We start from the raw sequence: 72089 nt of genomic DNA, 5'->3' as shown, positions 1-72089 counted from the left end.
AATAAATAAATCTAACAGCTGATCAGCTACTGTGCCCTATCAACAAGCTTTTTGCGTTTATGGATTGACTTATAATATGTTATAAGCACTACTATTTAATATTGGCCAATGATTACACCACAAAATAAGCCTTGGACAAATTTTATTACTAACTAAACTTTTACTTACTCTTTGCATTGCTTGGACGATGAGGAGAAATTGGAGAGAAAAGAGAATGAGAATATGGACTCTTGCTTCATTCATCAGCGATGTCAAGAGAAAACATATAGGGACGAAGATTGATAGTGTATTATTAGGCAATGCAATTAGTTGATAGTTGTAACCAATTAATTGGTGAGCTGGGGCTTTGTATATTCGATTAAACATTTTACTTTTCATAAGTAATTTATCAAAATTAGTTTTTTAAAAAAATTTAAAAAATTATAACATCTATATTTAGTAAATTAAATTAAGTACGGATTTAATAAATACAAATAATAATAATTATATTTAATAAAATAATTTTTAAATTTTGAAATGACTATAATAAACATGAATATATAGAGAAAGAATTTTGATCATAAATGAAATTTGACATAAATAATTTAATTAAAGATAAATATAAATATAAATATTTATTAATATATAAAATTATATTAGATATTTTAATTTAAATAAGTGAACTTAATTTTTAAAAAAATATCTCTTTATGTGATTTTTTAAAAATATTTCTAAAAAATAAAAATACAAACATATGTTATTTTTTATTTATCAAACACAAAATAAAATACAAATATTTCTCGAAAATATTTTAAACAAATTGTATTATTAACTTTTTATTTCCTTTCATGAGCATCCTATATAACTGCTATAGCCATATATGTAGCTTCATATCAATTTAGTCTTTATTTTCAAATTTATCTTCTTTCTTTCTTTTTGATAAGCTTTAGTGTTATGATTATCTATTGTTATAAATATGCTACATGTGCATTAAAAAATAGTTACTAAATTAGTTATTGATATAAGATATATATTAGAATATAAAATACACATTAAAAATTTATAAAGCAAGACATGTATACACTACAACAAAAAAATATTTTAGCGACGTTTTTTTTAATACTTAGAAATAGTTTTAACTGTCACTAAATATTTTTACAATGGTTAAAAAGAGCGTTGTGGATTTGAGCATCGCCAGCTGATATAGTGACAGTTTTAGACCGAGTGTCACTAAACTATTTGTGATGGTTTTTGAAGTATAATACCGTCACTAATTTGTAACACTTATCAAGGTGTTTTTTATGTTGTATTTCGCGACGTTTTAAAACTATCGTAAAATTACTAAATCCTGTGATAATTTTTTCTTATATTTTGTGATTTTTTTAAACCGTCACAATATTTAGCGATGATTTGAAATCATCACTAAGTTACTAGTTCTTATGACAGTTTTTAGATATATTTAGTGACTATTTATGTAGCATCCTACCACACAAGACCTTACACTATAGTCGTAAATCAGAGGTGGTGAGGCATTACGACACCTAAAAGCAAAAATACATACATAGTATTCGAAAGATAATAATGTAACTAGGAGCCTGCGAAGAAAGGATAAACAAAACGATGACCGTTATCACACACAATGCGTCAAAGATAGAAAACATCGTATACAGAAACAAAAGATATATATATATATATATATATATTTAAAAGATCCATAAAGATACATAATAAGAACTAGTCTTGACCTGCGAAGACAAGGTCAACTAGAATATTACAAAATTAAAAGTGTACAAAATACATCCTGTTTCTCCAAAATAAAAACCTCTAAGAGAAATATACAATACAGTATTCAAAAGCGGAGAAAAGTACTACATAAAACAAAATAAACTCCAATTGTAAAGTCTTTTTCCCTTTGCCAAAAGGAATCCTACACACTTAGCGAGATGTATCACGCTTTGTATCTGAAAAACAGAAACAACGGGTGAGAACCCAAAGGTTCCCAGTTAGGTAATAGTTCTAAACAGAGACTATGTAAAGATACATGAACCCACTAGGCAATCCTAGTCTCCAAACTCACAAAATTCGAGCCTAGGGTTCTTTCTAATCCAAACAGGGTCAATATACTAAATCTCAGCTATTTTCAACACCTCTCAGCATCTTTAATTCCTAATATCACAGTTGATCAGTATTCATTATCCAATTGAGTAGTAACAAACACAATTAATAATCAATGCAAATCAAACATAATTAGAAAGCAAGTATAACAAGTAATACAATTAGCAATTAACAAGATATTCAGATAGGCAAACCAGATACAATATGCACACTCAAACAATAGCAAATAGATGCACATGATGCATGCTTATCCTATTGGCCATGAGCTCACGTGTTGGTTATATTGTTAAATCCGACATAAAATCCAGCTGGCATCACCTGGATCGGTCTCTCAGTGCGCAATCCCAAGAGGAATTAAACAAGTTATGGTACTATTATCTCAATGGAGAGTGTCGTCGCACCTTCTCCTAGAGATACAAATCGTGCCAAGACAATGGAAAATGCCGTCTCATTTCAATGGACGGTGTCGTCTCACCTTGCAACTGAGAGAAGACGGAGTGTGGGCGGAATCAAACCACCATTCCCACATTACACCTAAACCATCGACCTTGCCCATAACCACGAACAAGCGGGATAAAAACCACCGACCTTGCTCGGAACAAACATCAAATTAATACGCAAGCGGAATGGCACTACCGTCCTTGCTAATTCAATCATTCAGACCACAATCAGTCATAATCATTGACTTAAATCAGTTTAATAAGTTATTATGTTCTTTAACCCTAATTCTTTATCAAATTATCAATTTCAACATTTTGTGAGCGGGATAATACCACTGTCGCCTCACTGTGGACAGGATAAATCTTCGTCCCCACAACATTTCCTCCGGTTAACCAAGGGCTTATCTGGGAATTAATCACTTTAGTTCATTAGATTTATTCACACTCTTTTCAGAGCTTAAAAATTAGTTATCGAACATCATATGGGATTTACAAGCTTGCCACGAAAGCTAAACAATCAAAAACAGAGTGAAAGAGTATTTTCGTCGGTTAGGAATTTTCACAAAATAGTTCCGTTGCTAGTATAATTCTCAACCAACAAACAATACTCAATCAAAGTTTTAATATGGTTTTGTCACAAATAAAAACCCCAATAAAAATAAACCAAAATATTTAAACCTCGGGTCGTCTCACAAGGAATTGCAATGAAGTGCTCAATTATTGGCTATGAAGGAGCAAAGGGAGTTTGATTTGGTATTTGACAAGAAAAGTAAATAACAAGAAAGTAAATGACAATTAACTAATAAAGGAAGGAAAATAACTCTTGGTTAAGGCTTGGAAATTGAGATCAACATCCTTGTCTACAAACCATATATTGACAATTATGAGGGACCAACCCATCAAGTCTACTTCTATGCTTGAAGTACGTCAAAAGTTTACTTCTGTGCTTGAAGTACATCAAATAGGCTTGATCAACATCAACCCATAAGTCCTAACCTAGCTACTAATTGACTTAGTAGTAGGCTAGCATTAATGGGTATCAAATCGACCACTAAGGGTTCTCAAATCACCAATTCAATGAGACCCAATGACTCAAGGTCACTGGTGCGCGGCAGAAGTTAGGCCAATTAAGAGATTGTAATATAAGAACAGCGTTGTGAGTATAGCTCTTAACCAGCTAAAATCCGCCTCACCAATTTAGAAAGGTGTCACAAAGTTTAGAATAAAAATACTGGGAGTATGAGTCTCAAGTCGCCTCCCAACGAGTTGCGAGAAAGGGTACTAATTTATTAATCAGTAGTTTTCCAAGAATTTTGAGAGTTGAATAACAGAAATTAAACAATTGTAATTTAATGCAATAAAAATTAAAAGGAATTTATATTATTCAGAATAAAAAGCCTTGATTGGGGGAATGATTAATTGGAAGTTCTATCCTTGTTGGGATCTCTTAAGTGTAGTATCAAAAAGGTTGTTGTTTTCACTTAGTTAACCCTTACTAAATAAAGGAAAGTCAAGTGATTAAGCTAACTCTTATTCACAAATCCTAGTCCTCTCCCTTGGGAAGGTCTAGCGTTAGTAAATACAGAACTAGCCAACAACTTCCAATTTAACCATCACTTAAGCCTTCCAACTCAAGTGTCTCCTTTTAATCAACCCTCATGTCAAGTAGGAAATCTACTCCATTGACATGAATATAACGCTTAGAAAAATATAAGAAGAAGACATGATAATTTAAATAAAATATAGATTCAAAATTAATTAAAAATAAAAGTAATCATTTGCATTAACAATCCAAGAAAATAATCCAATTACCACTCTAAACAAGAATTAAGAATATGGAATAAATAAAAGAGTAAGCAAGGAAACAAACTAGAGTAGTATCTTCAACGGAAGTGATGACTCTTCAATATCCAAAAGCAAAAGCAATAAACTAGGAATGTAAAGAGAACCTAGAGGAAGAGTAATTTCTCTCTAAATTTAGATCTAAAAACCTAAAAACTATCCTAATGAGAATATGTGAATGTGTCTCTGTGTGTGTCGAGTCTCTGCTTGTTCCCTGGTTTTATTCTGTGTTTTTGGGCCGAAAACTGGGTAAAAACGTGGCCCGAAATCGCCCCAGCATTTTCTGTTAATTTTGCAGATCGCGCAGGTCACGCGTACGCGTCAGTCATGCGTGCGTGTCATTTGGCGTTTTTCCTTGTCACGCGTACGCGTCGTCCATGCGTGCGTGTCTTTATGCAGACTCCAATCCACGAACGTGTCAGGCACGCGCACGTGTCGCTGCAATTTTCTCCATTCTGCGCACTCGCGTGAGCCATGCGTGCGCGTCGGTGCTCGCTGGTCATCTCCTTAGTTTCTTGTGTTCCTTCCATTCTTGCAAGCTTCCTCTCCATTTTCTAAGCTATTCCTGCCCTATAAAGCCTGAAACACTTAACACATGGATCACAGCATCGAATGGTATAAAGGAGAATTAAAATATACTAATTAAAGATCTATAGGAAGCAAGTTTTTAATCATAAAACAATACTAGGAAGGGGTTATAAAATCATGCAAATCATATGAATAAGTGGGTGAAGACTTGATAAAAACCACTCAATTAAACACAAGATAAACCATAAAATAGTGGTTTATCAACCTCCCCACACTTAAATATTAGCATGTCCTCATGCTTAACTTAAGGAGATAAACGAAATGAGTAGGGAAAAGTAAGACTCATGCAATGCAATGCAACCTATGTTTATGAATGCAACTATATGCTAAAATGATTTTGCCTACTTGGTAAAAAAAACAAATAAGTTCTTCAAGACAAACATAAATCAAATATCACTAATTAAAATCATATAGTAAAAACAAGTAAACTTGTAAGAAGACAGCTCATGAAAGCAGGGAGCATAGAATTAAGCATTGAACCCTTACTGATGATGTATATGCACTCTAGTCACTCTAGTGTATAGGGTAATCACTCTGCTCTTCTCTAATCATGCTTTCTAAACCTTGTTCTTCACCTAACCAATCAACAAGTATTTAATGTACCAATGCAAACATCATGAGGTCTTTTCAAGATTGTAATGCGGCTAAGGTAAAGGTGAGGGTATATATATGGCTAAGTGAGCTATAAATTGAATCCTCGATTAACCTAAGCTCTTACATATACATACACTTTATACTCTTAAATTCATGCCTAGCTACCCAAAATTTTCCCACTTTTGTATTTCATACTCATGCATCAATTTTTCTCTTAACTTGTATCACACATGCATTGATTTTTCATTAAACTTAACATTGGGGTAATTTTGTCCCCTTATTCATTTATTTAATTACTTAATTACTTGAATATTTTTGGATTTCTCTTTTTTTTTTTGAAGCATAAAAACAAACATAACATTGTTAATGCACATGGATTTTTAATTTTTCTAGTTTCACATGAGTAGGTACGTGGTGCACGAATTTGTATATGTCAATGTCAATATTACTATTTCTTACAAATTCGCACAGCTAACCAGCAAGTGTACTGAGTCGTCCAAGTAATACCTTACGTGAGTAAGGGTCGAATCCCACGAAGATTGTTGGCTTGAAGCAAGCTATGGTTATCTTGTAACTCTTAGTCAGGATATAATATCAATAATAATTTTTAGTTTTAATTGTAAAAAGTCAAAGGGCATAAAATAAATACTTGTTATGCAATAATGGAGAATATGTTGGAGTTTTGGAGATGCTTTGTCATCTGAATTTCAGCTTTTCTCTTGTACTCCTCTTCACGCACGCAAGGTTCCTCCTATGGCAAGCTGTATGTTGGTGGATCACCGTTGTCAATGGCTACCATCCGTCCTCTCAGTGAAAATAGTCCAGGTGCGCTGTCACCGCACGGCTAATCATCTGTTGGTTCTCACTCATGATAATCCAAAATAAAATATAGATTCAAAATTAATTAAAAATAAAAGTAATCCTTTGCATTAACAATCCATGAAAATAATCCAATTACCACTCTGAACAAGAATTAAGAATATGGAATAAATAAAAGAGTAAGTAAGGAAACAAACTAGAATAGTATCTTCAACGGAGGTGATGACTCTTCAATATCCAAAAGCAAAAGCAATAAACTAGGAATGTAAAGAGAACCTAGAGGAAGAGTAATTTCTCTTTAGATTCAGATCTAAAAACCTAAAAACTATCCTAATGAGAATATGTGAATGTGTCTCTGTGTGTGTCGAGTCTCTGCTTGTTCCCTAGCTTTATTCTGTGTTTCTGGGCCGAAAACAAGGTCAAAAGGCGGCCCAAAATCGCCCCCAGCGTTTTATGTTAATTTTGCAGATCGCGCAGGTCACGCGTACGCGTCAGTCACGCGTGTGCGTCATTTGGCATTTTTCCTTGTCACGCATACGCGTCGTCCACGCGTGCGAGTCTTTTGTGTAGACTCCAATCCATGCGTACGCGTCGCTGCAATTTTCTCCATTCCGCGTGCTCGCGTGAGCCATGCGTGCGCGTCGGTGCTCACTGGTCATCTCCTTAGTTTCTTGTGTTCTTTCCATTCTTGCAGGCTTCCTTTCCATTTTCTAAGTCATTCCTGCCTTATAAAGCCTAAAACACTTAACACACGGATCACGGCATCGAATGGTATAAAGGAGAATTAAAATATACTAATTGAAGATCTATAGGAAGCAAGTTTTCAATCATAAAACAATACTAGGAAGGGGTTATAAAATCATGCAAATCATATGAATAAGTGGGTGGAGACTTGATAAAAACCACTCAATTAAACACAAGATAAACCATAAAATAGTGGTTTATCAACCTCCCCACACTTAAATATTAGCATGTCCTCATGCTTAACTTAAGGAGATAAACGAAACCAAAACATAAAGCACTAAATCAACAATATTTCATCAAAACCGAAACATAAAGCACTAAATCAACAATATTTCATCAAAAATTCAAACATAAAATCATTAAATTTCAAGCCACAAATATCCAATCAACAATCACATATCAAGAATATATTTAATTATTACAAAATTACCAAACCCTACATCCGTACAGCAATCACAACAATTGAAGCTCCAGAAAAGGTTTTTGTCCGAACAATTAAAGAAGAAAACGTTGAAAATCGGCTACTCTACCTTCTCCTCACTTTGGATGAACCATGCAAGCTTGGAAGGAAACTCCACCATCAATTTTTCCCAAATAAAAATGACGTCAACGTGAAGAGGAGGAAGATATGAGCACCTTAATTGGATTAGATTTTTTATCAGAGTTACAAAGCTCAAGAAATCAAACTCAGAAGTTCTTAGAGGTTCACAGTTTCTCTCTTCTCTCGCTTGGCTCTATCTCTCTTTTTCTCACCCAAAAATGAAGCATGCATAGTTGATTAGGTGTTAATGATGATGATTTAGGGGTTAAATGACACATTGGGGGTTATGTGTCATAGTTTGGGCTGTTCAAGTTATAAATATCTTAAACGGATAATTATAAAAGTAAATGTATTAAAACACAAGTAATAATACATATAGAGATAAATATATCGAGTTACTAATATAAATGATATTAGTAACATAATGATTATAAGAAAAAAAATATATGATGAAGCATTAACAAAGTTAAATTCATCAAAAAGTTCGATATTTACTCATACCGATAGATTTTGAACTCGATAATAATATTATTAAACAAATCCTTATTTTAATTAAAGCATGTAAAAATAAAATATTAATATAATAATAATAGTAATAATAATAATTTTATCTTCTTTTCAAAAGCTCTCATTATAATAGAGAAGACTAGACGAAGCTAAAGGACTTTGGGATGACAAACTCAGTTCTGTACTCTGGTCGTACGGAACATCACCCCAGAGCTTGACTGGAGAAACCCCATTCAGGATAACATATGGCCTAGAAGCCATTATTCCCATTGAGATCAGGAAACCCATCCCTCGGAGGATCGTTAGAGGACATGACAAAGCATCAGAACGGGACCTCGTCGATGATGTTAAGACCATAGCCCACCTGTGAGAACTCGCCCTGAAACAAAGGGTAAACCTGAAGTACAACTGAGACGTTATGAAACAAGAATTCAAGCAAGGAGATCTCGTCTTACAATGCAACGATATCGGCCCTTCCACACCCGGGGAAAGGAAACTGACTCGCAACTGGGAAGGAAGTCTGCAATCGGGAAAAGAGCCTACAAACTGGAGCGACTCAATGGCACCAAGGTACCAAGGTCATGAAACGCCGCGAACATTCAGTGCTACTACTCATATACAAAACCTACCGAGTTGACAACTTAGCAATTTTAAAGTTTTCTTTTTGAAAGTTTCAATTTTTCTTTCTTTTCTTTTTGTTACGTTCACATTTAGTTGTTCCTTTTTGGGTACTCTTTTCTACCCAAAAACAACGGGAGGTTTTAACGTGGCCTAATCTTTTAATACAAAGTTCATTCAAAAAACTCTCTTTAAAGTTTAATGTTTTTACCAGAACAAAATGGTACGAACAAAACGGCCATCCCAGGGTCCCGATCATCCCGGGGTCAACAATACGAATATCCAAACAAACAAAATAAGCATGCAATTTGGCCCACCGAGTGGCACACAAATAGTTCATAACAAAATGGCCCAGGAAAGGCCAACAAAGCAGTGTAAAGCTACCGAATAGATGGCTTACAAACTTAAGAAATTGTTTCGCTCAAAAAAGTAATGTATATATGTTGAAAAAATGGCTTACAAACTTAAAGAAATTGTTTCACAAAAACAATAAAATAAAAGCTACTCTAAATCAACAATCTCCTCGTCATGCACAGTCTGAAAGGCCCCCAACACTGAAACATCAACCTCGGGAGCCAACACCAGGACCTGGCTTTCAAAGGCTCCTCAGTTACTGAAGTCGCATCTTTAGCATCGGCAAGCAAACCTTCCTTATCATTCTTCAATTGAGCGACCTCGGTCCTCAAAAATTCTACCTCGACAAGGGTACATGCAGCCCCCGACATTGCCTTAACAGACTGCTTCCGCTCTTGAGTCAGCTGAGAAAGAAGCGAGGTCTCCTACTCGGAGAGATGAAGGATCTCCAAACCAGCATCCTCAGCATATTTCACAGCCTTCAGTTGGGTAGTCTTAGCATCCTCCAGCTGCTCCCTCAGCTTACCAAGCTCCGCCTGAGACTGGCGAAACTTGCCATCTAAAAGAAGCACTTGGGACAGCATCGACTTTGCTTTTCGAACAATGGTATGTGCAAAGGAGAGCGATATGTAATTCCCTACCACACTTAATCTTATGCTTAAGTCATAAGATTGAGGTGGTAAGGTATTACGACCTATAAAAGTGAATATATATATATATATATATATATATATATATATATATATATTGAAAAAGATATTTGCTAGGAGTCTTAAAAAAATGGTAAAACAAAATTGCGAAATAAAAACGCAACGCTCAGGATACGAGATATTAGACTTTTCTCTCCTCTCTGGAGTCAAAATCTTTGCAAAATTATCAAAAAAGAAATTTTATATATATATAACATTATTTATTTATTTCAACAGTAATTAATAAATATAAAGTTTTTTATTGTCTTTCAACTTTTTTTTATCATATACATACAGCTGTATAAAACTTGTGTTAATTTTTATTAACAAAATTTAATATCTAATTTTCTTTCAACTAGTTGATGTGAAGGGGCTAAGCATGCTAACTAGCATAACCATTCATATATTATTACATCAACTTACCTTATAAATAGGGCAAAAGAACATGCCCTAACGACAAAAAACTCAATACAAAATAGAACACTATAATTAGGGTACTCTTGGATTTTTGTCATTGGAATTTTGAAAAGTGTATAAAGGAAACAGCTTCTATTTTCATAGGTTCAGCAAATTCCCATACCCTTGTGTCCTTAGAAATTTTAATTTATTTCTTATATATTTGCCAAGCATTATCATTTTCTAGTAAATGTCATGTCTATCATGAAGCAACCAACTTGTCCACAAATATATATCTCATGCCTCCAAAACAAAATAATTAATCACGATCATAATCTCTTTGGTAGCATTAACATTATTCTTCAAGTACAATCATAATGCACCCCAATAAATTAAAGTCCTTTCAAGAGGCTATTATGTGGGCAATGCCAAATTTATTTATTTTCCACTCTAATTTTGCGTGAATTTAATTTAATTTAATTTAATTTTTTATGTATTATTATATTAATAAAAATATTTCAATAAATGATTTATTATATATCATAAGAGTTATTGTATGGTAATTAATTAAATATAAACATGTAATCAAGCAGTGAGAAACTGACAATATATATAAAACTCATTATTCTTTATTTTATCATCATTGCATCAAACTCATTCAATTAATTCATGTTTGACTGCTAATGAAGCACGCGTTAGTTAATTTGAGATTAAGGGACAAACAAATAAGGTAAGAATGAAAGAGGTGAATATCTAAAAGAAGCATATTGACAAGTTCGTGGGGAACACATTGGCCACCACAAATCTTAGTAGCAATAAGGGTATTATGGTCCATATGGTAGTAAGCACAGCCAGCTCCCATGCCTTACCCATTGGGTCTACATGTCACATATACTCCCACTCAATTATTATTCACTAATTTCTTTCTTTCGATCTCTCTTGTTTAATCATTTTAAAGGTTAATTTTATGTTTTTTATATAATTATCCAAGGTTAATTGATATATATACATTATTATATAACAGGGCGGAGTTAGATGAAATATTAGAGGGGTGTCAAAAATATTTACACAATAAAATAAGATTAAAATAAAATTTAAAGAGAGGGCTAAACTGAAATTTACATATAATTTACATATAAAAAATTAAAATTAGGGGGCTATAATTTCTTTGTATCAAAGATAGTATTTATTTTGAGGAAAAATGAGTACATTTGTCAAAAATATAGTACAGTTCTTAGACATAAGAATAAGAAACTGGAAAAACCAAAAGATAAAGAGAAGTTCTACGGTATAGACAAAGAAAAATATCCATATGTATTGATCTTATGTATCTAGCTTGACTAAGCCACACACAACCCCTGTTTTATCTAAATTTTACAGTTGAAACAGTAGCAACTGGTGATAGCAACTGTAAGTGGAAGATTTTGTCTTTTTTATTGATAATTAATTGCTGTAATTTTTTTTTTTGGTAAAATTAATTGCTGTAATTTAATGTTAATTAGTTGACTTTTTTTTTTGTTGAACTTATTATTTTGTTGGGCTATAAAAACATATAAGCTTTGATGGGTTGGTTTTGTCTTTTGTGGACTCTTGAAGATATATTGGTCTCACCCTTCTCTTGTGGTTCTAACATTGCAGGCCTCAATAATGTAAGGAAGGGAGAGGGTGGTTTTATTAGGAACAATCCAAACCTAACTGTTTTCATGAGTTTCATGTTAATTAGGGTTTGAAATTTATACTTGCAATTTGGGTCCAAACACCTATTTTCTCTACCTCCTGTCAACTGAATTATTTCTACCATTTAGTAATTAAAATTATTTTTCTCATTTTTTTAAATTAGAATAATACTACATTATCAATAATATTTATTATTTTTTATAAGTATTTAGCTAATTCTAAATATTAAAAACTAAATTCTAAAAATTAAATTTTAAATCCTAAATCTTAATAGTATAAAAAAATATTGACTAATATTAAATATAAAATATACATTTAAAATATATATATATATATATATGAAATAATATATACATATATTAATCTATAATTACTAATTTTTATATGCAAATATTATTCTTAGTGATAAATCTAATTTTTAGTATAATGACAAATGTAAATATAAGTATCTAATCACATTTTAGTATTTTTTTTTTCTTAAATGCACACTTCATCTGTTAAAGTCTACGATTTATTAACTCAAAATATGTATAAAAATGATTTATTTTGATCTGTAACAAATACTTTTTACAGAATATTAAACAATACTCAATGTACTAATAAATTTTTCGCTGAAGAATAATAAAGATACTCTAGTAGTCGCACATTGAATGTTATTGTTTATAAATAAATATAAGAATTTAAAATCATCAAATTATTCACCTTATTAACATTATGATAAACCCATATTTCATGAGTTCTTTTGTGCTTAATTTGACTGATTTATACAATCCTTCACCTACTTATTCACATTAATTGCACGGTTTTACTTTCCCTTCCTTATTACGTGATGTATGTGAACAACATGTTTCCTAAGCTTTAAAATTAATTATTTTAATTACCTTTATTTCCATTCGATGTCGTGATTAGTGTGTTGAGTAGTTTCAGATTTTCTAAGGCAGAATGACTTAAAGGATGGAAAAGGAAACATACAAAATAGGAAGGAGAAGGCAAAACGGAGCTTTAAAGAAACTGGTATCCACGCGGCCGCATGGACGAAGCGATCGCATGCCAAGCACGAATCAGCAGCGACGCGGCCGCATGACTGACGCGGTCGCATGACTGACGCGACCGCGTGGCAAGGAAAAGTTCCGAATGACGCGACCGCGTGACCCACGCGGATGCGTGACAGAGGCCACGTATCAGAATTTGCAGAAAACGCTCATAGCGATTTCTGAAGCCCTTTTTGGCCCAGATCCAAGTACAGACAGCATAGACCAGAGGTTATAAAGTGTGGGAATGCATCCATTCAAAGAGAGCTCGCATATTTTATTTTTTAATGATTTAGATTTAGTTGAGAGGGAGATCTTCTCCCCTCTCTCTCTTAGGATTTAGGATTTCTTCTTGTTTTAAGAGTGACTCTCAATCCAGGTTTTATGTTTCTTTATTTTAGCTTTCTTTTACTTTTATTTATTCCAGCACTTGAATTAATCATTGAATCTATAAATTCTTCCATGTTGCAGACTGTTATTTGAATTAATGATAATTGAGGTATTTTCAGTTTATGATTGTTCTCTTTGATTTAAGTTACCATTGCTTTCCATCTAAGGACATTTTTATTATTCCATCAATTTTACTTTTTCCCTTTTTGGTCCTGGTTAAGAATTCAGTAACTTAATAGTTATTAAACTCAACATAATTGATAATCGTTATCTTGCTAATTGAGTTGAACTTAAGTAATCCCAACCTTTTCTTAGGAAATAAATAGGATTCAAAGGTCAATTTAATTAGTCCCTTGACTTTCCTTTGCCCTAGTAAAGGTTGACCAAGTGGAGTTTAGATTCAACTTTCATTATAGTTGAGAGAGATAACTACGTTGGACCTCCAACTTCTCTTACCTCGCCAAAAGTCTGCTTTACATTATTTATTTATTTTAATTGCCATTTATTTTACTTGTCATTTAAATTACTTGCTTCTCATCTTCTAAACCCCGATTACAACCTTTATAGCCAATAATAAGAACATACTTCCTCGCAGTTCCTTGAGAAGACGACCCGAGGTTTGAATACTCGGTTAACAATTTTAATAAGGGGTTTGTTACTTGTGACACCCAAAACGTTTGTATGAAAGGACTTTTGTTGGTTTAGAAGCTATACTTGCAACGAGGATTTATCCGCAAATTTCTAGACCACGCAAAAGTTCTCTCGTCAAAATGGCGCCGTTGCCAGGGAATTGCTAACGTGTGCCTTATTATTGGTTATTGTAAATATTTTTCTTTTGCTTGTTTATTTATTTTTGTTTTTCCTTTTTATCTTTATTTGCTACTATGAACTCTCACCCCTCTCGCTTTGAGTTTGGTTCTAATATTGTTAAAGGAAATAGAAGTTACAGCAGGAATGTGCATCAAGGTCAGACCAATCAAGGATGGATGAAACCAAGAGGATCTAATCAACCCTTTTGGCAGCAATACCCTCCGAGATATCCTGGACAAAGACCGTTCTACAGTGCATACCCAGCTGAAAGACATGGTGGACAACCTTGTAACTACCAACAGGCCCCACTCCGTGCATATAAACCATCCTTTCAACATAACCTCGAACCACCACACTCACAAGCTTCTCTTCACCATTCGCCACCATATGATCTTTCCTTACCCCAATACCAATCCAATCACTCCCAATCACCACCACTTTCCTTTGTATCATGTCCAAGTCCAGCAACCCGAGAAGCAGAGGATCGCCTAAAGAAAACAGTACATAAATTTTAAACAACCATTCAACAACTGGAGCAAGCAATAATTCAATGGGTTTCTAGGCGCTCAACCACACAAGGATCATCCACAATCCCATGTGGACAGTCTAATGAAGAGCAGAGCATGAAGATATTGCCAGAAACTCCAGTGGACAAGACAGAGCATGAATTTGTACTAGAACAATTAGAAGAAGTTGTCTTTGTTCAAGAAGAAGAGTTGGTTGAAGACCTAGGAGATGCTGAACTTCTATGGGAATCCAGAATTGAGGAAAACTCCGTCCAGGATGCTACAGTTGATGCTAAGGAGGATACTGTACAATCTCCAAGGCAAGTCGTTTATGAGGAATCAGACGGAATAATCCAAGAAGCAAATTCCCTTGATGATGATAGTCACAAGTCTAGCTCTCTTAGTGATGAACTTGCATCCGCAAGTGAATTCTCTGAGATCGAAGAATCTTCCCCAAGTGAATATGAAGATGATGCGGAGGTAGATTTCTCTCAACCTCCAATCTATGACTCAAGTGATGAGGAAGACATAGAAGACTTTGACCAGGACGCAGATACAATTGAAGATCTTTGCAAAGAAGTGGAGGAATTCACAGAAGAGCACAAGGAAATGGAACTAGCAAAACCACCAAAAACACCTATCCCAAGGCCATTACCACCTAATACAAGCTTCAAGTGGGTACAATCCTTAACTTATAACTTTACTTATTCACTTGAATATGGTTTGCTTGAAACAGATGGCCAGCTTAGAGCTCTCTGTAGCTTTAAGAGTAAGAGGGAAATGGCTCGTACTCAGAGCTGGTGCACAAGGTTCAATAAGGTTCCACGCTTCACCTCGAAATACACGGATTGGTATCAGGCTTAATTACATGGATCACGGAAAACGTTTGGTCACCACGGTGAGATTCTACTTTTTAAACCGCCCGGATGGAGACATGTAGATCAAGACGGAGGCGGATTTAAAAGCAAGGCTTGGAATCCTAGACTCTATCCTGACATTCGTAGTCCCGGGAGCCTGAAAATCTGTTTGGAGCTGCTCAGAAGCTTTGCATGCTTAGTTTGGGACCCCGGAGGCTATTGGCATTCCAAACACTGGTGGAGATTTTCAGACGAATTTAAACATAAGCCGCCATAACAGGATACTCCTCTAATGTCCAACTTAAGGACTTTAACTAAAAGTACTAGGTGGGAGACAACCCACCATGGTATGGTCGCTTCTTTTTCAATTTATTTCTTGTTAATTGCTTTCATTTTTCCTTTTTCAATTTCAATTTATTAAACCTGGAATCATGCATCGCATTCATGTTAATCGTTGCATTCTGCATTTTTCATACATATAAAAAAAGGGGTGCACGACGCGACCGCATGACCCATGCGATCGCGTCATATTGCGAAAAACACCACCCACGCGACCGCGTGACCCACGCGGCTGCGTGATATATATATCGGCATAAGGATCCAACGAACAGAAAGTTAGGCTGGAATTGTGCGGCCCTTGTGCGTTTCGCACAAATTGGCCCACGCGATCGCATGCCCCATGCGATCGCGTCACTTGCACAATACCAATCCCACGCGACCGCGTGAGCGACGCGATCGCGTCGCATGGATTGCACATCACCCCAAAAGGAGACAAAGAGTTGCGCTAAAACGGTGCTGGAGTCGTGCGTTTAGCACGAATTCCAGCGACGCGATCGCGTCACCCTTCTTTCCCCCCTCATGCGATCGCGCGCCCCACGCGATCGCGTCACTCCCATTTTCACCCCAACCCCGCGACCGCGTGCCCCACACGGCCGCGTGGATTCGAAAGTATAACCCCCCCAGCCACGCGAACCGTATCAGTCGCGCAGCCCCCCACCCCCAACCCTCTTCTCCCTCTCTGCTTCTTCTTCCTCCAACCACCACCCAGCACCACCCAACCGCCACCGCGCCACCACCCAGACGCCGCCGCCGTCCAGACACCGCTGCCGCAAACCACCCTCAGCCCACCACCACTGAGACGCCAGCTACCATCCCTTCCAGTGATGACACTCCTTCACACCCGGCTTGATTGAGCATCGGGGACGATGCTTCCTTTTAAGTGTGGGGAGGTCGCCATCTCTGGCGTTTATTTTGGTGAACCACTACATCTTTTTTCTTTTATTTTGGATACTTTTCTGTATTTTTTCTTTTTACTGTTATTTTCTGAGTACTTATACATTGCTTTTATGTATTTTTACTCTATTTTTTGTATTTTGCATTCTTAGTTCATATTTTAGCCATTTTGTTTATTCTACTTATTTAGTTTAGTTTGCAATTCTGATTTATTAGTGGATTAATTAGTATAGTTTACCCTTTTTAGCATAAGATAGTATAGTTTAAAATTGAAAAATATAAAAAGGAAGTAAGCTAGGAAATTGAACATATCAGACTTAAATCCATAAACCTTGTATATAGCATTACATGATGTAGTTAAGCTGACAACATTTCATCAAGGAGGAACATTAAAACTTTAAAAGCTACCCTAAATAATTTTTTTATGAGAATAATGGAAATTTTTAACTAAACCTGCATACAATATATAAATGATATATGATGCTTGAGTTAGAGAACACACAGCCTGTGAGTCTTGAGCTTAATTGTATGGTTGCATTCAAACCATAATTTCATTTCTGTGTGTTTCATTTCTTTTTATTCTGATGTTCTTTCCTTTGTTTTAATCTATATGTCCAATTATAGAATATAGAATAGATACATACCCAGAGAATGATTGAGGCCATCATTTGATTTTAGCTCACTTACCCCAAATTAGTCTACCTTTTACATCACCTTTGTTAGCCCCCTTGAGCCTTTTAAAACCCCTTTATTCTATTTAGCCAAATTACTAGCCTTAAGCAGAAAAACAAAAAAAAATCCCAAGTGAATCCTTGGTTAGCTTAAGATAGAAAATCATGAATAGAGTTAAATGTGGGAAACCTTTTGGGAACATGGATGATAGAAACAAAAAGTAGAGAAGTTAAAAGAAATAAAATAAATTTGGGAAGCATGCTCATGAGAAAATCAAAGTGATATAATTGCCATGTGCCTTGAAAAAAAAATTATTTTTCAGCATTTAATAAAAGGGGATACAAAAGAAATTCCCCAATGCAAAATAAAAGCAATGCACATGGAATAAAAAAAATAAAAAGTGAAACATGAGCATGTAACAATAAGTGGGATAATATGGGAAAATAGGTAAAGAGATTTTTGTTTTACTAAATATGTATGTTAGGTGAGATCTTAGTCTAATTAAGGATTCACTTATTAGCTCACTTGACCCTATACATAAATCCTTACCTTTACCTTGGCCCCATTACAACCTCAATTAAAGACCTCATGACTTTTTGGTATGACTATATTCTATAATTGTTGATTGGTTAGATGAAGAACAAAGCTATAGAAAGTAAGAATAAAAAGAAAAATAGAGTGAATAAACCCAATAAACACTGAGTGACTAGAGAGTAAACACAAAATCCAGTGAGGGTTCAGTAACTCATCAACATATATCTGTGCTTAAATTTACTAATTGTTTTGCAAGTTTGTACAATGTTTTCTTTCCCATCTCATTTGCTAAAATGCTTTATTATTTAAGGGTTGGCTATATATATACATGACTCCTTGAGAATGTGAATTAACTTGGCTACATGTAAGCTTTATATATGAGTGAATAAATTAGAGTTGCATGATGCATCATTCATTTAGGTAGTTGCATTTAAATTAGGTTGCATTGCATGATATTCCATCACTTTAACCTTAATTATTTACCTTGGATTTAGCATGAGGACATGCTAGTGTTTAAGTGTGGGGAGGTTGATAAACCCATATTTCATGAGTTCTTTTGTGCATAATTTGAGTGATTTATACAATCTTTCACATACTTATTCACATTAATTGCATGGTTTTACTTTCCCTTCCTTATTACGTGATGTATGTGAACAACATGTTTTCTAAGCTTTAAAATTAATTATTTTAATTACCTTTATTTCCATTCGATGTCGTGATTAGTGTGTTGAGTAGTTTCAGATTTTCTAAGGCAGAATGACTTAAAGGATGGAAAAGGAAACATACAAAATAGGAAGGAGAAGGCAAAACGGAGCTTTAAAGAAACTGGTATCCACGCGGCCGCATGGACGAAGCGATCGCGTGCCAAGCACGAATCAGCAGCGACGCGGCCGCATGACTGACGCGACCGCGCACCTTAAGCAGAACGCACATGACGCGGTCGCATGACTGACGCGACCGCATGGCAAGGAAAAGCTCCGAATGACGCGACCGCGTGACCCACGCGGATGCGTGACAGAGGCCACGTATCAGAATTTGCAGAAAACGCTCATAACGATTTCTGAAGCCCTTTTTGGCCCAGATCCAAGTACAGACAGCATAGACCAGAGGTTATAAAGTGTGGGAATGCATCCATTCAAAGAGAGCTCGCATATTTTATTTTTTAATGATTTAGATTTAGTTGAGAGGGAGATCTTCTCCCCTCTCTCTCTTAGGATTTAGGATTTCTTCTTGTTTTAAGAGTGACTCTCAATCCAGGTTTTATGTTTTTTTATTTTAGCTTTCTTTTACTTTTATTTATTCCAGCACTTGAATTAATCATTGAATCTATAAATTCTTCCATGTTGCAGACTGTTATTTGAATTAATGATAATTGAGGTATTTTCAGTTTATGATTGTTCTCTTTGATTTAAGTTACCATTGCTTTCCATCTAAGGACATTTTTATTATTCCAGCAATTTTACTTTTTCCCTTTTTGGTCCTGGTTAAGAATTCAGTAACTCAACAGTTATTAAACTCAACATAATTGATAATCGTTATCTTGCTAATTGAGCTGAACTTAAGTAATCCCAACCTTTTCTTAGGAAATAAATAGGATTCAAAGGTCAATTTAATTAGTCCCTTGACTTTCCTTTGCCCTAGTAAAGGTTGACCAAGTGGAGTTTAGATTCAACTTTCATTATAGTTGAGAGAGATAACTACGTTGGACCTCCAACTTCTCTTACCTCGCCAAAAGTCTGCTTTACATTATTTATTTATTTTAATTACCATTTATTTTACTTGTCATTTAAATTACTTGCTTCTCATCTTCTAAACCCGGATTACAACCTTTATAGCCAATAATAAGAACATACTTCCTCGCAGTTCCTTGAGAAGACGACCCGAGGTTTGAATATTCGGTTAACAATTTTAATAAGGGGTTTGTTACTTGTGACACTCAAAACGTTTGTATGAAAGGACTTTTGTTGGTTTAGAAGTTATACTTGCAACGAGGATTTATCCGCAAATTTCTAGACCACGCAAAAGTTCTCTCGTCACATTACCATTTCAATGTAGTCTTTTACTTTGTACTTCTATAATATTTTGTTAAGCAACTTTCAAATTTTTTGTCTTTCCTTGTTTATATTATTAGGGTTGAAAGTGAGTAGAGTTGAGTCAAGTTAGATCAAGTTCAAAATCGGCTCATGAAAATTGAGTTCGGCTCACGGCTCGACTCATTAACAATCAACCCTATTTCTTAAACTCAAACTCGACTCACCGAAAGTTCACGAGTTGGCTCGAACTCATTAGTTAGCTCAAATAATAGGAAGATAACCTATAATTCTATATCAATAAATTATAACTTGTATATTTTAAAAAAATTAAAAAAGATTAATTTTGTATATTGTCTATCTATCAATTATATTTTTTATTTATGTCTTACATTAAAATTATTTATACAAAATAAATATAAAATTTTAAATAATTAAGAATATTAATATATATGTAAAATTATATTTTACTATTTTATATATATATATATATAGCTTACGAGCTAATAAACTGAGTTTATCCAAATTTAATCTCGACTCATTTAATTTATGAGCTCAATTTCTAGTTCAAACCCAGCTCACAAGCTCACAAATTCAACTTATCGAACTATTAATAAGTCGAGTTCGAACTGACACATAAGTTGGCTTGACTCATTTCCAACTTTAGTCTAAATATGAATTTCTAATGAAAAACAAATATAACAATAAAAATGATGTCTCATTTTATAATACAACTAATAAAAAGAAATATTTATTGGTGTAAGAACCCATGTCATATAACTGATATAAGGGATAAGATTGAAATTATCATTTTAGTTTGTTTAATTAAATTAATGTGTTAATTACAATAATGGTAACTTATTATATAAGAAATAATATAAAAAAAATTATACCTACAGTTATTTAATTAATAAAAAATAACATGCATTGTTTAAGTCAAAAACTAATTTGTTATAGTTCATTTAAGGATTTATTGCTTATTAATAAATTGTTGTATGCATAAGACAATATTCAAACTCTAACATTTGTTTAAACGGATAAGTAAGTTAATCATTCGACCAATTTAAATTGGTTAAATATTATATTCTTTTAAAAAAAAAGTCAATTCAAAACAAAACAAATGTTAATATTTTGCACATAAAAGATGTATTCCATTTGATTCTTTAGCCACAAAACTTGTGAAGAAATAGACCTTCTCTTCTATCGTAAAACTAATTTGTAAGTAAATACAGCGAAAATATTCAAAAATAAATTTCTCACATACATAAAATAAATTCTTCTCTTGGTCCAACATCATTATTGATTCAAATTAGAAGAAGAAAGAAGTGGATCAAGGCATGCTTCGGTTACCTACTGGAATCCAAATTTCAATTCAATTAATTATTTTTTTGGTAACCGAAAGTCTCATGGTTAATGGACTTTATATTGCAACTCAATTAAGCTCATACTTAAGTAACCAAAAGCAATACGTGACTCCATGTATTGGTAACAGGAAGTGAAAATTAAATTTGATTTAATTATATTAAATTCTCCACACGTTACTTTATGCATTGGGGATTGTTAGTGGGATTTCAATTTCATTTAATCTAACATTCAATGCTTTGTTTCTACTCTCTCTTCTCTCTCTTTGTTGTTTCAGTTGTCACTTCACTCAGGAAAGAAGAGTGAACAAGTTATCAGAGAAAAGAGAAGTTCAGAGAAAAACAGTGAAGCTATGAAGAAGAAAAATGCTAGTTTGATGATGGTCTCTGAAGAAAGAAGATCCAAAGTATGGCGTGGCTAGGATTTTTGCCACTAAGGGCAAGATGTGGTGAAGAAGCTTCAAGATCTCCATGCCTAAAGTAGAAGCAATCCAATTCGGTCATAGAAGAAGATCTCTGAGGTGAAACTTGTTTCCACTTTTGTTCATCCATCACAGAAGGTAGCTATTGTAGCTACGTGGAGGAAGAAGCAAAAATAGAACAGAAAGAGCTGTCAAGGATCAAGAGTTCATCAAGGGTTAGAAATCCTTCTTGGGGACCAAGTCAAGATGGAAGGCTCAGATTGATGAAGCTTGATGAGAAGGGATGAGAGAGAGGTAATTGCATGTTGGTTTTGCTTTTGGTTTTCCTCTCTCTTCTTTCTGTACGAACCGGTTTTGATTATTGAAGTAGAAGAAGGTGGCTTGGTTCAACCGGTTTCAACCTTGGAAGCTTCCCCTTCTATAATAAGGGTGAACGGCCAAGGGTTGAAGTAAAGAGTGAGAGCACACGTTTGGGTTCCCATAGCTCTTTGAGGTGTTTATTCTTCTCCTTCATGGCTTTCATTGAATATTTCTTTTTCTCAGTGAGTCTGTTTGTGTTTCATTGGTAAAAGACAAAATGTGAGATTTTGTAAGAAAAAAGCCAATGAGTGAAAAAAGACAGAAAGTTAAAGAAAAAGCCATTATTATCTCAGAAATTCTTTGTATGTATTTTTGTTTTGTTGTCATGATCTTGAAGGGATTTCCTTGCAAGTTGGGTTAGCACTTTACGGTTGAAAGCTAGATTGAGGTCTAGTCAAGTTCAGGTTGGGGTAGAATCTGGACTTATTCCCTTGCAAGTTGGGTTAGCACTTTGCGGTTGAAAACTTGGTAGTTGTCCAAGTCAAGTTCAGTTTTGGGAATAGATTCTGAACTTGTCCCAGATAGGAATGGGTAGTTCCTAGGGAAGAATTGGTGTATGTAATCTGTTGATTTAGTGAAATTCTGTCACTGTTGTGATGGAGACTGGATGTAGGCTGCATTGCACTTAGCAGCTAAACCAGGATACTTTTGGGTGTGATTCTATCTTTCTCATCTACTCCATTTTTTATTCTGTTGCGTAGGAGACAAAATTGAAAAATATCTCCTAACCAGTTACGAGACAAAAAGAAAATATCTCTTGACTTGTTTTTTTTTTTTTTGAAATAAAAAGCTCAACACAACAAGGTGGAGCATCAACGTCTCAACAGAAAAGTACTAAACAGATAAAATAAAATAATTCCTAATCATCTTTGACAAAAGCCGTCAACAACCCAAAAGATCAAATATCACTCCACTCTTTGTAACTCTTAATCGACCTGTTAACTACTGCAACACCTGATTCTTGGTTCCTGAAAATTCTGTCATTCCTTTTCAACTAAGTGCTCCAAATGATAACAATGAAACCAAACTCACCAATATTCTATTAATTTGACTGCACAATTGACCCCCTGAACCACGTAAACTTACGATCATTCAGCTCTATATCCACCAGTTCGATAAGCTGTTAACACACTAGCATCTTTTCTTTCTTCCAACTGCACAACCTCATTGAAGACACCCATGTAGCAAAAAGAAACCTGACATATTTCCGATAAAAAAGCTCAACTCTTCCCACACTGCAAGCTTCTCTTCCCTTGTATGTGCACCATACACCAAGCAAACAACACAAATAAAATTATTGTTTGTCAATTCCCCTTCTATACATAACCATCTCTCCCCTTTGTAACAATTACTCAACCTAAGCATCATAACATCCCACATTATTAATAAACCTCCAGAAGCACCTTCTGATCCCACAAATTCCAAACTCACCGCATCATTACCCCAAAATTACACTACATCAAACTCAGAAATCACCTCCTTCTTTGTCTCTATCAATCCTAATATATTCACATTATTTTTACTCTTAAATTTTTTTACCATTTTCCACTTTTCAACACCCCCTAAACCTCTCATATTCCACAAACTAAAATCATTTAAAAACTTTATTACACACCTTATTTCGATTTTTAGGGCGGCACCTTCTTGCTTTCTCTTTCTGTTTTGCTTGCCTTCTTTTTTGTGCCAATACTTCATTCTGAGCTTGGAGAATAGCCATAATGTCCTCATCCTCGTCATATAAAATAGCTCCTGATTTGACAGCCAGATCCCAAGCAGCCCTATTTTCAGCCATATTTTTATCCCAACTTCCTCCATGTTCATCTTGATTAATTTCACCGTTTGCATCCTGCTCTGAGTCCTCCGAATCTTCCAAGTTCCTTACGACTCTTTCATCATCCAACCCAATTTTTTGCACTACTGTATTCTCATCCTCTAAATCTGAATCTTGCACTGCATCACTCCTCATCAGACATATGCCAACATGCTGCTTACCACTCTCGTCCAAACTAGCGTAGATCTCATTAACTACACCTAGTGGAATGTTTTTCTCCGCTGTGCTGTTCGAACAATTCTCCGCACCTCCGCCAATCTCTTTTCCAGCTTGATTCTGCTCATCGAGTGTATAAGGGGCTTCATGCTCCTCCCTGCCCTCCACGCCATCAAGTTCAGCGCGGACATTATCACCTCTGCCACTAGCAGCTGACTTCCACACTGCTCCCAGATCTGCCTCATCGGCGCTGTTCATCGTGGCATCAACCCCATGAATTCCATGACTAGCCACGCCCCTCTCGTCACCGTCGCCTGTAGCAGCTAGCAAGGAGGCCCTTTTAAAACGCACAATGACGTACTCTCCGTCGCACTACACAGCCACTTCGCCGCCATACTCCACTAACATATTGGGCCTTATATGCTTCAACTCAGCCCTAACTGAACTTTTGTTCAACACCAGATCAACCCCTTCTTTCTGTTTATCCCCGTATTCCCAAGTCTCTATTTTTTCAGAGATTGCTTCGTTGCTGATTGTTTGAGATCACATAGATTCCGCACTCACCATAAATCAAAGGATTATCCGTTCACGTTTTCAAAAAACCATCATGCTACTCATCCAAATCCTCAACAGCAAATACATTTCTATCCTTGTCATGCTCTGCCTCCCGTAGCCCATGTGGCATCATTACCACCGCATCCCATCCCACCTCCAACGGTTCCCTCTGAATGTCTAGTTCTTCACTTTTATGGTGTTCCAAGACAACTCTCTCTTTCTCGTTCACCTCAAAATTCTTTTCTTTGATTTTTTCTTGTTTTCCATCAAGAGACTCCCTGACATCTTCATCGTGTGAAGTAGTTTTTCCCCGGACATCAATCTTCCTCCTGTACTTAGCCTCACCCACAAAGATCTCTTTGCTCCTTAATCGCATTCCATTCATCTCTTTGATGGCCTTTAATGCACCTCCTTTTGTAGTATACCTGATAAAAGCAAACAGATGGATCCGGCCATACTTCTCCTTACGTGCCAAATAGATGTCATTTATCCTTCCTGTCCACTTGAACATATGAAACAATTCATTCTTCGAAACATTGTCAGGTAAATTATCCACAAAAATTGTGAATGATTCACTCTCCAATCGGAGATACGCTTCCCAATTCTAAATCCGTGGATCTTTTTCAACATGAGGCTGTCTAACTTTATCCGGCAGAGACAGACTTTAGGGGGGCGAGTGGAGGCCTCGACCCCCCTAACTTTTTTAAAAAGAAATTAATAATAATAAGTTATTAAGTATGATTTATTTTTTTAAAATGTATTTAGTATTTAGTCTAGTATAAATAAAAGTTTAGTCTAATCTAAATATTAATGATTTCTAATATCTAAAAAATAAGTAACAATATTAAAAAAATCTGAAAAAGATATTATTACTAATATTTTTTAATTAAACAAAATTTTTCAAATCCCATAAAGTGGATTATTTTTCTTCTTGCGATCGTCCTTCTTGATTCATTTGGTATTAATTCTCGCTGTTTCAACTGCTATAACTGAGAATTGTGAAGAATAACTCAAAAACAAGATGAAAGATGAATTTTTTGCTAATTGTCTTTTAATTATATTAAAAAGAAAATTATTGAAAAATTTGACACAGATTCTATTATTGATAAATTTTATGATACGAAGAATTGACCACTTCATTAGTAAAAAGTACATGCATTTTTTGTACTTTAAAATATATTCTCTATCGATATATTTTTATAATACATCTTACATTATATAATTTTTTGCATAATTTTTAATATCATATATGTTATTGCCCCCTCCCCCAATAATAATATTTCTAGATCCGTCCCTGTTTATCCCGCCTTACATTAAACATAGATAGATTATAGAGTATCAGGAGTGCTTACTCTCATACTTTTATTGAAGCACCATTCTGCCAGTCTTTTTCTCTGATTGTGTCGCAGGTGGGGTTGTGCGGCGCGGATGTAGTGACTCTCGGTGGCTGGGACGGCTTTAGGGTTTTCAAACGGCTTATGAGACAAAAGCAGAAATATCTCCTGAAGCTATTTTAAAAGGCAGAAAGTAATATTCAGCAAAAAGAGGAACTAAGATTCAATCCCCCTTCTCTTAGCCACTGATTACCATCAAATAATAATAATAATAATAATAATAATAATAATAATAATAATCAAAGATATTTATGAACAAAAGTACAATCTTTTCGTAACATGAAAAAGATAGAATATGACAACAACTTTTTTTTTTTAATAAAAGAAACTAAAATGATCATGCAAAGGAAAGGAAGAAAGAAAAAAAAGATTGCAAATCGAAAGAATTGGAATGAGACCAAAATAAGAATGAATTGCACTTTTTATTGTTGAAGATAATCAATATATCACATGCATAAAATTTTTAAAAAATAACAGAAGATAATTGGAACATCTAAGTCTATTACCTAAGTTCAACATTTTTAAATAGGCCCTAACAATCATTTAACTTATAATTAACACATTAATCAATAGAGACACTAACATATGCTCAAAAAAGTCCACAAAACTAACCCATCAAATCCCATACCATATATTTTTTTGTAGCCTAACAAAATAACAAGCTCAATAAAATAACATGTCCACTAATTAACATTAAATTATAGCAATTGATTATCATGAAAAAGACAAAATCTGTCCCCTACAGTTGTTATCACAGTGGCTACTGCTTCAAAGGTAAAATTTAGATAAAGCAAAGGGTGTGTGTTGCTTAGCCAAGCTAAACACATAAGATCCCTACATATAGATATTTTTCTTCATCTATGCCATAGAACTTTCCAAAGATAAATTAGACCACATTCGAGAGAATAAAGGGTTGCCCTATTCATCTAGTTCTATCGGAGACGAGGGTGAAGCTGCGATTTCTTAAGGTGAGTCTTTCCTGTTTTCGAAATTTTTTTTGTTCTTAGCATTTTAGCCAACGTGGCAGTAGAGTGCCAAATCATCATTGTATTTGCTAAGGCAGTATTAAAAAAGAGTCCAAAAATTACAATGGTATTCGAAACTTAATCTCGAAAACCCCTAAAATAAAATTAAAATTTGAGAAACTAAATTAGTAAAAGTCGTGATTTTTTGACAACACTAAAAAATTTATCTCATATTGACAATGTAATTTTTGAATAGCCATATATAAAACTCCTCTCTCAATTCTCATCAATATCCTTCTCCGTATTAAAAAAAAAATGTTGACTTCGAAATCCATCACCTTAATCCTTTTAGATGTAACTAGATTGATTCCATTATTGTCTCAATTGTACCCTCACTAAATAGCGGATCCGCTAGAATACTCCCTATCAAACTTCGAGAGAAAATTTGTAGGCTCTCTCTTCTATCACTTTTTTTTTTTATGAAAATAATGTCTTTATCATTCTTCTTTTCATTCTATTGAAATTATAGTAATGTTTATCACTGTTTTCAACTATTACTCCTGTATTAAAGACACTCTTACTGATTTGTCAAGATAAAAACCGTCTAAAATAGACAATAAAATTAACTCTATTTTCATTCTATTGAAATTATCGTAACGTTTATCACTGTTTTCAACCATCACTCCCGTATTAAAGATACTCTTACTGATTTGTCAAATAAAAATCGTCTAAAATAGACAATAGAATTAACTCTATCTAAGAACTGTTAGTAGAGCACCATTATATTTAGAGTTTAATTTAATACAACGATAACATAATAAATTAGATTTTCTCTCATCATAATTAACTTGTGTAATCACATGATCATGTATCATATATTTTCTTTTATTCCAAATTTATGTGATAAATATTTGGAATAATACATGGTTCTATATAAACTTTACATGCTAACTCTAACTCCTAACTTTACATGGTTCTAATAGCTTAATCGGTTAATCACATTAACATTTTTCTATGCTTTTGCCTATATTAATATTTTGGCTAGGGATGGCAAGACTCTCCAAGACGCGAAAATCTCTCAGGAGATTGCTCCGAATGGGAATCCGACTGTGGAAAAATTTTTTCACGGGAATGGAGATGGGACAAAATTCTCCCGAGGCAAAACTCCTAATCTTCATTTACATAACCTTTCTTCAATTCAGAGATCCCTAACGCTATCCATACTCCATCCAACCTCTCTGCAGCCACCCCCTCGCCACTCTCCCTTCTCACCGCATCGTCACACCTCACCGTGCCATCACCCTCACCGCGTCGTCGTACTTTCTATTTGCGGCGTTCCTTTTCGTAACTCTGTCGTTGTGTCTATTCTCCTCTCTGTTGCCGCCTCTCCCACCTCGTCCACTACTTTGTCCTTTGGCTCGTCATTGCGTCCCCTCACTGCGTCATTTCGAAAGAAGTTACCATCGTGTCATTTAGACTTTTTGTATAAAATCTTGCTGTTTTTATATATGATGGATACTTGCAACTCTAATCATATGGAAACTATCAGATAGATGGGAAATGGGCCCCGTGAAAAATGAGGGTGGGGAGCAATATTTTCCACGGCAAAAAATGGGGACGAGAATGGGAAACAAATCTGAAGGTGGAAATAGGGAGCAGTGAGGCATCCTCACCCCCGCCCTGCCCCGTTGACATCCTAATTTTGGCATAGTTTCTGTTTTCCATGCTTTTTCCCTTTTTTTTTTTTTTTTTTTCCGGTTGGGGGGACCAATCTAATATTCTTCGTCTACCGAATAATTTCAACAGTAAAGTGGAATCTTGGGAAGGGTTTTAAAAAGGCCCTAATCTAGAGATGCATCCAAACCCAAATTTAAAAGTTCGCTACAATACCCTACTAAATCCCTAATTTCTTTTGCTTCTCCTTGGACTTTTCACTTTATTACATTGCCTTTCCCTTATGGTCTTGGACCCCCTATATTTTTAAACCAAACACCATAAGTAAGGCTTATGGGCTTCCACCAAGAATTCTTTTAAAAAAAGAAATGTGTAGCATCGCACATGCGTGATCGATGATCGTTAATTGTAAAACAAATTCAGGTACAACCAAAACAAGGAAAGAAAAGCCATGATTAATACATATCAAATCGGTTTCCAAACAAAGTTTAATCATCAAACCAATTTTTAACTTTTTACTTCATTAGATAAATTAGTTATTGCGTCAGATTTTCTTGTTTGAGGTTAATAATATAAGTTTAGCTAAATCAATTCCATCGTTACATATAAGTTCATCCACATAGATGGGCTCCTTTAGCATTTAGCAAAACATGAAGCTTGTTTTATCTATTAGAGTAAAGAATTAAAAACTAATTTGATAGTAAATATTTGTTAATAAGTAAAGTGTTGAACTAATATCTTCTTTATCTATAAGAATAAATCACAAAAATAATTAATAATTAATTTATTAAATAATAAGATAAATAAAAATAGATAATATCTAATTAATTAACACAACCAACACAGTACATTATTGGCGCATAATTCGTATATTATAAAATTTTATTTTAAAAATTGTGCTGTGTTGAGGTAAGATGAGATAACATAAAATAAAAAAAATACTACATTTAACTTAAAATTTTAAAATGTTAAATTAATGTATTTTTTATTTTATAAAATTCTCACTTCTTTTTGGTGTCTCTTATTTTATAAAATTTTCACTTTTTTTGGGTGTCTTCTGTGAGTCATAATCAAAATCAGACTCATACTCAAAAACATTTTTACTTTTTTTGAAGATGGGTGCAATATAAACGGTCTTCTTTTTTTTGTTGCTTTTTTTTTTCTTCCTTTTTTCTTTATTTTGTCTTTTGATTAATCTCTCAACTATGCTCTTCTCGTGATGTCCTTAAAACAAAAAAAAATATTAGCATAATATATTTCAAACAAACACACCAAAATTAAAATAATAAAAAAATTTGTTGAGTTACCATTTCATCCTTATTCTATTTTTTGAACCAGCTTCTCTCTAGTCCAATGTTACACTCATGGTGGTCCTGAAATTCTATCCACCGACTTATTTTTGTTTATGGATTTATAAAAATATATGATCATCAGTGCAATGAGGCATTCATCAACTGCATATTTGGTTTCAATTTATGTCCTCTGATACTTTTGATGAGAAAGTTGAGCACATGAACAGTCTAATTCTATTCTCGTATTGTGTCCAAGTGAAGAATGGGTGGCATGTGAACTGAAAAAATATTGTTTATTGTTGTCAGCAATAAGAAGCACTTCTGGATGTAGAGATGAATGTCCTCTTGAATTTTAGCTGATTTTTTGGCCCATCAACACTCATGTCAATCATAGACTTTGTCAATTGTGACAAAGTATAGCCTTTGAAGTTTTCAATAACTTTCTTTTGCTCCTCATTATTTTTTTTATTTTTTAATTTTGCTTGGATAACACTTCCATACAACAACAGTAAAAATATTTTAATAACACAAATAATTCAAAAAATACCGAAATTTGATTTACAGAATAGATTACAAAATGAATTTTTACCATATGCATTCAAGCCAATGGCATATTCTATTTTTTTAGGGGTGATCTCGATTACACCGTACCACGTGTGTAGTATGTTATTATACAAATAAAATAAATATGTCAATTCTTTTAGGAGCTTATGCGGCACATTCAAGGCAGGATACATGTCTAGCAAATTTCTATTCTTCGACAATAGCTTTCTTGTCATTGCTCATGCTGTAACACCCTACTACACAAAACCTTACGCTATAGTCATAAATCAGAGGTGATGAGACATTATGACACCTAGAAGTAAAATACATACATAGTATTCAAAAAATAATAATATAGTGTATATCTCTATTATTTTTATACACAACATTTCTTGCTTTAACGTTTCGTGTGTGAACGATTGTCGCTTTGTTTATCTTTTCCTGACATGCTGCTAGCTATATTATTATTCTTCGAATACTATGTATATATATTTTTTTAGGTGTCATAATGTCTCACTATCTCTGATTTATGACTATAGCGTAAGGTTATGTATGGTAAGATGTTACACAAGTTGTGGAATATATCATAATTAAATGGATCTTGTGGAGTATCTCAAATCATGAGTTTTTTGTAAATAAATGAGAATTATGTTACTTAACTATATTTATACAAAAAAAAATTTGAGTTGTTCTAACATATATATGCTTACATTATATTTTGGACCTTCTTTTTTTGCGGTGCTCTTCTCAGCAACTTTTTTTATTGTCATTTTTTCTGTAAGAAATAAAAAATTAGGTTAATAGATAACAACAACACCAAGTGAATCTCAATTCACATGAAATACATCGAAAGACAAACCAAATATACCACTATTATTTTTTGATTGCATTACACAATGTCAGTTCAAAAAGATATGCAACTCAATCAAACATGTACAAAATAACACCAAAAGCACTACAACAAAATTTTATGGGCTAGTTACCACAATTCTATGAACAAAGTTCCTCAAAAATGGAAACACATACAAATCACTCACACATGCAAAAAAAAATAAAAAAATAGAAGCACTACAACAATATTTTGTTGCCTATTCATAAAAAAAAGAAGACAACAACACTAAGTACACCTTAATTCACATGAATTACCCTGAAAGACAAATCAAATACACTGTTATTATTTATTGATTACATCACCCAATGTCAGTTTAAAAACACATGCAACTCAATCAACACATGCACAAAATGACACCAAAAGCACTACTACAACAAATTTTTATAGACTAGTTACCACAAATTCATTACCAAATATCTCCAAAATAGACAAAAACACATGCAAATCACTCAAACATACAATATATATATATATATATATATATATATATATATATATCACAGAAGCACTACGACAACATTATGTGGTCTAGTTACAATAAAAAGAGGACAACAACACTAACTACACCTCAATTCACATGAATTACACTGAAAGACAAACTAAATACACCGCTATTATTTATTGATTGCATTATCCAATGTCAGTTCAAAAACACATGCAACTCAATCAAACATGCACAAAATGACACCTGAAGCACTTTAAGAAAATTCTATGGATTAGTTACAACAAATGCATGAATGGACAAAAACACATGCAAATCACTGAAACATGTAAAAAATAAAATCAGAAGCACTATAAACACATTCTGTTGCTTAGTTACAACAAAAAGATGACAACAACACCAAGTGCACCTCAGTTCAGACAAAATACACCGAAAGTTTGTTACTGATTATTACATATGAACTCAGTTCAAAACATGCAAACACTCAAACATGCACAAAAACACATTTAAATCCCTCAAACACATGTAGATATAGGTTAAACTATACGAGATACACTGCGTATCATTTTTACACCAACCTAACAATGTTATCACCAAATGAACAGTATAATGAGAATATTAATATGTACTTTAACACAAGAATACAAAATGAATCTTACTAAATAAACAGAAATATGACTATCTAGTATTTCGCGATCGAAAATACAAAAGAGAAAAGTGAAAAAACTGGACAATTACTGAACAGTACCTTCAATAATCTTTTGTCTTCTATTTCTATATTTTTTGGTGAAGATTTGGAAGGTAGCTTTGAAATTTCCTTCGGTTTTTGCGAAGATTTTGAGAAGTTTTTGACAGATTTTAAGTTTAATCGTTTCAGTTTTGATCGAGAGAGAAAAAACGTTTTTTGTATTAATGTTTGCGCTATTAAACAGTTATGGGAATACGTATTTACATGCTCTCTAATTTAAAGTTAGTTTTTGTTGAGTTTAAGTGAACTTGATTGAATCTAATGATAAAAAATAATTGTATGCGCAGCATAACTAATAAATAAATAAATTAGTGTTGCCTAATAATTAATATGAAAGTATGGACAAACATGACATATTGCAAAGTAACTAAACTGCAATTTACTGTTGTTATCTTAAATGGATCTCTAAATTTAATCCAATCTCGCTATATATACCCTCTTTATATATAATAAATATTATGTTGACACTAATATTTTGTTAACAATTATATACGGGTTGATCTCTTTGTTTTATTAATTAAAAATAATTTAAAATATGTGATTAATTTATAATATTATATATGGATATAAAAAAATGTTTAATGTATAACTATAAATAGTATTTTAAAAATATATTTTAAACATAAATATAAAAAAATAGATATTTTTCGTATATTGTAAGAATACATACTCTAATTATTCACTTATTACATTTAATTAATATTATATATTAATAAGGGAAATCTAAACTTTGCCAATATAAATAAGTGAGAATATTGGATTTACCATTGTTATGGTAAATGGATCTCCAAATTTAATAATGTTTGAGACAAATCAGATGACAAAAGAATTAAAATGTTTGTCTGCATATCCGTTATTGCAGTAAATTACCATTATTAGCTTCTTTAAAGAATTATTGTATATATAATAGGCTAGGGTATGGTCTTTCAATGAGTAGATAGTGAAGGATGGTTGTTGTTGTATGAAGAATAAGAATGATGGAAGAGAAAGGTTTGGTGATGGTGGATCAGAAGAATTGCGAAAAATGAGATATGAAAGTAAAATTGTATATTTTTTTTTTTGGTTCGTAAGTAAAATTGTATATATTGAAATGGCAATAATTTTATATATTTAAACGATAAATATAACTTAAATTTTATTTTAAATATTAGAAGTAAAATTAACTTAATTAAATTAAATGATAGATATTAGAAACAAAAAGCATATAATACTTAACCCTACAAATTAATTAATTAAACAAAAGAATACACATCAAATAGGCAGAAATTATTTTTAATATGAAAATAAAAATAGTGTTTTGGTTGAATATTGACATTTGAAGTGTATTACAATATTGTGAAAATTATTCAACACGTTTTCACGTATTTCAACACGTTTTCACGTATTTCAACACGCCCCCACATGTGTTGGTCAAGATGTTGCCACGTGTTCAACACGTTCCCCACGTGTTGCAATACACCCCCTTATATGTTAACTTTTCATCTACAAAATTCACCTACCTGTAATTACACTAAATAATCCCATTTCTAACAAAAATACCAATATTTTTTTCATATAAAAAAAAAAATCAGCCTCAAATAGGAGAGAACTAGCCAGGTGACAAGTAAGAAACCCAGTGTTGATATGTGGAGGCTTCTTCAATGGGAATCCAAGATTCCTAAATTATAGATCATGACCATTGGAAATTTGAATATATGGTTGATATCAAACTTTTATACTTATAATAATTATATTTATCTTTAATTACTTATTTTAAAAAAGCAATTTTATTTGAATACATATACTCTTTTTTTTTTTTTTCTGTTTCTTCTCTCTTGTATTCGACACTACAATTCACATACGACGTTGTCATCATTAATATAAAATTATTTATGTATTTTTATTTAATTTAAATTTTTATGAAAAATAATTCATAATATAATATCAGAATGTCTGTAACAAAAGTGTAATATTCATATAAAACTCATTTTAATTTGCAATGGACATTTTATAGTGTTATTTTATTTGTTAATTTTGTTATAAAACTTAGCAAGGTCCGATATTCAAAGTTAGTTAATTGTTACACAAAAGATGAAACTTCACAGGTCACATACAACATGCTCCTATGAGTACTAGGGTTGGTACCATACTATATATACGAAAAGCTAAGGAGCAATGACCAAATATATGTCCTACTTCTTTTTCTTTTAGAAAGGGGATCCAATCTTTTCTAACAATCAATAATTTTGCCATTCGAAGATTCAATCAATTGGGTTACCATAAGACAAATATATGAATACTATTTTGATGTCATGCATGTGACCCTCCATTTTTGAAAGACAGAGCAATGCATCATATTGACGCCACATCTTCTCAATTATTTAATTTTGTGTTGTGCCCTACATATTCCATTATTATAAAATTGTTGGACGCATTATGTACTATTACACTCAGGCATGTGATGCTCCTAATCGTGCAATGCCTCGCCAAGTCTAGGCCACAATGTTAATTCAGATACTTATTACTTGGATCCTGCATTGCTGCTTCTACGAAATAATACTTTATTTTTGTTTATATTTAATTCATTGAATGATTTATCCAATTAATTAGATGAAAAATATTAAAAGGCTATTATAATTTATTATTTTTTGTCATTAATATTTAAAAATATAAAATAAAATATATTATTAAATTATTAGACTAAAAAAAATTGAATTAATGACTATTTGGCTAATATTAATGATCTCCTAATATTTCTTAAATTGGATTTGTGATACTAATTAATTTTGTATAAAATTTGTTGATTTTTGGAAAATAGAAATAATAATTTATCAATAATACTATGTGACTAATAAATATTATCATTTTAAGTTAATACTTGATTAGTAATAATTTACATCCATATTTATAGGTATTTACATAAAAAAATATATAAAATTTATAATTATATTTATCAAAATTTATATATATAAGTCAATATAATTTACATTCATGTTATTCAGAATTAACATATATAAATGAATAAAATTTATTTATTAAAGATAATTTAATTTTTATAATATTATAACTAAAATTACTAAAAGGGAGACACTCCGATAAAAATACTTAAAACGTCTTTTTTTAAAGATGTTTGTTATTAACTAAAAATTAATACATATAATTTATTAAACTATATTATTTTTGTCAAAATTATATCAGACAAATTGATTTGATAAAAAAATTGGTAAATCAAGCTTTGAACTGATTTAAATTAATATTCTTTTTTATAGAAAATGACTACAATAACCTTATTATAGAAAATGACTAAAATATTTTTATTATATACTTTTTTAGTTTTAAAAATCCTAAATTCTAACTCTATAACGACACCAAGAAAAAAAAAAGAGTTAGAATTTAGGGTTCTTAATATATATATATATATATATATATATATATATATATATATTAGTCATTTTTTATAATAGAAATATTGTAATTATTTTTTATAAAAAAATATTAATTTAAACTGATTTAAGATATAATTTATCGATTTTTTGACCAAATCAATTTATCTAATCTAATTTTAATAAAAAAATAACATAATTTAATTAATTATATGGATTAAATTTTAATTATTTAAAAATATCTTTAAAAAAAAACGTTTTAAGAGTCTTTATCTACTAAAAACGGTCGTTTTCCTAAAATTTCTGATAATTTAATAATTTTGGTCCCAACTAATTGACGAGATGATATTTGAACAAAACTTATCCCTTATTTCACCTAAATCTAGCAAATCAAAATCATGAGAAACTTGTGGCCCAAAATCTGCATTACCAAACTCATCATCAATGTTGGGAGAAAGAATCACTTGGAAGACATCATAGATAGCATTTAGCGATCACATTTTTCTGGAATAAAGCAGGTCACGATTAATGGTACTCTTCTTCGATCTTCTTTGAGAAATCATATTGCTATATCTTTCATGAGTTTTTGAGTTTAAGTAAATATGACAAGTTCAAATTTTGTCTTATATATATAAATTTATTAGTCAATTATAAACTTTTAAATAAGAAATTATTGGGTCGGTACATGAAGTAGAAAATCAAATATATAACAGAGTCCAAGATACAAAGACATGCATCAAGCGTAGTTCACATTTTATCACCAAAGTAAGAGAATATTTCTAAGATTCTCATGTTTCTTTCATGCAGTACATGATGGGATCTTAAAACGTTGTCGATTTCTAAAGAAAAATAAAAAGCGAAGAATAGATGATGATTCTTCTTACCCGTTTTGTGGGCCATGTTTTCTCTTCTCATCTGTTCTAATTTTATAGATATTGAGGATTCGATAATATAAAGAGCGAGTTTTATTGATGTTTACTATTTATTGAAATTTTTGCTAAAAACTCGAGTGATAATTAATTTCACGTGAAGTTTATAGATCACAATCGTTAAATAATTTGACATATTTAATTAAATTATCGAGTCTTAATAATTATTAATTTCGTATAAAGTTAATTATACTTAAATTTTTATTATAATTTTTTAATGTAATAAAATTAAGTAATTTAATTATAAAATTTCAACATTTTACATACAATAGAAAAATAATAATGCCATTTTCATTTTTAATATAGTCTCTTTTCATATATTTTTTTATATTTTATATATTTGTATAAATTTATAAAAAACAATTATCAACGTATGAGCGATATTATCCTTTCACTTACAATATTAATTAATCTAATAAAACTTTATGAAAATTCAAGTTAATTTGTTATGCAATTCCGTTAGGGAACCAAGAGCGGGTTCAGCCAATTCCTGCCAACTTTTTAATGGACTGGATCTCGAAGCTCGTTTTAATAAAAATAAGTTAATATATATAGATGTTTCTTTTTCATACTAAATAGATGTTCTTTTATATATTTTTTGAATTTTTTTGTATTACAAATGTAAATATCTTTATTTCTTTAAGAATTTCATAGTTTTTTTTAAATCCTATAGATATAAAATATAACTGGATATTTCTTTTGTTAAACATTAGGATGTTTTTTTTTTCATATTAAATGAATTTTTTTTTGTTTATATTTCTATTTGTTCAAGAACAACTCGTGCTCCACCACTCCTTCCTTAAACAATTCCTGAAGCTGAACCAAGTGCAAGGCAGAGACCGATTCGAAGACCTGTGCCGCTTGCTGCAGGAGATGCTGCAGAAGATCAATGCATGAGTGGATTCCATGGAGCAAGGCACTCCGATCCGTCACAAACAGAGTTCTCCGACGTCGCCAGTGGCTCGCAGGGGAGTAGAACCGTGTCGGAGCAGTGGAGAAAATTGGAACTCCGATTTTTCGCGATGAGAATAATGCGATGACTTGGATTGAGTGTCTGGAGCAGTTATTGCTCAGAGCGGTACCAGAAGAGAAGTGGATTGCGGTGGCGATGGTCGCGCATGGAAGGCCGCGCGTTCACGTGGTTCCAATGATGGAAATTGACCGCGCCGACGCTGATAATGAGAGAGAGGGGTCTATGTGTGGTTGTTGAGGTGGGTAGGTTAATGTGAGAGAGAAGATGGAGATTTTTATAGGTTTTAATAATTAGGTTTACTTAATCAGTTTTAAATTTTTTAAATTTTAAATTTAAAAAAATTAAAATTAATTATTAATAATTATAATTAATTGAATTGTTCACTTTTTGGCTGATTAGACACTTAGTTTCCTATACTTTTTCTTTGTTATATTATCATAATATTTTATTTATATAATTATTGTTTTAAAAATAAATATTATTATTAATTAGATTAAATATCTGACCTATCTAGTAAAAGTTCAAATTATCTCAAATTTGATAAATATAATTTAATTATTAAATAATATGAATATTCAAACGGTTGAATTTGGAGTTTTTCAAACATGACATAGAGTAAATGGATGTAGTTGGAGAAGAATAATATTTCTACCATGAAAAAAAAAGAGATTATAAATAGATACAAGAATAAAAGAGGGTGAGGTATTAGCCACAAAAAAATATAGTATCATTAAGGCTAGCTTAAGAATATATATTAATAGTGTAAGATGTGACATTATTAGTTACAAGATATAATAACCTCTTTTTATATATATACATCATTACTATTATTTTGCTCCTATTTCCATTTTTCGAATTAATATGTATTTCATTTTGGTAAGATGCTTATTACATATGCAAGATTTACTTTTATGTAACAACTATTTCTTTTTTAATTTTTTTTCCTTTTTAACTACTATAGCTCTCGTCTTTTAAAAGGATTAATGACAAATAATGGTCCCTAAAAAAATCATGCATGTGTCAATATATGATCTCTGAAAAATTTAATACTTTAAATTAGTCACTAAAAAGTATCACAGTAAATCAAATTTGTTCTTCTGAAATAAGTTAAATAATGAATTGTTACAAGATATGTATATTAGACTGCGTTTGTTTCTGATAACAGGATAAGACAAGACACTTGTTACCTAGATTATTTCTTTATCAATAATAGGTTTACCATTGTAATTATTTTTTAGTGAGAGTACATAAAAAGTACATAGTATATAAGGTGTAATAACTAAACAAATATTTTCTAAGGGGATTTTTTATTCTCTCCAACAATGAGAAGAACTTATTTCTCTCCCTCTCTTAATCCCTTCTGGTTCATCAAACCATCAACATCACAGCTTGAACAGCTTAGGGCATGAGATTTTCTTCATGGTGCGATGAGCGTGGAGAGCAAGTAAGCTGTGAATCAAATTATTCAAAAAAAAAGTTGTGAATTGAGATCAATCCAATTTTGCCATTTTCTTTCTATCCCTAATTTTTCTTTCGACATTTTCTTTCCCACATTCTTACCTCTTCTTTCAAACTCATCCAATAGAGTTTCATGAGAGGCTATTTCGCAAGATTCTTTCTTGGTGAACATAGCTGTTCCGATCAACGAGTTGGAAGGAAGAAGATCTGAATCCCTATTACTCTGTGATTCATTGATTTCTCAAAATAGCAAACATGGCAAACAGATCCTCCCATTGCAGAGGTCGTGGAACTACATTGGCTTGCTCTTATTGCAACAAGCAAGGCCACACAGAAGATGTATGCTATAAGAAGCATGGGTACTCCTCCCATTTCTATCAATGGCAGCAACATAACACCACCATCAATCACGTGATCACTGAGGGGCATGATGATATACTCAGTGACAAACAATCCCAACTCAATTGTCTCCAAGAGAACACTAGAATATCAAGATCTGGATTCACTCCAGAGCAAAGATTTGCCTTGTTAGAGTTGATCAAAGACAAAAGTGTGCAGCAACAACCTCATAATGCAAATCAAATTTGACTAATTCCATTCAAACTTCCACTCCAGGTAAAACCATTGCATTACATTTTAATGCCAGAATTATGAGCATTATCACTCCAAAATCTGCACTATGGGTCATTGATTCCGGTGCAACAGATCATGTGACTTTTGACTTAAAAGATTTTGTAAATTTTTAAAATATTGATCCAATCAATGTGATATTGCCAAATGGGACCAAAACTGTTAGCACCATCATTGGCACAATCACATTCTCTAAAAAATTTTTTCTCAAAAATGTTTTATACATTTCTTCTTTTGATTTTAAACTGATATCTGTGTCAAAGTTAACCTCAAACTTACATTGTCAACTGTTAATCAATGATAAGTGTTGTGAGATACAAGATAGATCCACATCAAAAATGATTGGCATTGCTGAGTGTATAGAAGGGTTATATACAATGAGTAGAGAACCATAATTCTCTCACTTTCCCCCTCTTCTAACAAAGCAAGCTTCATTGGTGGCAACTACGACTACTACTCATCCCACCACACCTTCACACAATGAGCACAACAACATTTGGCATCTTAGATTAGGACACATACCCATGCATAAATTGATTTTTCTGAAGAAGTATTATCCTTTTATAGATTGTATTGCTTCAAAATTTCCTTGTGATTCATGTCATTTTGCAAAACAAAAGAAATTATCTTTTAATATTAGTACAACTAAAATAAAAGATTGTTTTGACTTAGTTCATATCGATATCTGGGGTCCTATTTCTATCCCTTCCAATGAAGGACATAGGTATTTTTTTTACTGTGGTGGATGGCAAGAGCAAATTCATTTGGATTTTTTTATGAAAACTAAATCTGAAGCATCACAATTGGTTATTAATTTTGTGAATTTTGTCAGAGTACAATTTGAAAAACAAGTTAAGTGTATAAGGACCGACAATGGGCCAGAGTTTACTCTAAAATCCTTTTTTGCATCAACTGGAATTTTACACCAAACTTTTTGTGTAGAAACACCAGAGCAAAACGGGATTGTAGAGAGAAAACACCAGCATATTTTAGGTGTTGCTAGAGCACTGCTATTTCAATCAGGAATTCCACATTATTTTTGGCAATACGCAGTTACTCACGCCATTCACCTAATTAATAGGCTGCCCAGCACTAACCTGGATAATGCTAGTCCTTATAAGCTTTTGTATGGTAACTTACCTGACCTTTCATATTTAAGAGTATTTGGTTCTCTTGCATATGCCTCCACATTAACAAATTCTAGAACAAAATTAGACCCAAGAACCAGAAAAACAGCTTTTCTTGGTTTTAAATTAGGAATAAAGAGTTTTTGACTTATTGATTTAAAATCAAAGGAAATTTTCATATCCAGAAATGTAATTTTTTATGAAACACATTTTCCATTTTTACATTCCACTAGCACTGATATTTCTGTGGTACCCATTTGTACTCCACAATGCATTGATCTTTTTCAATATGATACACCATCCACACATCATTTGCAATCACCCACACATACCACACTCATAAATTCAAATGAACATTTCTCAAGCTCAATGCACTCACCAATTTCCTCACACACCATTACACCCATTACCACACCACACACTAACAATGCACTTGCATCACAACACTCTGACATCACACATGATTGCATTACTAGAAAGTCTGAAAGAGTCAAGAAACCGCCTGCTTATTTGAAAGACTATCATTGTATGACAACCCACACAACTCACTCTAGCAACGTTGCCAACTCTAACTCTTTATATCCTATCTCACAACACTTGTCATATGATAAACTAACCCCAAAATATAAGTCACTTTCTCTAGCCATCACCTCAAATCAAGAACCTAGCACTTATGAGGAAGCGGCTGCACATGAATGTTGGAGAAAGGCAATACAAGATGAATTGACAGCTCTAGATCAGAACAGAACTTGGTGTCTCACTAAACTCCCAAAAGACAAGAAGGTTGTGGGTTGCAAATGGGTTTTTCGGGTAAAATTCAATCCTGATGGCACCATAGAGAGGCACAAAGCGAGGCTAGTTGTAAAAGGATTCACTCAAGTGCAAGGAGTAGATTATGGTGATACTTTTAGTCCAGTTGTCAAAATGACTACCCTACGAGTAATGTTAGCATTAGCAGCGGCAAAGAAATAGCATTTGAAACAGCTGGACGTCAACACTGCCTTCCTTCATGGAGATTTGGACAAGGAAGTTTATATGAAGATACCACCCGGTTTGGCTGTGTCACAACCAGGTTTGATTTGTAAATTGCAAAAATCTCTATATGGGCTTAAGCAAGCAAGCAGGCAATGGAACATTAAACTCACTCAGACTCTTGTGGATGCTGGTTATAAGCATTTTTTTTATGATCATTCACTCTTCATCAAGAAACAATCTGAAAGCTTCACTGCCATTCTAGTATATGTTGATGACTTGGTTTTAACTGGGAATGACATTGGTGAAATCAATTCCATCAAGCAAGATTTGGATGACAAATTCAAAATAAAGGATCTTGGTGATCTCAAATACTTCTTGGGAATGGAAGTAGCACGCTCTAACTCTGGAATTCACATTTATCAGCGGAAGTACACCATGGACCTTCTCAGAGATTTTGGTTATCTAGATTGCAAGCCTCTCTCTACTCCATTTGATTATAGTCAGAAACTCTTAAAGGAATCAGGTACCATTTTAACAGACAACACTGTTTACAGACAGCTCATCGGCCGACTCCTTTACCTCACAAACACTAGACCCGATATCTCTTATGTTGTGGGACGTTTGAGCCAATTTTTGGACTGTGCAACCACTTCTCATCTACAAGCTGCTTTTCGTGTACTCCGATATTTAAAAGGCCGACCAGCAACTGGTCTCTTCTTCTCCTCTACTTCTAATCTGCATCTCACTGGATTTGCCGACGCTGACTGGGCTATCTGTGCCGATACTCGTCGCTCCGTTTCCGGTTATTGCTTCATGCTTGGGAACTCGCTCATTAGCTGGAAGAGTAAGAAGCAAACCACAGTTGCCAAGTCCTCTGCAGAAGCTGAATATAGGTCTCTTGCTGTTGCCACTTGTGAAGCTAGTTGGTTATCTTTCTTAATGGATTTCATTGGCTTGCCGCTTCAAAAGTCTATCACTCTATTCTGTGACAACCAGTCAGCCATTCACATTGCTAATAATCCCATCTTTCATGAAAGAACTAAACACATTGAAGTGGACTGCCACCGTGAAAAGCATTTGTCTGGTCTCATTCATCTTATGCCAGTTCATTCCAAAGATCAACTTGCTGATTTTCTTACCAAAGCTCTGCCACCGAGTCCTTTTCTTGCTAATGTTTCCAAGCTAGGATTGTTAGATTTACACAATTCTAGCTTGTGGGAGGGTGTTACCTAGATTATTTCTTTATCAATAATAGGTTTACCATTGTAATTATTTTTTAGTGAGAGTACATAAAAAGTACATAGTATATAAAGTGTAATAACTAAACAAATATTTTCTAAGAGGATTTTTCATTCTCTCCAACAATGAGAAGAACTTATTTTTCTCCCTCTCTTAATCCCTTCTGGTTCATCAAACCATCAACATCACAGCTTGAACAGCTTAGGGCATGAGATTTTCTTCAACACTGAAAACAAGTTATAAAGGATAAAGATACAAAATTTTGTGTTTTTGTATTCTGTTTAGTGATAAATTAGAGCAAATTATAAAAATCTAATTTATTCTCATTTTTTTTTCATTCAAAAAATTTGAAACGAAAAATATAACAATAAAAAATATAATTATAAAAAATTAACAAGAATAATAAAAAATAAAAAATAAATTGTATCTTTTGTTAGTGTCTCCGTGTCTTTTCTGTCAGGATAGACACAAAATACACTAATTCAATATTCTTTGATATATTGTTTCTGTCTATATTTTCTCTGTCAAATATAATTTTGTGTCTTTATATTTCTGTTTTAGTGTCATGAATCTATAAACAAACGCAGCTTTGAGTATTATCATTTAACTTATGAAAGAAAGACCAATAATCTAACTCATAGTTAAAATTTTTAAAGAGTGAATGAGTGTCTTATTTTTTAGAAAATAAATTGACACATGCATGTATAATATTTTGAAACTATTTATATTATTAATCCTTTTTAAAATTCTCCTTTTAAAAATTGCCTATAATGTATATAGTTCTTTATCGAATGAATATCAATGACTTTTTAGATAGATTGTAGGTGCCAGCGATTTTTTTTTTTTGGTGACTTAAAAGAAAATAAACAAAAACTAAGAAAGAAAAAAAAAACAAGAAACTGCTTAAGAAAGGCAGTCCTGCTGAATACTACTCTCAAACTCCTTCCAAGGCAATGGAAGCTCCACTTGGGGAGAAATAGTCCTCATTGCAGTCTTTGCCATGATGTTTGCTACTGTATTTGCATCTCTCAAGATCAACCGAAGATCAGCACGCCATTTCCAAGACATGATATCTCGGATTTTTAACACCAAAGGATTAATAAACCCAGAGCAATCTTGTAAATTATTGACAATAGTAAATGCCTCCACACAGTCTGTCTCACATATAATGTCTCTTTGTTCCGAGTCCCATGCTAAAAAAAAGCCTCTCCAAATAGCAAACAACTCTCCTTGCAAAATGCTACGACTCTCAATTGTTCCCAGACAGCCTCGTTACCACCTTCCCTTCCAATCTCTGCTAACACAAGCAAAACTAACTCGAGCACCACTGCCAGGATAGCTAGCATCACAATTAATCTTAAAGGTACCCACTGAGGGGGGAATCCAAGAGCCACTAATGGTTGAGGGGATAGATAGTCGTTGCAACTCAAAAATATTTCGGAGCTCCTTTTCTAAGGACAAAGCCATACCAATCACCTTGTCTGTGGTCCAATGCTCGTGAGGATGAAAGATCTCGTTATTTCTCGAACACCAAATCCACCAGAGACCAGAAAAGAATCTAAAAGGGCGCTGTTTGCTATTATATAAGAACCAACTCATCAAATCCACTGGTTGATCGGAGATCCCTAAAGCTTGCCAAACAAGTTGGGCTTTTGAACAATCCCGAATACAATGTAAAACCGATTCCTGACCTGAGAAACATCGTGGACAGCTATCCGTGTGTGAAATGCCCCTCCTAAAACAAAATGCAGCAGTAGGAAGAGCCTCCCGAAGACATAGCCAGGCCAAAAATTTGTGCTTTTCTGGAACTTGTTGACGCCAAAGCCAAAGCCAATTACCCCTATCCTCCCAACTAAACATCTTCTTACTGAGTCACAAATAACCACTATGAGCATCATAAACCTTTGAGGCCGCACCAGTCCAACACCAACCGACCTCTGAACCAGCTTGAACATCTGGGTTGTAAGAGTTAATGTTGCTCTGCAGAGACTGATTCAGATGAGAATAGATATTCTCAAGGTTTCACTGTCCAGATGACCAAAGGTCCAAGATCCTGAGATCCGAATTAGAAATGTGAACATAATCCATCTCCTGACATAGTCGCCCCTCTCTTCTCCATTTAGAAAACCAAAAGTTCTGTTCCAAATCCCCAATGCACCAACTAAAACCTTCCTTCAGGATATCCCAAGCTCGACATATACTCTTCCAAACATAAGATCCCCTTCCTCGAGACCGACTAAAACAATCAGCCTTAGAAGAATGGTATTTCTCCGTCAATAGTTGAACCCATAGCTTGTCAGGATGGTGAAAAAGTTGCCAAACTAGTTTTCCAAGAAGAGCAATATTGGCACAAAAAGGATCTCTAATTCCCAGACCTCCAAACTTCTTAGGAGTGACCAACACTTTCCAGTTAACTAGATTCATGCCTCTACCATCAGCTTGACCCTTCCATAGAAAGTTTCGCATCATGGATTCTATCTTATTAGTTACCCCTTTAGGGAAGAGAGATACTTGCATGCGATAAGTAGGAATCGCAGTCACTACCGAGTTGAGCAAACAGAGTCTGCCTGCCTTATTAAGCAATGTCCCTTTCCAGCTGGCTAGCCTTCCCCGAATCTTGTCCAAAACATCGTTGAAAGTTACGCGTGTCACCCGAGAGTGATTAAGGTTCACCCCTAAATACTTGCCCAAGTTCTGGACGAATCTGATGGAGGAGACTCCAGTGAAAATCTCTTAGGTGCCAGCGATTATTTTTGGGTATAAGCCAATGATTGTATTTTTAGCATATAAATAGACATTTCTCATTATATGTTTAATAACAACGACAATTAATCTTTATTTTTAAATTATTATCATGAATTCAAAGAAAAAAATTGGTTGAGAAATGAAAAATGATTTCTCATATTCTAATAGTAATAAATCACAAATTTCTTACATATTAAGCTACATACATAAATAATGATTGCTATGATGTCTAAAAGACTAAAAGTATTTGTCTAATTTACTAAAAAAAATTAAAATTAATATTTAATTTTAAAAATATAAAAATAAATAATTATTAAATATTTAAATTTTATCATAAAAAATAAATTAGACATCAAATTATAAATATTATAAAATTTACCTACATATATGCATACAATTACAATAACTAACTCCTAACTAGTGTAACTAATTAATTACAACTCAGTTACTCTTTTATTTTTTTTTAACCAAAAAACTCAGCACAGTAAGATAGAGCAATTAGAGTATATAGAGTACATAGAGTCACTAATCAAATAAATACAAATTAATTCAAAGTCATCGTTGACATTGTTATTAATAACTAAAAATCAAGATCAGTCCATTTTTTGTAGCTCCTAATCGACCCTTTGATAAATTTTGAGACACTTGCTTCTAAATTTTTAAAAATTCTATCATTCTTTTTCAATTATATATTCTAAATTATAGCAAAAAAATTAATCAACTACCCATTATGTTCTTTTTTTATAAATATTTCTGTCCAACTCTCAATTGCTTGATTGTTTCTGGAATTGACCATATAATTTATGTTGTATCAACTTATTTGCTTTATATTACCATTCCTCCCATCAATTCATTGCTCATTGGCTCAAGTTACACGCACCCTCTCAAGTTGGGACCATGTTTGTCCATCATTCCTAGCTTGGTATAACAGAGTTCAAACAAATTAGGAGCCAATGCTTTTGTATGTGCGTCAATGCTTCCTTTGTAGAGATAGATAGCCGTTGGTAGTTTTTTAATTTCTTATAATTTATCTCTTAGAAAATGTCAATTTAATTTGCTTTAATATGTTTAGTTCTTTGATGATGAAAAACTAAATATGTAGCAATATGGAGTGTTGATATTGGCTGTTACAAAATAGATGACAACTAGTTAGATTTGTAAAATCTTCAATTCTTTCAACATTAAGGTAATCAACTGAGCTTCACATGTAGATGCTGCCAAAGTCCTATACTCATCTTCAAGAATCTAGCTACAATTATTTGCTTTTTGCTTTTCCATGTGACAATTGAAGTTCTTAAAAAGAAACCATATCTGTAGATGGATCTTTTAGAATCCGAGCAAATTGCCCAATCACTATGACCAAATCTGCATGAAACTGACATATACTAATTTGAGTATTGAAATACTTTTTATATGTATTTTTCGTATTTTTTGATGTTTGAGTTATATTAATTCTTTAAAAAAGAAGCGTATTATAATATCACAAAGCAAAAACTATATTTCAAAAGTCCATTCGGACAAGAACATATGCTAATATAGAGTCAGAAACATCCAAACAATAAAATTCTCGTGTATATATATATATATATATATAATCTCCCATAGATTTCCATGCAAAAATGCCATGTTAACATTCAAGTGGTGGATATGCCCATTCTTCACAACAACTATAACTAAAACAATCTTTAAAATTGCCATCTTTATAGTGAAATTAAAAGTGTCAAAATAATCTAAACTAGCCGTTTGTACGAAATTTGGGCCACGAAGGACTGGCAATGGGTAGGGTAGGGTAGGATTTAGACTTTACCTTAATCCTACCTGTGGGTTGAAAATTTTTTTAAAATTCTACCTATTCTACCTGCGGGTTGAGAATCTCTCAACCCTAACCCTATTCGCACCCTAAAGTTCTAAATCCTACCCTATCCGACCCTACCCGCAGAAACAAAAAAAAATCAAATAAATATAAAATTCAACCATTTTTAATTTTATACATATTAATAAAATAAAAAATAAAAAACTAAATTCAAATTAAAATTAAAAACAATAAAATCTTAAAGAAATTCAACATAAGAAGAAGATTGTGAGTACAAGACTCACTTTCTTCACTACATAACATAACTTTTATATATATATTATATAATATATTAAGGATGCGGGTAGGGTAAAGTAGGGTATACCCTAAACCCGTACCCTACCCTACCCGCATATAAATTTGTACCCTACCCTACCCTACCCGCAGCGGGTTGGGTAGATAACCCTACTCGAACATATTGGTCCAGGTTGAGTACCCGCAGATAGGGTATATATTACCAGCCCTAGCCACGAGCTAGCTTGGCTTTGAAACGCTCAACTAATTAAAATACTTCCACACTAAAACTATTACATCACATTCTTCTGTAAATTTTGATTTGAGGAGTGATAGGGACCAATAAATTTTGTGATTTGTAACCATCAATTAATCATTATTAATAATTTCAATTGTATGAAATTTTATTCAAAGATATAAAACTACTCACTTTACTTTTAATGATTAAGTACTGACCAAATTTCAATAAAACTACTAATCCTCTAAACATTTTCTTTTTAATTTTTTGAATCAACACCCCAAATAAGGTATTTTGGTAACATTCCTCCACGCTTTATATTTTCCTTTTTGAGATAAATGTTTTGTATGATTTTTTTAGCAGACATATATTTTATGTGATTTATAAAAGGTAATGACTAATGAGTAGCATTATTTAAAATAATAATTGGCACGCAACACAAGTCCAATGCAACCACGTGGGAAGGGGACCACGAGCCTCTATGTGATACCAAAATAGATTCATTATTTCGATTTTCGAAGTTACATCAATTTTTCTATCGCTGATTCCATTTGTCCTTTTTACTTTTAAAAAAATATTAGAAGATAATTAAAATTTATTATTTTTAATTATTAATTAATTATTAATATTTAAAAATATAAAATAAAATATATTATTAAATTATTAAATTAAAAAATTAAATTAATAATTAAGAATAATAAATTCTAATAAGTATTTAGTATTTTCTTTGTTTTAATTCTATTTTTTAAACAAATTCCAGGTTGCCTCGTCACGTAAATAAAAGGCGAAGCAAGATTATTACAATAATTTACGGTGCTTGATATGATCAATGATTGATGGTTGTTAGCAAAGAAAATAATCACGTGCAAATAATGCTCGCGTTATAATGGTTATAAGTTTCATGGACTTGTTACATATTCAACAATTTAGGGTGTGTTTGGTAAATACATTGGAAGTATAAGAAATGCGTTCAATCTTTTTTAATATTGTAATTTTTGTTTGACTATTTTTTTTCTTCTGAACCCGAGCATGATTCTGGATTTGAACTCCCGTTCACCAGAAACAATAAATTGTAGCTTTTGCGTTTAACTTCTGCGTTCACTCCATAAATTAAAAAATTAATTGGCATTCTACCAAATTTGCCATCCAATCTCATCTACAATAAAAAATACCAAAAATAATCATCCGAGTTCTTAAATTTTTTCATAGTTATACTTACTTTTTTAATATTATTATTAATACTCTTTGTTAAGTTTTAATTTTTATCAATTATTTATTTATTTTTTTATTAATAATATGGATATTTTTGTTTAGAAATTTTTTATGTTTTACTTATGTATATCATTGTATTTTTTTAATAGAATTTTTAATATTCATTATTCATATGTTTTTTAATTATTTTTATTAATACATATTTTTTTATAAAATTTTATTTTTTATTTGACTTTGTATATTTTTTTACTGTATATTCTTAAATTAGTATATATTTTATTTATTATTATTAATTTTTATAATATAAATTTTATTAAAAAGATATAATTAAATACAAAAAGAGTACGAAAGAAGAGTATTAATAAATTATAATAAAAGAGTACTAATTTTCAATACATAAATTTAAATTCTTTTCAAAAAATAATTATAGTAAAAAAAGTGTTAAAATAATATAAATTTGAATGATATAAATCCATGTACTTTTTAGTAATTTTTGTCTAAACGTAATTTTGAATAATGTAATCTAAATAACATTCATTTTATTATAATCCATTTTGATACAAAATTACCAAACATAAATCAGATTAACACCAACTCACTTTTTATCAAAATCAAGTTTGTAAAATTAATTTTATACAAAATTTCGTTTGCAAACTCTAATCCAAACACACACTTATATATGTATCCATATTAAATAATTTATTTTTAGAACATTTTATGATGTAATATTAAAATTTTTATATAATTAAAAGATTTAAAATGTAACTTTTATAACTGTTATTCTTTTAAATAAAGAAAAATATTAATATAAGTAAAAGATAGTTTTATATTGCATAATTTAAATTTTAAACTTACAAAAAAATTCTTATACGTAAAATCCGCTAGATATATAATTATTTATATAGAAATTTGAGATAAATGCTTCTATTAAAAGCGGTGTACATAGGGCTTGTTTGGGTGAGCTTTTAAAAAAAGATCTTTTTTTGAGTTATCTTTTTTTAAAAGATCTTATAGAGAAGTAAAAGTAATTTTATGTTTGGATATCTCATGTAAAAAGGTCTTTTTATCAATCAATTATGTTTGGGTATAACAATATAAAAGTACTTTTTTGTTTATTTATTAAATGAAAAACATCTTTTTTTTAAGGAAAAAAGATCTTTTAAAAAAAGATGTAAATTACAGCTTCTCAAAAAAGATCTTTTTTTTATTTTACTAGTGCTTTTACTTTTACTATTAGAAATTTGCCAAACACGTTAAAAAATAAAAAAAGATATTTTTTCATTGAAAAAAGATCTTTTTTTAACAAAATAATGGCGCCCAAACATGCACATATAGCAGCACATAGAAATGAGACTTTTTTTTTTTTTTTATTTATTACATTCACTTAATCATGAAATTCAAATTTGGATCTCCTATACATGCTACCCAAATTCCTGATTATTAGACTAGTAAATGAGAATAATAAAGAGAACGATATTTTCAATAAAAAATAAAAAGTTAATTAATATTAGTTTATGTATGATAATAAATATAAGAAAAAATATTAACAACAATGTTATATAATTAACAATAATTTGTATCTATATTTATAAGAATTTATAAACATAAAATATATAATTTAATTTGTATTTATAATTATTAAAATTTATATACATATATTAACATAACTTATATTTATATTTATCAAAATTTATTATAATTTATTTATTAAAGATAATTTGATATTTGTGCTTACTAATTAATGGTCAAAATAATTAAAATCGGCTAGCTTTCAAGATTTTCTAAAAGAGAAATGTTAAGAAGTACTAGAATTTATTGTCTTTTATTATCACTTGACTATTAACTTAATTTTTTTTAGTATAATAATTTAACAATATATTTTATTTGGGAGTTATTTAAATAAAGACGCTGAAAATGTCTTTTTATAAAGATATTTTTTAATAATTAAAATTTAACACATATAATCGATTAAATCATGTTATTTTTGTCAAAATTAGGCTAGACAAATTGATTTGACCGAAAAATGGTGAATCAAATCTTGAACTGGTCTAAATTAATATTATTTTTTATAAAAAATGACTACAATACCTTATTATAGAAAATGACTAAAATACTTCTATTATATATATTAATTTTAAAATTTCTAAATTTTAGTCCTTTATTTTTCTATAGTAGGGTTATGATTTAGAATTTTTAAAATTAATATATATATATATATATATATATAATAAGAATATTTTAATCATTCTCTATAATAAGGATATTGTTGTCATTTTTTTATAAAAAAATAATAATATTAATTTAGACCAATTTAAGATTTGATTCACCATTTTTTCAGTTAAATCAATTTGTTTAGTCTAATTTTGACAAAAATAACATGATTTAATTGATTATATATGTTAAATTTTAATTACTAAAAAATATCTTAAAAAAAAAACGTTTTAGGCTTCTTTATCTGAGTGACTTCTATTTTATTTTATACTTTTAAAAATACCGACGAGCTCCAGTATTTGTCGTTATGAAATATTAATCAGTGTTAATATTTTTGTGATATATATATATATGTGGAGAGGATCCATGTTATGGCTAATTTTTTTTGTTATGGAAGTAGAAGTGGTGATATATCTTAATATTATAATTTTTAGTGTTTTTAATCTTTTTTTACCGCAAATCGGATGGTTCGATTTGTGTACCTCCCACAAATCGAACGGTTCGATTTGTGTACCTCTAGAAATCGGACGGTCTAATTTCTGTAACTTTAATAAATCGGACGGTCCAATTTCTACTTTTTCTAATTAAACGATTCCACATTTGAGTATAACATCCCCAACAATCCACATTTTAAAAAAACACGACTACCACTCCAATATTAAAAATAAAAAATTCCCATGCTATGGCAGTACGGCGTTGCGTGGTGGGTGTTGCTATAAATAGTTGAAGCTGCTGCTGCAATTAACGTCACATGAAACCTTACACCTTCATTCTCATTCCATAATCTCCCTCTCTCTTCTCTCTCTTCGCCCAAATTAATTAAAAGTTAAAACTACTCGCAAAGCTTGCCTTGCTTCAATTTCGTCATTCCGCAGCCATGAATGTTATGATGCCTTCACTGGCTGCTACGACGCCGCAAGGTCACAAAATTCAGCCCCCTTTTTCCTTTCTTAATTTCTTCCGTACACACACACTGCAAATTAAATTAAATTGAACACTCTTTCTGTACTTGTAGAATTGAACGTAATTAAGTAAACGAATTAATTGACGTTAATGTGATTGTATGCATGGACGAAGTGGTTAATTACTGAATGTTAATGTTAATGTGGTTATGAATGAAGATAATAGAGGTGGTGGTAGAGATGAACGGTGCGTTCAGAGAAGCTACTGGATTGAGCATTCTGCAGATTTGTCGGTGGAGTCAATGATGCTCGATTCAAACGCCTCTGATCTCGACAAGGAAGAAAGACCCGAAGTAACTGCCTTCTCTTCCTTCCCTACCCTCATTTCTCGATCTCTATTCATTTTCCTTAATTATCTATAATCTCAAATGCTGTTGAATAATATAACTTTTACATTGTCAATATGCAACATTTAAACTTAAATAGAAACAGGAAACATTGGGTCAAATAATGAAAAAATATGCAAGATCAGAGTACAGTAATGATGCGTTTTAACTTTTAAGTAAGTAAACACACAAAAATATGTTATGTGTTCTTATGCTTGTATATTTTGGGATGTAAACTTATGCCTTTATTATTTCTATCTATAACCAATTATACGGATTATTAATTTTCAACAGCTGTACACTTTCTTCTTATGTTTATATTGCTGGAAACATATTACGTACTATCATTCACAATTTTGTAGCTTTTATCTTTGATTGTTAACTGGCCTGGTCCCCAACACTTTGTAAAGTATTTTCATTTTGTTCATTTTTATGGCCAACACTCGTATAAAAATGGTAAAAATAATTTTTTTAAGTTGTTTATTTGGCCACGATTAAAAAATTATCTAAAAAACGTAAATTAATAATAAAATTATAAATTATGAAATAAGATTAAAAATTTAAGAAAAAAATAATTATATTAATTATTCTAACTAATAATAGTTCAAACGATACTAAATTTTTTAAATTAATATAAAATAAATTTTTTTAAATTTCAATTTTACAATAAATTTTATTTAAAAAAATCAAAAATAAATGAGATTATAGACTAAAAATAAAACAATCAACCATAAGAATTAGTAGATTAAAATATAAATCTTTAAAAATTAAAAAAAATTATTAAAAGAATATAAAAAATGATAAATAAAAACTAAACTCGTAAAAAATTATTAAATTCACAAAATAAGAAAAAGTATCAAAATAATAATGAACTGAAAGTAAAAAATAATATTATAAAATTTATAAAAAAATAATAAAAATAAAATAATTCTCTAATAAATTTTTTGTTAAAATTTTAAATTTTAAACAAATTAAAAAATTAGCATCAAAGTCAAATTAATGATGTCAAGAATATAACAACGCTTTTTAATAAAAATAACACTTTTAATTTATGCTACGTATCAAAAAATTTAATACATGACAATCTATTTAATAAATAAGATTAGTTGTCTTTATTTAAAAATGTTTTAAATGTTTTTACCTGAGTCTCTACCAAATTTTATAGTTATTTTTGTTTTATATGTCAATTTATATATATAATGGAATTTTATTTTTTTGTGTACGACGTGAATCACTACACTTATTTATCTGTAAAAGTCATATTAATTTTCAACATATTCCTTACTAGGGTTTAGCTAATATATTGATATTACTATTAGTAAAAAAGTAAAAGTTTTAAAACTTTTATCTTCATAGATACACAATAAATATTTAAAAAATTAATTTTTTTTGTCTTTTTTAATAAAAATGTTTATAATTGGTAATCTTAGAACACATGCTAATTAAATCCTACTTTCATATTATTCACAGTTTTATATATATGACAAGGAAAACGATAATTATTTAGTTATTTAGTCACATTGAAGCCATATTATAATATTTACTTTATATCCATCTTATTTATATAAAAGAAAATTAAAAATGCATATCTTGGCATTTATCTACATCCATATTAGTAACGGTATTTAATATGAAATATAAATTGCTGTACGCCTAATAGCTTGGTCTATATACATGTATGATAATAACATTTTTGTGTGGGGAAGTACTACTGTAAAGATTTGTTTTGTACAGATTAAGTTTTTGTGGTTAAAAATAACTACACATATATATCAACAGTGACACTAATATTATTAAATAATAATTTATATGGTTTAAAATGAATATCTGTATGTTTCTGTATAAATTTACATCTGTATACTATAATTCACCATTTGTGTATTACATGTGAATTTATTATGTTCTGTCATTTATATGACATTGCAATATTAAACTTTGGTAACATAAATCGAATAATATATAGTGAAATAAAACAGTATAGCACTGATATATTAATTTTACTAATCATCAAGACGCTGAATTAGCTTTTTAATATTATTGTCTGGTTCATGGTACAGTTGAGGTTGCTATGGCATGAGACATGTATACTGAACAAACAAAAGGACCCAGTAGAAAGTGCTTAAAAAAACAACTAAATGTTTGCACTCTTCCTCCTTTTAGGATTTATTATTTTAGGTTAACAAGCTGTATCTATCAATCTTTCTGTGCCAAATAATGATAAAATCTTAATTTGTGATGATGAAAAATAATTAAAAAAAAAAGTGCTGGTTGAAAGTTATTTTAATTTATTTTTCAATAAATATACTGTGTAAAAACATTGAAAACTTCAAAACTTTAAATTTTCAATAAAATATTTTCTTATTTAACACTTTAATAGTTTAATAAGTGCCCTGAGACTAGAAGACATGTCATTTATTGAGAGAACAAATAGTTATTATCATCTATTTTGCTGGTAATTATAATTTGAGCTATAGTTCCTTCTTTTATTTTTTCTTGACTTGATTATTCGGCAGCTTTCATTTTAGATAATTGAAACAGCATAGGATGAGACTGAGTCTTGCAAACTTCCTTGTGTACCATTTTTCTGTCATAGTGATTTATCCTTTTACCATCTTTTCTTTATTTTTCAGTTGTTATGTAACTCATCTATTTTTTAATTCACATTACTTAGGTACTGTCTCTATTACCAGCATATGAAGGAAAATCAGTCTTAGAGCTGGGAGCAGGTATTGGAAGATTTACAGGTGAATTGGCCAAGAAAGCTGGCCAGCTGCTTGCAGTGGACTTCATTGAGAGTGCAATCAAGAAGGTAACTATTGTCTCTTACCACACTGTACATTTATGGCTGATACAAGTTAAAGTAAAACTTTTGGTTCATGAATATTTTTCTTTCATCTTGCTAAATAATATTTCTGCAGAATGAAAGCATTAATGGACACCACAAGAATGTCAAGTTCATGTGTGCTGATGTTACATCCCCAAACTTGCATATTTCTGAAGGATCAATTGATTTGATATTCTCAAATTGGTTGCTTATGTATCTTTCAGATAAAGAGGTGAGCTATTGAATTTCACTTGCAGATTGTCATAAATTTTGTTCTACTGCTGTTTTGTGAAAGAAAGCTATTGAATCATTGACACAGAAAGCTATTGAATCATTGTCACACTTTTTTCTTATCTGTGTTGTATTATGGCTTGGTTAAGGCTTTTATTTTCCTCTGGCTCATCTCAGGTTGAGAATCTAGCTGAAAGGATGATCAAATGGTTAAAGGTTGGTGGATATATATTCTTCAGGGAATCTTGTTTCCATCAATCTGGAGATTCCAAGAGAAAATACAACCCAACTCACTACAGGGAACCCAGATTTTACACGAAGGTTTGTTCTGAAAGTAACTATTACTTCCCTTGAACCATTTACTTGAATAAATATGAAGTTGACATTGATTTTGAAATCAAATGGAAAGTCTTGGCTTGTATTTTAGAGAATGAACCTTCATATTAAATAAAAGTACCTTTGTGCAGCATAATTGATATTATTCAAAATGTTCAATTGCATAATTAGTATCATATAAAAGGTCTCCCTCCCATTTTTCATGCAGGTATATAAAGAGTGCCATATGAATGATGAAACAGGGGATTCCTATGAGCTTTCCCTTGTTGGCTGTAAATGCATTGGAGCTTATGTCAGAAATAAGAAGAATCAAAACCAGGCAACAGAGCTGCCTTTCTATTTATCTAATTTTAGCTTGATCAGTTAGCTGAAACTACATGACTTATTTATTTTTTATGTTTTTAATTAATATGTGACAACTCCTTTTATGCAGATTTGCTGGATATGGAAAAAAGTCAGGTCACAAGATGATAAAGGGTTCCAGAGGTTCTTAGACAGTGTGGAGTACAGTCATAAGGATATCTTAAGATATGAGCATGTTTATGGCCAAGGTTTTGTGAGCACAGGAGGACTTGGTATGTCTTGAATCTTGATATTGTTGGGTATACGAAGATGGTTTCAAGACACGATTAGATGGCTTTCTTTAGAGAGATATTTGTCTCCACACTTAGTTGATATAGGGTTGATGACAATACTCTCCCATGATACAATAAAACCAATGAATTTCTTAATTAGCAATAATAAAATTTCTTAACTCTCTTGAACAAGAAAATTAAAAGCACACTTTTTAATTTTCTTTTGTTGCACTCTACAAACAGTGGGTTAGTATTCATATATATATATATATATATTGCATGGATAGTAATCAAAAGTTACGTAGCTATTTAATGGTTGTGACTTTTTCAATGGTTCTAAATTTAACAAATATGTCTTATCAATGTACATGTTATTTCCTTTATGAAACATACTCAAAAAACATCCTTTTGTCAAACAATACAATGGTTCCATACACAAAGTATTACCGTTATTGTTTGAACCATGCTAAACGGTTAATAACCATTAATTACTTCATTATTATTAAAAATAATATTAATAATATTAATAATAATATTACAAATTTATAAATATATTTACCTTTCTCTCCTCATATCTTGTAATCCTATAGAGATTTTTTTTCATTCCCTTTAGTTGACATGGAAGACTAAAAGGTTTGATGTTTGCTTGCCAAGTAAAATCAATTCATTACAAAGATGGATGGAAGCTGAAATATATAACATCACATTAAAATGATTAATTCCCTGACTAAGGAGATAGCAAATCCTACATTTTCCGACCTCTTATTCTTAATTCAGTGCTCTTTAGCTTTTTGTCATCATCTTTTGCTCTTGGATTGGTTAATATATACTATCTCTGTTTTAGAATAACAGTAAATAATGAACAAAGTGATACAGTAACGGATAATGTGTATATTGATTTTCTAATGCATGACTTTATGCAAATTGACTATTATTTTAAATCAGAAAGATTATCATACTTAGGACACTGTTTCTTTCAGAAGAATGTCAAAATCTATTGTGCTAATTTGTCATCGATTCATTTTAGGAATCAGGTTCATCAAAGCTTTCTGATATTTCTAATATATAGTTGCTTATTGCTTGAGCAGAAACAACAAAGGAAATTGTTAAAAAGTTGGGACTGAAACCAGGTCAGAAAATATTGGATGTCGGTTGTGGTACTGGAGGAGGTGATATTTACATGGCTGAAAATTTTGATGTTGATGTTGTTGGGATTGACCTCTCCATAAATATGATTTCTCTTGCCATTGAACGTGTCATTGGACTCAAATGCACGGTTGAATTTGAATGTGCCGATTGCACCAGAAAAACATATCCCAAGAATACATTTGATGTAATCTACACTCATGATGCCATGTTACACATCAAAGTAAGGAACCATCTTTGGTGTTTTAATAAGAACTTGTATTATGTGTAAATATATCATATGGGATATCATGTAAACAAAACACTCCATCTACTATTAAGTAGGATGTGACTAATCTAAGTGGGATTGGCATCTCATTCAATGGTGCATGAAGTATAAGTCAGCATGATGTCCCATAACAAAATATATAGACATATCGTTCTTCAATTAGAAAACAATCTATGTAATTCAAAGGATCAGGGAGGTATCACTAAATGCTAAAATTTGGGGATGACAAAAAAAAATATATATTTAGCTCATTCAGTGCTCATGGTTGAGATTTTGATGAGTATATTTTAGAGCTGTGAGATCAAACTTAAATTTTATCAAATAAATTGTAGTTCTAGATTTTAGTTTGATTGATATTTTTTTTTTTGGGTCTGCTTGAAGTATTCTTTCCTTTCATTTCTGAAGCTTTATTCTCAGCTATTTTCTGTGGTTTAATGCAGGATAAACCGGCACTGTTTGAATCATTTTATAAGTGGTTGAAGCATGGAGGTACACTTCTAATTACTGATTATTGCAAACGAGCTGGAAGCATATCATTAGAATGTGAAGAATACATTAAAAAAGGAGGATATTATATCCATGACATGGAAGCATATTATCAGGTATGGTAGCATATTGTAAGATATTAGTGACAACATAATTTATTCTTGCTTACATTTATTTTAAGACATGTCCCTTGTTTCCTACACAGATGCTTAAGAATGCTGGATTCGATGATGTAATTGCTGAGGACCAAACAGAACTGGTTTGTCAAATACTACAATTTACTTTCTTTGACATTTAATCAAATTGTTCTTCTGAAGATACAATAAAATTGTTACTTGTGTGATTTCAGTTCATGAAAACACTACAACAGGAGCTAAATGCCCTTGAGAACAAGAAGCATTATTTCATTGATGAATTCTCTGAGGTGAGTTCCTTAGGGTATATCTATTAGTTGAGATCATGAAAAGGAAGGGAAGACAAGGAGGGGGCTAGGAGAGTGAAATTGACTCGATTTTATTCATCAAGCCATTCCTTTTCTCCCTTCCCTTCCAAGATCCTAACTCTCAGAGGAACACTTATAAAATATATTTCGAATAAGACTTAGGTGCTGCTTATTTAAATATAGTTGTTTCTAATTTCGAAACATTGATGACTGGAATCACTAATTGCAGGAAGACTACAATGAGATTGTTGAGAGATGGAGGGCCAAGCAGATTAGAGGTGCAGCTGGGGAGCAGAAATGGGGCTTGTTCATTGCCAAGAAAAAATGATACTTATTTATCATGATATGTCATGTTATAGCCATTTTTAGTTCAATGTGACTAGAGATTTCCCTATGATATAGTTTGGATGTTATTCTGTTGTTATTTGTATATTTAGATGGACAAAATCTTTGTGGGTTTAGCACTAGGAGAAAAGCTTTTTATGCCCCCTCTTCTGCTTGAATGTGATGTTCACTTCATTTTATGAGTTCTAATTCTATGCTAAAAATCAATTTCAATATCCTGTTTTCAATTGTTTCGGCTTTAATGAAATTGCCAAATTGGCCACCTTCAAAAGTAGCTGTGAATCAGAGATGGTAGAATACAGTAGAAATTATAATCAGTTCTATGCTAAGAATGGTTCTTGTTTGATTCACATTTTGTTTATTATAAAAGTAGAAAACGTGCTTCTCGCTCAGTGCACTTCAATGTGAAGCAAAAATGTGTCCCTCAAAAGGTAAAACAAACAAGCTTGAATGATTTGGTTTTGGATTCTTCCTGGGGTTTTAGAATTAACAGAGGGATTTTAGAAATTGCAACTGAACCAAACTTGTTAAATAGTATAGAGAAAGTGTGATCCCAGAAAGAAAGAGCTAAGGTTATTTTTCTATACTAGCTGTTAAATATTTGTAAGGCTAGCCATTATTCATATTTTCCTTCATTCAAATATAAGCCAACTCTAGTTTTTATGCTGGATGCTTAAACAATTAAGCACTGGTTTCATCCGAGAAGTGTTGGAAGAAGCAAATTCATTATGTGCCTCAACAAATTAGCTGATCATTCCAATAAGTAAAGAACAAAATGAATTGATCAATATTCAATATTACACTTTTCCTTTGCACATATCTAACAATTCAACCTCAAAGACATGCATGAGGGTCAGCTTCCTATGGCAATGCTATTACAACTAAGAAATGACAGAGAACAGCATACCAACATAACTAACGAACTTCGGGACCCTCGGCCAGCCTGTTTCTTTGTCTTCTTTTATGCTTGAAATCTTCGGGACCAGCTAGACGAGTAGAAGACAAATTCATCTCCTCTAGAAGCTCTTTTGCCAACTCAACCTTTCCTGATTTGTTTAAATTATTGATTAGAGATCGATAGATGTATATTGAAGGGAGGATCCCCTTCAGTTTCATCTCCCTGAAGCATTTCAAAGATTCCTCAGCATTTCCTGATCTGCCGAAACTCTCAATTAATGCAGTATATGTAAGCAAATCCGGTTCGATGCCATTCTCACTCATTTCCTTAAAATACACAATACACATGTCTGTTCTTCCCGCCTTCCGCAAGCCATTCAATACAGTATTATAAGAAACAATATCCGGAACAAAACCAGCTTCCTTCATGGTTGTAAACACATCAAGCATTTCATCCACACGACCTGTACGGCCCAATATATCTAGAACAATATTATATGTGACCAAGTCAAGACTATAGTTACGACTCTTAAGATAATCAAATATCACCAAGGCCTTATCCTTCTGTCCACTTTTGACAAGGGCGAAAATGATCTTGTTTACAAATGATGTACTCGAACAAGTTATTTCTGATACTTCTTCAATGAATCTGAGTAGCTCGATACAACCATTGGCTTTTGTGAAAGCCTGGGCAAAACTAAGACATGAAGATGCACTTGGGGATTTACAGGACAGCAATAATTTCTTGAAGGCTTGACACGAAAGGTCTATGTCATTCTTCTGACTTGCCTCTGCTAACAAGACAATATACACATTAGGGGGAACAGAAATGTTCCTGTCTTGTAAAGCTTGTAGCATTTGACTCACAGCAGAAAAATTTCCAATCTTGCACATCTTATCAATATATGCAGCATAACCTTTGACACTTGATGCTGCCACATTTTCAATTGTGGCATGAAATTCCTTCAAGACTTTCTCCGCTGCTATCTCTTTGTCAGGAGATGCCGCTGTTGAAAAAAACTGAAAATTCCCAATGAATTAACTTTTGCTGATTAAAATCAGACAGATTCAAAAGAGATTGATTGAGAATTGAGACCAGAAATAATATATAACTACATTGGGAAGAGAGTCATCACTAATTAGACTAATTAATTGTATGGTTTTCATGAAAAGGATGTTAAACTAATGGTAGTCCAAGACAATAATTAACATGTGAAAACTATTTGTATCCTGCTGCGTTTATCCACTAAGACAGGACACAAAGACACAAAATTATCTTTGGTAGAAGACATGGAGACAGACATTATGTTCTGAAATAATGATTTAGTGTATTTTGTATCTTTCTTGACAAAAAAGACACAGAAATACTAATAAGAAACACAACTTATTTTTCTATTTTTTCTTTTATTTTTCTTATTAATTTTTTTGTAATTACATTTTTTATTATTATATTTTTCTTCCTGAAGCTTTTGCGTGGAAAAACTGAGAGTAAATTGGACTTTTATAATTTGTTCTTTTTATATTTAGTTTATACCAAACAAAATACAAAAATACTAATTTTTGTCTTTTTAATGCCTTGTCTTGTTCTCTCTTCAAAACCAATCACAACTCAAAGAACACTTTAAATTAGCTGAACAAACACTAGCAGCACTATTCCAAAACTATAAATGCTATACTTGACATTAGGTTAATCTCATTGGATCAAATCCTTTATTTCATTTTACTTTTAATGTCCCAATAATCACAGTTTATGTGTACTCTTGCAGTGCAGAGTATGTAAAAGACAAGACTTTCCAATAATTCAGAGAGCAGTGACTACTTATTCAAGATGAAATTATGAACTTGAATACAGAAATGAAAACAATTAGGAAGGGGGAGAAGGTACCAACCAAAGGGTAAGAGGAGGAGAGTGGAAGGTGGAGGGCGAGGGCGGAGTGCAAACGAGACACAGAGAGAACAAGTTGTTGCTGCTGCAGCTGCTGTAGAGAATAACAAAGGAACCTTGAAGTTGTTATATTTGAAGCAATCGATAACATCATCGATGAGCAAAGATTCAAACATGCAGAGTGCAGTTTTTGGTACAAGTATGAGAACAACCATTTGGGGTTTCCCACGCTATGTGCTCTGCTACGGTACCAAGGTTTTTGCCTGCTTCCTTCTCCCTTCTTCCTTCTTCCTTCTTCCTTCTCCCTTCACATTCCCATACCCTCGCACTCAAGATTAATAATATGTTTTATTTTTTTTTGTTAAATCCTTACTTATTTAGAATAAGAGTAAGACTAAGGTTCTGAAAACCGGACCGGTCATTAAACCGTTTTTGTTACTGGTTTACTGGTTCAACTGGTTCAACCGTAGTCTACCCAGAAAAACCGTTTTATAATAAAATAATAAATAAATTATAAATAAACACTCTAAAGTATAATTATAAATAAAAGTATAAAACACTCTAAAGAATCATTGTCCAAGGTTTCTAATTTTGATGACAAACAACTAAATGCTGTTAGAAAGCTTCTCTAGGATGCTTCTCCTTCTTCATTTACGGTCGAAAGCAAAGATAGCCTCGCTGAGTTGAAAGTTGCTTCCCTGCCTCCAACTAGATCAAATTGTAACCAAAATTCAGAATAAACAAGAAATAAAAATACATCAATTAAGAGAAAGGCTTCAATTTTAGTTTTTGTCTATTTTTGATTTTGTGCTAGAAACTTGAAATTGTATTCCCCTACTTCTGGCTAAAAAAACCCATACATTTTTAATTTAATTATAACTAGACCATGAGTTACCCTCAAAACTAAAGCTTCAATAAACAAACTATGTCATAACAGATATGCAAATAAAAAGAGCAACTAATTATGAAAAAGAAAAAAGAACATGAATATATGATTACATGAAATGAGGTGAGGAAATAATTAAACTGAAATATGTCTAGTAAACTCCTGAAATGTGTCTAGTAAACTCTTGGGTACCAAAAAAGATCAGTAGTTACATTCAAAGAATTAAAAGAAAGAGGAACACATGAAGAATTCAAAATAAGATCACATAGAAATATGCTTGGTTTAGTAATTTGTTCTTGCCATTCAGGTCTCAACTACCTCAATATTGAATCCTACCTCAATTTTCTTTGGATAATGTACAAATCATGCTTTTAAAAATCTTTTAATTCAATAATACATACTTGATACTTCTTCCACCTTGTTGCTCCCTTTCTACCAACTTGGACATCATAACACATGCTTGCTCTTAATTGCTCTCAGCATTGACACCAAGGAACCAAAAACATCAAAGCATTCTATTGCTAACCACTACTTCATCCTAGCCATAAATATTGCTACAACACTACATACAGTACAATAAATGCACCAAAGGTCAACAATTCAACAACAACATTGAAGTGTACGAGTAGAGACATATACTGAGGTATAAACTTGGATCATACCTGATCATGGAGGAGTGACAATAGTTTATCAGTGTCACTCTCGGATAAGCCATTCTCAGGAGTAATCTGTAGCTTGGGACACTTGAAGGGATACCCAGGTAAGCATCTATAAAGAGAAAGACACAGAAGGGCCAATTTAATATCAATTCACCATAAAAAAAATTAAAAAATAAACAGAAATAATAACACAAACTATCTTAAATCCTGTTGAATGTCAAACCATTAAGATCTACATATGAATTGACAACAAAGGTGCAAAAGGACGATAATGCAGTAATCAAATCATCAATTATCACAAGACCTTCAATAATCAGCAAAATCACAACACACAAAACAGGAACATAGCAGAACCAGAGCTCATCAGTAATCAAATAATCATTGAACAGGACATAAAAAAAATGCAGAAGAAGTGAGCAGTGAACTGACCTTTGAAGTTTGGGGATCTGGGCTCTGGGGCTTGACGAACAGATGGCAGCAGTGGCTCGACGGACAAACGAACAGCAGCTGAGGCTAGGGTTTTGAACTTTTTCTTTGGTTGAGAGGACTTGAGGTTGAGTTGAGTTCTGGAGAGTGAAGAAGGAGAGAAGGGGGAAAGGGGCTCTCAGCGCTACCGAAGCTTTTTTTTTTTTTGTTATAAACGAAACGGCGACGAGAGGACGGCGCGCAGGACGAAGACGATGGAGGATGGATGCCGAGCGAGGAAGAAAAGACCAAAGTGCGAACAGGGGGTTGAGGACAAGACGAAGAGAGAAGCCTCGGACAACCACGGACGGCGGCAATGGCTCACTCACTCCGTTCGGCGACTGTGGAGGCTAGCTAGGGTTTTCTTTCTTTGAATTGAGGAGAATGAAGGAAGGAAAGTTAGGAACGAAATGGGGAGGCGCACAGCACAGAGCAACGCGTTCTTGTAACTGAAACGGCGTCGTTTCTGCAAAACCGGCCGGTTACCGGTTCGATCCAACCGGCCGGTTCAACGGTTTGCTTCCAGTTCTATGATAAGCGGTTTTAAGTTAAGAACCGAACCGTTTATGTTGCTGGTTTCCGGTCGGACCGGTTTACTCCTAAAAATTTATATTTTAAATAAATTAATTTTTTAAAAAAATAATAAAGCTTTTAGAATACAAAATACAAACATATTATTTTTAAATTAATTTTTATGATTAGGGTAAAAAATTTTAATTTAAACTAATTTATTTAAATTTTTTATCGTAGAAAGTTGTATTAACCTTTTTTTCAAAAATTAACTTGTCAAAAATATAAATTTTTAAGAATTTATTTATTACTTTAGTTATGGAATAATTTTAGTTATTCTTATAAATTCATACATTACTCATAATTTTTTTCATTCACAGTGCTGTCATTCTTTTATAGTTGGGTCATTTTGTCAAATTTTAAAATTTTTCAGGAGCTATTTTGTCAATAATAAAAGTTAGGTATCATGTTGTCAGCGCCATAATCTTTCGGGTACCGAGTTGGTATTTACCTCTTTTATATTTTAACAGAGGCCTTACTTACTACTCCCTAGATGAGTTAGCCACATTGTCACACCATCGGACGCCATTCTCCCTTACTTGAGCGAGGTTGCGTTTGGTGACACGATGCAGCTCAGGGACTTTGTATCCGACAACACCCCGATTACTGTATTTGTGGAGATTTGGCATCTAGAGACCCACACTTTTCACCTGCCTTGGAGGTGAGTACACTATCACTTTGCAGGATGTTGCATACCACCTTGGGTGTATAACCGACGAAGAGCCAGTGGGTGGGTGCTTGCGTAACTTCTAGATATGGTACCAGCACCCGACGTGGGAGTAGATAGAGGAGCTCCTCGGTGCTAGGCCTTTGCATATTCAGCAGCAGGGGGCGCGGTGGAAGGAGTCGTTTTTCATGAAGCTGACATAGCTTAGGGACAGAGTACATCATATGCCATCTGGTACAAATTCAGTCACCCTCTGACAATACATGAAGTGTTACATCCTGTTGCTGATCGGGAGTTACCTAATAACATATAAGTCAAACAACTAGATCCATATCAGGTGTCTTCCATTGTTAACCGACTTCAAGAGGGGTCACAATATGTCTTGGGGATCCGCTGTGTTTGCATGAGCGTACCACTCATTATGCTCTACAGCACATCGATCCACCATTAATATTGTTGGATGCATGCCACTACTGGTGTCATGGATATATCATCGATTTTTAGAGTGGTGCCCATCTGAGAGGTAGATTTCAAGGTTTCCAATGACCGTGAGATATATTATTTTATATATGATTTTTCTCTTGTCATTCATAGTAATTTTATTTTATTTTAGGTGAATATCCATCTCAATTCTTGATAATTTCTTCGAAGGACTATGTGTCTCCCAAGAAAAAAATATCCATTTCGACCATTGATAATTAATTTTATGAGACTAGCTAGTCCTTCTGTCAATGATCTTTCTCCAGAACATGCTTATGGGACACGTTAATTACTAATATATCCTTTATTTAATTTTTATAAGTAAAAATAATTTAAAAATCACTAATATTTCTCAGTTTTACACAATAAATTTAGTCAATGTATTTGAAAAAAATAACCAAAAAAAAAAAACTAACAATTACCCCGAAAAGATAACGAGACTCCCAACAAAAAAGAATTTGCTAATCTTAGTTGGCTTTTAACGGATAAATCAACAGTTTTTTAACATGCTATGTAGGCTTATTCCGTTAATACAGAGAAAAATATTGACAGTAGGGCTAACCAGTCTCACAGAAATAAAGTTCAAGGGACAAAAATGATAGTTTTTTTATTAAGAGTCTTGTTGTCTTTCAAAACTATCAGGGGTCGTTTAGGATTTTTTTTTTTCTCTTTTATTTTGCATCAAGTGATGCATTGCTTGTTATTGTTGCATATGTCTACAGGTTGATACGCATGGCTGACACAGCCAATAAATAAGACCCCACAACTACAATAATGAAATACATGACACAACTAGGTATCCTCTGTGGCCTGATCGGGGCACCCTTTTCGAGTATGGCCTGTTTGTTTGCATAGTCCATACCTTTTTTCTACACGCTCGACCTCATCCATCTCATTACGAAATATTGTAGAAACTGGTTTCCCAGTAGCTTTTTTATGCATGGCGGAAACTCTACCTCATACACCTTGAACACTGCCTCTTATATATACACTGGATGAACATATCTCTCCCACTCGACACTTGCTGTGGCACAAGTAGTAAATGCATGATGACACAGAAAATGAAGTGTCTAGAAAGGACCACAGTCACATGTGCCTGCACTCAAACATTGAGATCCTCCTATTGCGATGTGTTACTCGCATCTTTGGAATTTCTCCCTATTTTTCTCAATACCAGCTAGCAGCTAGTGAAAAACTGATTACGGACTGTCAATTGTGTTTGTGCCTCCCTATCCTTCATGACAAACAACTGCTAGAGCCTCTTGTAAGTACATCTAACAATGGATGAAATCGGTTAATACCGCGTACCTTTCAAAACAGCTTTCATGCACTCAGAGAGCTTTGTTGTAATGTGCCCAAGCCTGCGACCGCTATCACAATGTTGTAACCATATTTTCTTGTTGAATCTACTGGACCAGTCTGACATCTCATGGGATTAAAATGGAATCGATAGACATTCATCCCAAAATAATTATGATAAACAAGAATATACTTTAGACATTGAATAATGGCTTACCAATATCTGAGATTCGGTCGGAGGACAATACGGAGACTCCAAGGACATCCTGCTGCATATTGCTTGCAATGCACATGGTACTTTGATCGATCCAACTCTATGACTCTGTACTCAACACTTCTCCAAATGATGTAATTCTTCACACTTAACATGACAACTTCTTTGTTTTTGAATCTGTGACTAATGCAAAACGCCACACCACTATCTGTGCTGTAATCATCTCCACCTATATTGGAAATGGAGTTTTCTCATGCATCGCGTCCAGATCCAATGTATAATAGTGGCTGAGTACAACTGATAACTTCGAAATTGATTTTGGAGCAGGAAGAAAATACCGAACTATTCCACCGATAGGAGTCTCTGGTACAAACTTATGCTCATCATCATCCTCAGAAGAACCATTTTTGTTGCTATCAGCAACATACTCTTCATCCGACTTCTTACTGTCCACGTCCATGTGTACCACTGGACTAGCACAGTGCAGAGGGAGTGGTGCAAGAAGTGGGTCATCTTGGACAAAATTCGAGTGCCTAGAACCACCACCACCAACATCACCAACCTCCACAGAATGCTCCATCACTTGTTCGGCCATAATTCTCTCGTGGATATCAAACATCAGGCACATGCTCATCGCCATCGAGTCAAAAAGTACAAAACCAAAATACTCGATTTTTCACCAGTGCTAGCAACCTATATCTAACTTTTTCAATCTCCTTTGTCCCATTAGCACCAAAACTCATCAATATCAGACTCTGTAACTCAGACAAAGAACTTAGTCTCCAAGTGCGCAAGAGAATAGGACTATCACACTCAAACACAACTCCATTGTCACTGTTTCTCATATGACAATGGGGATATATAATTACAACAATATATCCACTACCACTAGATACTTTTACTAGATTTATTGAAAGAATGGAGAAGAAGTGAAATGTTTATGGAGAAGACTAATACTTATATATTCTTTTATACCTGGTCGAAATTTCTCGTAGTCTATCTCGTTTAGAATGTAAATGATATAGTTTTTTACATATCTCGCTTAAATTGTAAACGAGTTGAATTTAAGTGTATCTCGTTTACATTATTTACGGTGTAAACGAGATACGTGTAGTGCATCCTCTCTCATGTATCACGTATGCAAATGTGATATATTCAACGCAATATATATCTTATCTCGTTTATATTGTATAAGCAGCGAGCAATTGTGATCAGCGACTGGCGGTAGGGAAATGAGACATAACTGTGAGCAAGAGGCACGGAGATGAGGTTGATGTGAGACGCCGCTGCTGTGTGTGTTTGTTCTTATGCTTGACCGCAGGGAGAGAAGCGAGCCACCGCGAAGCACAGACTGGCGACAAACGATACAGGAGTTGGCAGATGCAGTGGATCCCGCAAAGGAGATGCGCGACCACACGGTGTTAGCGACAACGACTCTAGAGTGGAAAGATTGAGATGCCGTTTTGGTTCATTTTAGAGTGAGAGAGTGTGTTGGGTAGGGAGATTAAGGTTAGGGGGTGGATTGTTAAGATGGAATTTGATTACTTAATTAAAAATTCCATCTATATCTGTATATTAATAAGATTGTCATAACAGCAAAATACGGTAGCCAATTCAGTATCATTTTTTTGTCAAAGTTGCATTTCGACGAATTTACGAATGCGCTTATCAAATTTTAAAATTATTTAAAATTATTTTGTCAATAATAAAAATTAAATATCATCTAATCAGAATTAGAATATTTTGAGTACAGATTTAATATTTTTCTCTTTATATATGTATTAATTAAGGAATTGTCTATGGTGAGGAAACTTAATCCTGGTTCTTTAAGCACCCATGAGAATATTCAAAATTAGTGGTCCTTCTTACATCCGTACGGTGAAATTTTTTATAAGAAAATCTGTCCCGAAATTTCTTATATTTGCAATTCATGCCTATTCGATTAGATGAATGAGTGCTGAGTTGGCTTTGTAAATTGTAAATAACGTTAGATTTTGGACTTCTATTTGAAAATGGGGTTGGTATAATACGGTAGATTTTATGTGATAGGAAAAGCCCAATATTAATGCTTTGATATAAAATAATACAAAAATACTATTATCAATGTAAGGCTCTAAATAAGTTATTATAATTAATATAGGTTTATATGATTTATATATTAGATATACAACCAGCTATATGTATTTAATTATTTAAAAAATTTGAAATAAATAATTCAATTACATAATATTATTTTTTTATTCATCTAATGAATATACTTTAATTGGGTCTAATTATAAGAATAAAATTAATTTTAAGTATAAATACCATAAATAAGAATAAAAATTAGTGTAATAAATGACTCAATATATAAAATATTAATATGATTTTTTCGAAAATGATTCAAATGCAAATTATGTGTCACTACCACATAAAAGGTACTATTTAAATTAGGTGATTGTTTCCTTACGATTATTAATTTATATGTACTGGTACGATATAAAAGATGGACGAATAAAAATTTGTCACGTGAATTATATTTATTTTTATTAGTATTTATTTTTATTTATTTTTTAAAATTTAATTTGTTCAAGTTTAGGTGAACAAATAACGAATTGTGACAATAATGATCATCTTCTGAACAACCAAAGATCAATTATAAGCTAATTATTTTTTTTATACAATTCTCTTTTATTATCTATTTTTTTATGGTTGTCGAATACAAATTTTACTTCAATCAATTATAGTTTACGTGTTAATCTAACTTTTTATTTTTTCTATGATGTTATATGTTTTATTTTGTCATCAATTTAATGATCTTTACTGTTTAATTTTTTAAACTTTCTATCATATGTAAATATGTTGTATATAAATTTTTAAAATAAATTGATAAATTCACTAATTTAGAATATATTTTTTATTCTTAAAACTAATAATAAAAAATATTTTTTGTATAATACACGGTTAAATATATGCATAAAATCTTGTTTCTGAACTTGTGTTAAAATTTATTTAAAAAACATAAAAAATGTAACTATTTTAATGAAAAAGAAAAAACAAAATTTTTAAATTAAATTTCTATTATTTCATACAAACATATTTTTTATATAATTGTTTAATTTTTTTATATTTATATAAAATTCTAGTTTCAAATTATAAATGCAAGTGTATCATCAATGGTCATTAATTTTATTATTAAATGTATATAAAAATTAATCAATGTAAAATTAGTTAGGATAATAATTTATCCATAAATTAATCAAAATATTTTAACTTGAGCTATGAAAAATAAAAATTTTGTTTTTGATAAATTAAATATAGTGAATAATATTTTAATAATAAAACTTTTTACTAATTCTTTTTATTTTTTAAACTGAGTTATATTTTTAGTTTAATTAATTATGTTTAACGAAATTGATTTTAATATCTACATTTTTGTCCCCGCATTACAATTCAATTCAGTTTCGTGTACATAACAATGATAACATTTAAAAAAAATGTTAGCGGAAAAACCCCTCCACCAATATTACTATATCTCAAATTGACCCCAATTTTGTTTTTAAATTTAAAAAGTAATCCTGGTCCTTCAAGAACCATAATATACTTTCTCCACCAAAGAAGTTTTGTATTAATCTATCAAACAATAGATAGCCGTGGTTTCATCACCGACATGGCCATCTCTCCGCGTTTCACGCCGGTTCCATTCCCAGGTGGCGCCTCTCCTCCACGGTGGCATCCCCTCCAGCGTGGCTTCTGATCTTCAGGGGGTGCATGTGCTCCTCTGTCAAATCGCTGTCAGTTATCCGTTTCATCTCCTCGCTCACGCAACCTACCTTCTCTTTCGGCGACTCTTTCACGCAACCTCCGTTCTCCATCGATTTCTTTGAACAACTAATGATTACATGAAACCCTACGAGGTTTGCTTTCTTCTCCTTACTCTGCCCTAAGAAGCTCTGTTCAGGAGTCCTGTTTTCCTGCGACTTTGGTTCGTCGCCGTTCATCCCTCTTAGCCATTTTCCAGTCGAGGCTCAAATGGAAGATCTCCGATCAATCAATCAGGTGCGTTCAACCCTATTTTCCTCTTCATCCTATTTCTTTACTTTTATTGTGTATTTTCTTCTGATCAATCTTGGTTACTGTTGCAGGGTTAACGCAGAATCAATTGTCTAGGGTTTGAGAAATTCCAAATTGTGCAAAATGTGATCATTTTTTGTATCTGCTCCATGCTTTACCGAGATTGTATTGTCTAGGATTTCGGAAATTTCTAATTGTGCAAATTGTGATCATGTTTGGTATCTGTTTGATGGTTAGGCGAGATTTTATTGTGTAGAGTTTGTGAAATTCGTAATTTTGCAAATTCG

The 72089-nt window shown here is 32.3% G+C and overlaps 2 protein-coding genes across 5 annotated transcripts; one reads left to right on the top strand and one right to left on the bottom strand.

Annotated features, from left to right (window-relative positions):
• Nucleotides 1-52529: 52529 nt before the first annotated feature.
• LOC112750986 (phosphoethanolamine N-methyltransferase 2) lies at nt 52530-59942 on the top strand. Of its 2 annotated transcripts, XM_025799938.3 has the most exons (12): nt 52530-52706; nt 52908-53041; nt 55746-55883; nt 55993-56130; nt 56307-56450; nt 56674-56784; nt 56899-57040; nt 58129-58409; nt 58895-59056; nt 59146-59199; nt 59290-59364; nt 59612-59942. In XM_025799938.3, exons 1-12 carry the CDS (start codon nt 52664-52666, stop codon nt 59708-59710), a joined length of 1521 nt encoding a protein of 506 aa, XP_025655723.1. In that variant the 5' UTR covers nt 52530-52663; the 3' UTR covers nt 59711-59942. The 2 variants fall into 2 exon arrangements, with proteins under 2 accessions (XP_025655723.1, XP_072073137.1); XM_072217036.1 differs by lacking the exons at nt 52530-52706; nt 52908-53041 and adding an exon at nt 55573-55645.
• Nucleotides 59943-60433: 491 nt separating this feature from the next.
• LOC112750987 (uncharacterized) lies at nt 60434-64947 on the bottom strand. Of its 3 annotated transcripts, none has more exons than XM_025799940.3 (5): nt 64484-64947; nt 64058-64163; nt 62722-63217; nt 62514-62603; nt 60434-61644 (listed from the first exon to the last, which is right to left on the bottom strand). In XM_025799940.3, exons 3-5 carry the CDS (start codon nt 62722-62724, stop codon nt 60643-60645), a joined length of 1095 nt encoding a protein of 364 aa, XP_025655725.1. In that variant the 5' UTR covers nt 62725-63217; nt 64058-64163; nt 64484-64947; the 3' UTR covers nt 60434-60642. The 3 variants fall into 3 exon arrangements, with proteins under 3 accessions (XP_025655725.1, XP_025655726.1, XP_072073138.1); XM_025799941.3 differs by having other exon boundaries at nt 62514-62600; XM_072217037.1 differs by lacking the exons at nt 64058-64163; nt 64484-64947 and having other exon boundaries at nt 62514-62853.
• Nucleotides 64948-72089: the final 7142 nt, after the last annotated feature.

The sequence above is a fragment of the Arachis hypogaea genome, chromosome 15 (genome assembly GCF_003086295.3).
Source record: "Arachis hypogaea cultivar Tifrunner chromosome 15, arahy.Tifrunner.gnm2.J5K5, whole genome shotgun sequence".
Taxonomy (NCBI): domain Eukaryota; kingdom Viridiplantae; phylum Streptophyta; class Magnoliopsida; order Fabales; family Fabaceae; genus Arachis; species Arachis hypogaea.
The sequence above is the reverse complement of the archived record's forward strand: the minus strand, read 5'-3'. Positions and strand labels throughout refer to the sequence as shown.

Coding starts and splice junctions, on each gene's coding strand:
- LOC112750986 (XM_025799938.3), top strand. CDS start 52,664: ATGAATGTTATGATGCCTTCACTGGCTGCTACGACGCCGCAAG. Junction 56,451..56,673: donor AACCCAGATTTTACACGAAG/GTTTGTTCTGAA, acceptor TTTTTCATGCAG/GTATATAAAGAGTGCCATAT. Junction 59,200..59,289: donor CTGAGGACCAAACAGAACTG/GTTTGTCAAATA, acceptor GTGTGATTTCAG/TTCATGAAAACACTACAACA.
- LOC112750987 (XM_072217037.1), bottom strand. CDS start 62,663: ATGATGTTATCGATTGCTTCAAATATAACAACTTCAAGGTTCCTTTGT. Junction 61,645..62,513: donor TCTCCTCCTCTTACCCTTTG/GTTGGTACCTTC, acceptor GGGAATTTTCAG/TTTTTTTCAACAGCGGCATC.